General features: G+C 41.1%; 8 protein-coding genes across 11 annotated transcripts; 5 read left to right on the top strand and 3 right to left on the bottom strand.

Moving 5' to 3' along the window:
• Positions 1-1,111: 1,111 nt before the first annotated feature.
• On the top strand, positions 1,112-4,782 carry LOC109168919 (formin-like protein 6). Its single transcript, XM_019317778.1, has 4 exons — positions 1,112-2,841; positions 2,944-3,149; positions 3,223-3,464; positions 3,587-4,782. The coding sequence occupies exons 1-4, from the start codon at positions 1,409-1,411 to the stop codon at positions 4,373-4,375; spliced, it is 2,670 nt and encodes an 889-aa protein (XP_019173323.1). The 5' UTR covers positions 1,112-1,408; the 3' UTR covers positions 4,376-4,782.
• On the bottom strand, positions 4,684-6,966 carry LOC109168920 (BTB/POZ and TAZ domain-containing protein 4-like). 3 transcript variants are annotated; one of them, XM_019317781.1, is made up of 5 exons: positions 6,635-6,966; positions 6,131-6,371; positions 5,852-5,988; positions 5,450-5,756; positions 4,684-5,362 (listed from the first exon to the last, which is right to left on the bottom strand). In XM_019317781.1, exons 2-5 carry the CDS (start codon positions 6,338-6,340, stop codon positions 4,925-4,927), a joined length of 1,092 nt encoding a protein of 363 aa, XP_019173326.1. In that variant the 5' UTR covers positions 6,341-6,371; positions 6,635-6,966; the 3' UTR covers positions 4,684-4,924. The 3 variants fall into 3 exon arrangements, with proteins under 3 accessions (XP_019173326.1, XP_019173324.1, XP_019173325.1); XM_019317779.1 differs by having other exon boundaries at positions 6,131-6,355; XM_019317780.1 differs by lacking the exon at positions 6,635-6,966 and having other exon boundaries at positions 6,131-6,625.
• Positions 6,967-25,672: 18,706 nt separating this feature from the next.
• On the top strand, positions 25,673-27,709 carry LOC109168910 (cyclin-D5-1-like). Its single transcript, XM_019317766.1, has 5 exons — positions 25,673-26,125; positions 26,215-26,301; positions 26,419-26,710; positions 26,783-26,916; positions 26,996-27,709. The coding sequence occupies exons 1-5, from the start codon at positions 25,877-25,879 to the stop codon at positions 27,194-27,196; spliced, it is 963 nt and encodes a 320-aa protein (XP_019173311.1). The 5' UTR covers positions 25,673-25,876; the 3' UTR covers positions 27,197-27,709.
• A 2,528-nt stretch (positions 27,710-30,237) lies between these two features.
• LOC109168908 lies at positions 30,238-35,282 on the top strand. Its single transcript, XM_019317763.1, has 5 exons — positions 30,238-31,475; positions 32,228-32,692; positions 32,785-33,855; positions 33,999-35,046; positions 35,086-35,282. Exons 1-4 carry the CDS (start codon positions 30,384-30,386, stop codon positions 35,034-35,036), a joined length of 3,666 nt encoding a protein of 1,221 aa, XP_019173308.1. The 5' UTR covers positions 30,238-30,383; the 3' UTR covers positions 35,037-35,046; positions 35,086-35,282.
• On the bottom strand, positions 35,272-39,741 carry LOC109168909 (calcium-transporting ATPase 2, plasma membrane-type-like). 2 transcript variants are annotated; one of them, XM_019317765.1, is made up of 8 exons: positions 39,440-39,741; positions 38,959-39,013; positions 36,913-38,864; positions 36,674-36,832; positions 36,373-36,544; positions 35,993-36,291; positions 35,646-35,908; positions 35,275-35,611 (listed from the first exon to the last, which is right to left on the bottom strand). In XM_019317765.1, the coding sequence occupies exons 1-7, from the start codon at positions 39,614-39,616 to the stop codon at positions 35,669-35,671; spliced, it is 3,054 nt and encodes a 1,017-aa protein (XP_019173310.1). In that variant the 5' UTR covers positions 39,617-39,741; the 3' UTR covers positions 35,275-35,611; positions 35,646-35,668. The 2 variants fall into 2 exon arrangements, with proteins under 2 accessions (XP_019173309.1, XP_019173310.1); XM_019317764.1 differs by having other exon boundaries at positions 35,272-35,908.
• Positions 39,742-46,765: 7,024 nt separating this feature from the next.
• Positions 46,766-50,907, top strand: LOC109168900. The gene is made up of 11 exons (XM_019317754.1): positions 46,766-47,605; positions 47,686-47,892; positions 48,146-48,250; positions 48,374-48,490; positions 48,594-48,671; positions 48,779-48,928; positions 49,242-49,477; positions 49,556-49,736; positions 49,843-49,959; positions 50,337-50,474; positions 50,578-50,907. The coding sequence occupies exons 1-11, from the start codon at positions 46,766-46,768 to the stop codon at positions 50,905-50,907; spliced, it is 2,499 nt and encodes an 832-aa protein (XP_019173299.1).
• Positions 50,908-51,827: 920 nt separating this feature from the next.
• On the bottom strand, positions 51,828-61,284 carry LOC109168899 (protein FAR1-RELATED SEQUENCE 5-like). The gene is made up of 3 exons (XM_019317753.1): positions 61,083-61,284; positions 53,462-54,275; positions 51,828-53,241 (listed from the first exon to the last, which is right to left on the bottom strand). Exons 1-3 carry the CDS (start codon positions 61,282-61,284, stop codon positions 51,828-51,830), a joined length of 2,430 nt encoding a protein of 809 aa, XP_019173298.1.
• A 6,930-nt stretch (positions 61,285-68,214) lies between these two features.
• On the top strand, positions 68,215-69,198 carry LOC109168896. The gene has a single exon (XM_019317752.1). The coding sequence runs from the start codon at positions 68,215-68,217 to the stop codon at positions 69,196-69,198; it is 984 nt and encodes a 327-aa protein (XP_019173297.1).
• The last annotated feature ends 320 nt before the right edge of the window (positions 69,199-69,518 follow it).

The following is a 69,518-nucleotide window of genomic DNA, read 5'->3' as shown; positions in this document are numbered from 1 at the left end:
AGTATTAAGAAAAATTAGCAGAATTGATACTAGCTAAATAATTCCCTTATATAATTTCTCTAATATAATTTTTCTATTATATTTTAATTTTTTTTTAGTATTACCTATCACATTTTAATTAATTGATATAGTTTTCTAATATATCTTACCTAAAAGGCTTCCTCCCTTATTTATAATAGTGATCCATATGTTAATTTATTGATTATGGTAATCTATATAGGTAATTACTATATACTATTTACCATCTAAATAACATTTGGTAATTACCAATCGTATTTAACATTTAAATTTATTATGGTAATTAAACATAGATAATTCATTCTCATGATGATTATATATTTTACTTCCAATAATATCAATTACCCGTGCACTTGATTTGATTGCTTTTGAATAAAATCTTAAAAATTATGACAATTAAAGAAATAATACTTTCCCTAACATAATTTTTAAGTAATCAATTTCAACACTAACATACAAATCTTATAATTTCAAATAAATGTACATTATCAAATATTAGAATTGTTTATACTTTTATCATTAATGTTATTATTTAAATATATAATAAAAAAAAGTATTTGTGCATTGCACGGGTAATTTACTAGTTAAATAAACACTCAAAGAAAGTATATGGCTTGGTTCCAAGTATATCTAAAGCCAAAAGCTTTAGAGGTTTTATGAGTGTAATTACAAGTTATTCATTACACCCACTACACACTCAAATTTTGATTTTGTCTTTTAGCGCAATACTGTGTGACGAGGAAGGTAAATTTGCATCGGCTTGATATGGATATTTTCAAAGTGTGTAAGACCTAAATTTGATATAAGCGTTAGTTGGTAAGGAAGCAATACCCTGACTTAGGAACTAAGGTTTGTGTAACATTATTATTTGAAATTAAGTAACGTCTCTATTTTGTGATGATTGCCTTATCATATGTAGGTTTCGCTACTTAGAATTGTTTGTCTTTGATTCAATCTATAGGCCAAGTAATGTTTTTGTCCATTATATTTTGAAATCAACAAATCCCTTAAGCTCTAATCGAAAATATAAACAAATCTCGAATACATTTAATATATTTCTCAAAATACATATTACAAGAATCTATATTCACTATCGCAAAATTTTGTTGTCATATATAGCATCCTATCTGTTTCTGAAGCTAAAGATAGAATTAGCAAAAAAAAAAAAAAAGAATAAAAAGAAACGCAGAGCTTAAAATATGAAAAAGGAACTCAAGATAAAAAGAGAAAGTGCGGCTAACTGCTGACATCACCCACTCAAGAATCCAGATCTTGCAGCTCAAAGAAGCTTCTTTTTACAGTCTTCTCTCTCTCTCTACTTGCAGAGTTTTGTGGAACAAAACCCGGAGATGAATTGGGAGGAAGAAAACATCACCGGCAAAACAGCACAATGAGCGTTCATGGTTTCCGTCATTTGTTGATTCTGTCTTTTGTTGTCGCAGCAGCAACGTTTTTCACGCCGGGATACAGTACAGGGGCGGAGAATAGCAGAAGAATTCTGCATCAGCCGCTGTTTCCGGTGGGTTCAGAGCCGCCGGCGGGAACAGACTCGGCCCCTCCGCCACCGCCACCGCCGCCGCCGGCTGATCCTGTATTGCCTAGCCCCGAGCAGCCCTTCTTCCCGGAAGTTCCCGGCGGGCAGAGTCCAGATCAGAACCCACAGCCGCCGCCGCCGCCAGCTCAGCAGAATGAGTCGCCGGTGTCGAACCCAATCGCCTCGCAGCCGTCGCGGCCGGTCAAGAAAGTGGCAATTGCGTTATCGGTTGGGATTGTCACCTTGGGAATGTTATCCGCTCTGGGATTTTACCTCTACAAACACCGCGTGAAACGCCCCGACGAATCTCAAAAGCTCGTAGGCGACGGCGGCGGCGGCTCTCAGAGGATCAATGAGGAGTCGAGAATGCCGCCGTCAACTTTTCTGTACATTGGGACGGTGGAGCCGTCAACTCGGACGTCCGTTAGTGAGACCAACGAGGCAAACGGGTCGCCGTATCGGAAACTGAGCTCCGTGAAAAGATCCGATCGGTACCGGCCGAGTCCCGACCTTCAGCCGCTGCCGCCGCTGAGCAAGCCGCAGCCGCCTCCCGATATCACCTCTCCGCCGGCAATGTCATCGTCCGATGAAGAGAGCCGCGACACCGCATTTTACACGCCGCAAGGCTCCACCGTCAGCAACGATGACGGCTACTACACTCCCGTTTCGCGGCGGAGCCAGGCAAAAGCGGAGGCGCGTGCTAATAATTATTATAATAATAATAATTCTTCTACTCCTCATTCAAAGAGAACTTCTCCGAAATCACGCCTCTCTGCTTCTCCGTCGGATGTAAAGCCGGCGATTATACCGTCAATCAAACAATCTCCGGCGCCGTCGCAATATGATAGACCAACGATGCCTTACATTCCTAAAAGGGCAAAGTTCTCATCACCGCCTCCGCCGCCAGATATGGCGCGGCTTCAATTAATAAGCGGCCAAACCCAGCAACCATCAAAACTCCCAGTTCCTCCACCTCCGCCGCCACCACCACCACCGCCGCCGCCGTCGTCAGCACCGCGGAAATTAGCAATTTCCCAGAAAAACTCCTCGCCATTGGCTCCATCTGAACCGGCAAAGCAAGAATCTTTTCCCATCCCCAAAACACCGCAAGACAGTGCCAAGACAAGCCCTTCCGGCGAAACAGAACGAGGTCCCAGCACGCTGGAGAGGTGTGATTCCGACGACATCGACGGCTCAAAACCGAAGCTGAAAGCTCTGCACTGGGACAAAGTACGAGCAACATCCGATCGCGCCACCGTCTGGGACCAGCTCAAATCCAGCTCCTTCCAGTAAGTGAATTATTGCTCATCTTGCTTAGTTCTGGAAAATTGTTACTAAAATAATTAGTTATGTGTATATTTATATACTGGAACACTTGTTTCCCTCTCCAGATTGAACGAAGACATGATGGAATCGCTCTTCGGCTGTAATTCTGCAAATTCAGTCCCGAAAGAAACCATTAAGAAACCCAAATCCGTTGTCCCTCCGGCTGAGCAGGAAAACAGAGTTCTTGACCCAAAGAAATCCCAGAACATAGCAATCCTGTTGAGAGCACTGAATGTGACAAAGGAGGAGGTTTCTGAAGCACTTATAGATGGTAAATCCAGACTGATTTTCAAGATTCCCTAAGTTTCAGATCACCTCTAACAGTGTCTCCATTGGTGCCACAGGAAATCCAGAAGGATTGGGTTCTGAGCTTTTGGAGACTTTGGTGAGGATGGCTCCAACCAAGGAGGAGGAAATTAAACTAAGAGACTGCACAAGTGACACCTCAAAACTGGGATCTGCAGAACGGTTCCTCAAAACAGTTCTTGATGTTCCATTTGCATTCAAAAGAGTGGAAGCAATGTTGTACAGAGCAAATTTTGAATCAGAAGTGAACTATTTAAGGAAGTCCTTTCAAACTCTTGAGGTAATATTAGCTATTCAGTCTCCATTCTGTATTATTAATACTTTTAGTTGAGACGGAATACATGTTTCAATTGAATTGCTATGATTGAGTGTATTCACATTCTTTGATTTTGATTTCATCAGGAAGCAAGTGAAGAATTGAAGAACAGCAGGTTATTCCTGAAGCTCTTAGAAGCTGTGCTAAGAACAGGAAACCGCATGAACACGGGCACTAACCGTGGTGATGCCAGAGCCTTTAAGCTTGACACTCTTTTGAAACTGGTAGATATAAAAGGAACAGATGGGAAGACAACCTTGCTGCATTTTGTGGTCCAAGAGATAATCAGGTCGGAAGGGGTTGATTCGAATCCTGCACCCAACGAAAACCTCCCAAACATGAAGCCGAAAGAGGAAGATCTCAAGAGGCAAGAGCTGCAGGTTGTTGCAGGGCTGAGCCGGGAGCTTGGCAATGTCAAGAAAGCAGCAGGGATGGACTCAGACGTCCTGCATACCTACGTTTCCAAGCTCGAGACCGGGCTTGGGAAGGTTAGAATGGTGTTGGAGCTCGAGAAACCAGGTGTGTCGGGCAAGTTTTTCGAATCGATGAAGATGTTTCTGAAAGAGGCAGAAGATGAAATCATTAGGATCAAGGCAGAAGAGAGAAAGGCCTTGTCTGTGGTGAAGGAAGTGACCGAGTATTTCCATGGCGACGCTGCCAAAGAGGGAGCTCATCCCTTCAGAATCTTCATGATTGTAAGGGATTTCCTCTCAATCTTGGATAACGTCTGCAAAGACGTTGGGAAGATGCACGACAGAACAGTCGTTGGCTCTGCCAGATCCTTCAGAATACCAGCAAACGCCTCGCTCCCAGTCTTGAGCAGATATAATGTCAGACATAACAGAAGCTCAGATGATGATAGCATGTCACCATGATCCATTCCAATGAAAAAAACCACATTTTTTGTGCAATTTAATGATTCAAGAATGTGAAGAACATGCTTGAATCAACCGGCACTGGCCACACATGGAAAGGCTAGAGCCTAGAGACCAACCAGAACCAGCACAGGAAAACAAGAATAAAACGTCGTCACAGCAGTATCTGGAACTCAATGGGGGGCGACAAGATACAAAAGTTGAATATATACAAGTATAGCTATAGGTAAGAATGCTATTTATCAGCTGTATACATAGTAAGAGAAACATAAAACCTCAATCCTAGGCATCATCATAGTCCTGATTTGATAGGATTATTTATTGTTTTGTTCTTTCTTGTACCTTTATCAGTTGGCACCACAGCTAAAGATTTCACTTTTTGTAATTCTCTTACAGCTGTTTTACAAGATTTGGCTTTGACTCACCATTCTACTCTTTTAAGGATAGAAAGAAAACGGCATTCTCAACTTCTTTTTGTTCTACGCGATTTCGTGTAAAAAGAATGGTAATAATACATTAATACAGGAAGGAGTTTTTACAATGGAGGTTTCAAGTTGATTCCAATGAGAAAAATGGAGCTCCAGAAATGCTCTTGGAGCTTACAATCTTTCTCACTAGTATTCTCCATGTAATATCGTCTTTCTTGTCCTGTCTCCTCTTGAGCTGAAAATTCTTGCAGAGTGGAACTCTGCAACTGTCGGGATCAGCACAGAGCCGCGAATGCAGCTCAAAGATTTGCCACATTCTCTTGCAACGCAGGCACCCACCCGGGGCTCGTGTTTTGCAGCCAGCAAAATGACGAATGAGCTTCTCGAGTCCCTTGCAGGCTTCATAGCTGCAAGGCTCTTGATCCGCCTTCAAGGCCTTATCGTATGGACCAATGGTACGACACCCCTCTTTGCATATATGGACAAGAGCTTCCATGGCTTCATACAGATTCATGTAAGTTTTCCTCTCATCCATCTTTCTTAGCCTTTCCTTTTCCATCTGAAACCAGGGCAATCACACATCAGATAATGACAATAGACAACCTTAAATTAGAACATAAAAGCAGTTTACAGTTATAATACTTACAATGTCATCATATGTGAGAGACTCCAAAACCAGTTTCTCAAGAGCAGGATGGCTTTCCTTCATTGCTCTCCACCCTTCCGTTGCACAAACAGGCTTCAAGTTTTTCCTGATAAACCTATGGGTTATGAGGCTAAGCCGGGGGGCATCACACAGTAGAGCAATCTGGAAAATATCCATCGCGTTTTCGGTATTTATCAATCCATGCTCTATCACCCACTCACATTCTCTCTTGAGCTGAGGAACCATATAGGAATGTGACAGCACCAGCAGACTCAAAGCATGCTCCTTCATTTTCGATTCTACATAGCTACAATCGAATCACATTGCACAATCAATCAGCTTCTCAATCTTCTTCGCGATTACTTATCAGTGATGTAAATGGAACATACTAAGAATCATTACCATGATGAATACAAGTATCTGATGAAAACTCGAACAGCCTCAGCTGGAACACCCGGGATTAGTATTGCTAGTCGTCTGCTCCCACACCTCGTTGATTTGCTGCTTAACATCGCTTTGATCACTGGGGAAGCCACACCCTGATGGGAAAATTAACAAACAATGATGATCAACTATTCAACACCACTGTAATCATAGAAAATGCCAACTTTGAACATTAATTCTGTGTCATTAGTTGTTGCAGACAACCTTAAGTACAGGCTGCAAACTGTAGGAGCTTACCAGAATGCTAGAATGCGAATAGATGACGCAGCCATTGCTTGTGTTAATGGTTACATCAGCTCCATAAGCTTCATCGAAGAGGCGGTCAGCAGTGGAAAGGCAGCAGTCTTCCCTGATTGATGATCTGCTCGCCATTGAACGATTCGGGTGATAAGAAGGGGGCAGGGGAGGTGGAATAGGCAAACATTTATCAAGACTCATCTTCCTCATCTGCCACTTAGCTCTCTGCAGACATAAACAGCTGAGAGTCAATTCAAATTATCACTTGTTAAACCACATTATATTTCTGCAGAATGCCAAAATCCCAGAGAATTCTCCATTTTATACATCCCAGGAAATGGATTCATCCCAAAAGCACACAGATCAAGAAATGGTCCCCCATCATACAAATCAAGAAAGCATGGACCAGGCGTTGATCTGCTACCCCGTTACCATTTCTTAAAAAAGATCAAAACTTTAATGAAACCCATCTGAAACTCATGTTTGATAATCATGTGAGATTACCTTAATTAATTACTACTCCGTATTATTGTGTTGCAGACCAAAAACTGGGATGGAAACAAGTCCAGGTTCCTCCTCTATGATGTTCTGATCTCTTCTATTCAACAACCGACGCTATTCCTAGTTTCTATCCCAAAACAGTATTGTATATCCCACCCAAGAACACGACCAATCTTTAAAAGACGCCCAAATGCAACAGAACTTTTGAGGCTGTCTTGTCTGAGACTGAGAATTACTCCGTATACGCCGGCAGCCGCCGCAGAAAGCAAGAATGATTGGATTGAAAAGAAAATGAGAAAGAGGGAGATGAATGGTGGGGATATGAATGTATATATATATATACAGAAATCAGAAGGTTCGTGGAAATGGGTATTGTGCGTAGGTAAAATGGACGCAAAGTTGATGAGGATTGAAGATGACAAGGATCTGTGTCAGCTCCTATGCAATGACAACTTATCTTAAAAATACTAATTAAACACGTGAGGTTTAGTCCACATGTGCCTTTCTTAATTTTCGTCAATTCCCTAGAATTTTTGTCTTAGATTTTACGCGCTGTCTCCCGCGGTCGGTGCTGGCAAATTATGTTGTGGACCCGGATCCACATTGCAAGGTGGATTCAGGTCTAAAGCGGCGCTGTTTTGTTTCAAAACGATGCCATTTGAATTAAAAAAAAAAAAATTTGCTTCCTTCCTTGCTTTTAATTTCGCGTTTGTCTTCATAATTCGTTCTTCTATATTCACAATTTTAGAACTAAATATTCACAATTTTAGATCTCAATATACAAAATTACAGAACTCAATATTCACAATTTAAAATCTCAATATACAAAATTACAAAACTCAATAGTCACAATTTTTAAAATCTATATTCACAATTAAAAAACTCTATATTCACAATTACAAAACTCTATATTTAACAGTATAACACAATTTTTGAATCTATATTCACCATTTTTGAACTCTATATTCACAAAAAAAAAAAAAATCATTGATAAAACGGTGCCACTAACGGCACCATTATTCCAGACGCGCAAAGCTGCGTCGTTTTGGACCTGGGTGCACCTTGCAAGGTGGACCCGGTCCATGGCATAACAATTGATTGAGGCAAATTATTGTGCGGACCATGGTCCACACAATGCTATGTGGATCATAACAAAAAAGTATATTTTTAAAGTACATTATTTGTGTACTGAATTTACATTATACAAAATAATGTATTTTTAGTACTCAAATAATGTACTTTTCATGAATGATATGTACATTTTTAATATACTAAAAGTATATTATTTGTGTCCTGAATATACATTATTTGGTAGTATGATCCACGTAGCTATGTAGACCATGATCAACACAATAATGATTGAGCCATTGAACAATTTTAAAAAAATTATTTTTATTTATACAAAAAATTCACAATCACTATTTAAAAATGTGTTTTATGTAAAATTCATTTTGTATTTCTAATCGATAAAGAATTATAGTAAAATAAATCAACTTAAATTGTCAATAACTTACTTACTTAATTCGAGAAGTTGTCATTAAACTTGCTCTCAAGTCAATATGTCTACTATCGAGCCAACCATATTTGACCATTTTGTTAATTCAATATTCACAAATCTTATAAACTTATCTGAGTTATCTCTCTAGTCATCATGTATTGCATGCCATAACTGAAGGTGTAAATTTTATAACCAATGACATAAATTTGTGATTTTAAGTCAAATGTTATATATATACTAGTTTTTGTATACGCTTTGCGCGAATGAGATTGACAGAGTAATTGTGCTAGCACCTGACCCGGATCACCAATAGGCATCTAACCCGACACCGCGTGGAATTCCAACAGGCAGAACTCCAACGGGCAAAACACTAACGGGTGAAAACATTATGGCCATTCATTACATTGAAGGGAGAGAATTAAAGCCCCAGCGCCTCATTCATGACTCTTCATGTTATTGCCGTTAGCCTCAGCTCCCCAATTATGACTCTTCATGTTGTTACCGTTAGGACCTAGCATAAATAGAACTCCCCTCAGCTAGCAAGTAGGGGGCCATATTCTAATTCTTGTACAAAAACATTTAGCAATACAACTATTATTACTCATTTACACAAAATAATATTATCCAGTAACATATTTACCGTCATTGGTGCTTTCATTGAGAGCCTGAGTCCAACACTCAAGCAGGCGACGACACATACAACTCATTCCCTCTTTCAACAGCAAGCTTGAAAGAATGGTGTCCGGCAGCTCCCACAGTTCCCGCAACTTGAACAACGGCAACGCCTCAGGTGACCTCCGAGACCAACTCACCAACAATCGTGGAGCGGACCTTCGAGAACAACTCAATAATGGAGGAACAAACCAAGCCGTGAACTTCCAAGCGACCGCCGATGCCATTCGGCAAGCGGCGACGACACAAACTCATGCAACGGCGGGATTGCAAGGCCAAGTGCCCCCGCCGCGGCCCCAGGAAATAGAGGTAGAGTCCCCACGAAGGATAGAAGCCCAGCAACAACAGGACACAACCCGTGCGATGAGGGACGCATGACGTGATACCAGGATAGAGGGTCCAGAGGAGGGCACCGAAAGAAGTGGACCGGCCAGACGGCGACCAGGACCCTCCCAGTTTGCCCTTGAACGATTGGGACACAGGGCGCCTGTGCAGCAAAGATTGGGATCACGGGCCGAGGGGTCCTTTACCAGAGGCCCTCGCCGACACAAAAGCAGACCAGCACAGAAATCACTCACTGAGAAAATGTGCGAATCGGATGAGCCGGCCGAGCACCGGCACTTTGATGAGCCAGCCCCGCGTCGGCACTTGGATGAGTCAGCCGCGCGGCGGCGCTTTGATGAATCGGCCGCGCGCCGACACCTTGATGGGCGCTGGCCCCGCGTTACCAATCGGATGAGCAGGCCGAGCGCCGGCACTTTGATGAGCCAGCCTGCGTCGGCACTTGGATGAGCCGGCCGTGCGGCGGCGCTTTGATGAGCCGGCCACGCGCCGGCACTTTGATGAGCCGGCCCTACGCAGGCACTTGGATGAGTCGGCTGCGCGCCGACACTTTGATGCGCGCTAGCCCCGCGCTGCCAATTGGATGAGTCGGCTGCGCGCCGGCACTTTGATGATCCGACCCCGTGCCGGCACTTGGATGAGCCGGCCGTGCGCCGGCACTTTGATGCGCGCTGACACTTTGATGAGCCGGCCACGCCGACACTTAGATGAGCGGCACGTTGATGAGCCAGCTCCACGCTGACACTTGGATGAGCGGCACGTCGATGAGCCGGCTCCACGCCGACACTTGGATGAGCGGCACGTCAATGAGCCGGCTCCACGCCGACACTTGGATGAGCAGCGCGTCGATGAGCCGGCCCTACGCCGATACTTGGATGAGCGACACGTCAATGAGCCGGCTCCATGCCGACACATGGATGAGTCGGATCTGCGTCGTCGTTTTGATGAACCGGCCCCGCACCGGCACCTTGACGAGTCGGCCCTGGTCGAGAGGCTACAAAGAAGAATTGAAGAGTTTGCGAAGAAGGTGGAGGCACGGGAGCAATCGCCGGAACCCGAGGTACGGATGGCAACGCCATTTACCCCAAGTATAATGGATGTGCCTCTGCCGAGAGACTTTAGGATGCCCGCCATCAAAGCATACACGGGGACTACCGACCCACGTGTCCACATGACGAGATATAAGGCTGCTATGGTAATGATTGGGGCGGGGGATGCCGTCATGTGCCGAGCATTCTTGTCCACCTTAGATGGAGCGGCCCAAGACCGGTTCAACACCATCCTGGATGGGTCGATCCAAAATTTTGGAGAGCTATCGAAGAGCTTCCTAACATACTTCTCCAGCAGCATACAACGTAAGAAACCCTTCTCTCACCTCTGCGTAGTAAAGCAAGATAGAGGCGAGAGCCTCAAGGATTTCCTAAACAAATGGAAAAAAGAAGTCAATAATGTCTACGACTTTGACTCCAAGGCGGCGATCGCGGTATTTATCCATGCCCTAAGGTCAGGGTATTTTCACAAGCAGCTGAACGCTCATCAACCCCGCTCCTACGAAGATTTGATGAGGACAGCCAACCGTTATGCGGAAGCAGGGGACGTTGATAAGAAGAAGAGGGATGAAGAAGATGGTAGAAAAAGTGGGAAGCCTGGGAAAGCTAGTCCGCCCAGCCAGGCACCACGCGCAAACAGGGAAAGACCGAGACCACGAGCGACCTCACCTGGTCCCCCTACGTAATTTGACCCCGCTTACCCATCCTGTCAGTGTCATTCTAAAGCAAGCCGAGGAGGTGGGAATAGTAGAATTCCCGGAGTAGTGCATGAAGGTCTCCCCAAAGGCAGACCAAACAAAGTACTGCAGGTTTCATAGGCAAGCCGGCCACGGTGCGGATGAGTGTCACGTTTTGAGGAGACAGATAGAGGAGCTCATTCAAAGGGGATACTTCACTTAGTTTGTGAAGCATCCAGGGCAACAACAACAACACCGGCAACCCATGAACAAAAACATGTGGCGAAAGGGAAAGGGACTTGAGCCATCCTCCTCAAACACAAAGATGGGGTACGATCAGATCATGGAAAAAGGAGACAAAGAGCTAGAGGGGGAGCCTGTGCAGCGAAAAAAACATGTTATTCGCTAAAACACGACAAGATCAATAATATAATTATTGCTGTAACTCTTGTTCATGGTCTGCCCTAATCAATTGTGTTGAATAAGAAAAAAACAATTCTATGGAGCCCTTGTGTTAATAAAGTAGGAGGCATGTCCTCATCCACCATAACCGTGACAGGAAACAAATAAGGGAGGCCACGCGCCTCGTCCTCTACCATGGTCCTCGGTTATGGTAGTGGAGGCGGTGTATTAATTACCGGACTCTACTCCCTAAGGGCCGGCACTGGATCCGGTCCAGCTAGCTACCCGACGGAAGGGCGTTTCTTGGTCAAACTCAAAGTTTGGTTACGAAAACGCTGTATCTTAAGGGTCAGTACGAGATTTGACCTCGCCGACTACCCTACACGTACTCCATTCCCTAAGGGCCAGCACGGGATCCGATCTCGCTAGCTACCCGACGGAAGGGCGCTTTCTTGGCCAAGCTCATAGTTTGGTTATGAAAACGCTATTTCCTAAGGGTCAATACGAGGTCTGACCTCGCTGACTACCCTACATGTATTCCATTCCCTAAGGGCCAGCACGGGATCCGATTCCGCTAGCTACCCGACGAAAGGGCGATTTCTTGGCCAAACTCATAGTTTGGTTATGAAAACGCTATTTCCTAAGGATCAATACGAGGTCTGACCTCGCTGACTACCCTACACGTACTCCATTCCCTAAGGGCCAGCACGGGATCCGATCCCGCTAGCTACCCGACGGAAGGGCGCTTTCTTGACCAAGCTCATAGTTTGGTTATGAAAACGCTATTTCCTAAGGATCAGTACCTTGCTGACTACCGTACATGTACTCCGTTCCCTAAGGGCCAGCACGGGATCCGATCCCACTAGCTACCCGATGGAAGGGCGCTTTCTTGGCTAAGCTCATAGTTTGGTTACGAAAACGCTATTCCCTAAGGGTAGTACGAGGTATGACCTCGCTCACTACTCTACGGAAGAGCCGACCTTTGACTGAGCCTACGGCCTATCGAGGTAAGCTGCAAAAAAAAAAAAAAAAACAAAGAGGCCGAGGCACACGCCTCGGCCGACATCAGCTGAGGCACCCGCCTCGGCCATCATGGGTCGAGGCGCACGCCTCGGCCAACATCAGCCGAGGCCCCGCGCCTCGGCTAGCACCGGCCAGCATCGGCCGAGGCCCCGCGCCTCGGCTAACATCGACCATCATCGGTCGAGGCAGGCGCACGCCTCTGCCATCATCGGTCGAGGCGCATGCCTCGGCCATCATCGGCCGAGGCGCCCGCCTCTGCCATCATCAGCCGAGGCGCACGCCTCGGCCAGCATCGGTCGAGGCACCGCACCTCGGCTTACATCGGCCATCATCGGCCGAGGCGCCGCGCCTCGGCTAACATCAGCCATCATCGGCCGAGGCGCACGCCTCGGGCCACATCGACGAGGCGCACGTCTCTACTGTCATCGGCCGAAGCCCCACGCCTCGGCCCACATCGGCCGAAGCGCACGCCTCTGCCATCATCGGCCGAGGCGCATGCCTCGGCCAGCATCGGCCGAATCCCGCCTCGGCTGACCTCCGGGACTTTGGTTAAAAAACAAAAAAAAAATGATGAGGATCTTTGATTCAGTTTTACTCCCAAGCCAGCTCAAACACATCCGCAAACTCGGGAGTAGGGGGGCTGGTGACAGAATAATGGTGCTGGCACCCGACCTGGATCACCAATAGGCATCTAACCCGACACCGCGTGGAATTCCAACAGGCAGAACTCCAACGGGCAAAACACCAACGGGTGGAAACATTATGGCCATTCATTACATTGAAGGGAGAGAATTAAAGCCTCAGCGCCTCATTCATGACTCTTCATGTTATTGCCGTTAGCCTCAACTCCCCAATTATGACTCTCATGTTGTTACCGTTAGGACCTAGCATAAATAGAACTCCCCTCAGCTAGCAAGGGGGGGGGGGGCATATTCTAATTCTTGTACTAAAACATTTAGCAATACAACTATTATTACTCATTTACACAAAATAATATTATCCAGTAACATATTTACCGTCAGAGATAATGCCCAATTGTTATTTTTAAATAAGTATATCAAATTAAAGTATATCAATGCAATATTATATAGAAGATGTTCAAGCATAGGTAAATAAATGTTTAATTTGTTTATTTAAATCGGTAATTTAAAGTATATAAATGCAAGATAATATATGAGAGATTGATTATAATTGTCACAAAAAATAAATGTTTGCAACTTTGTAATAACGCTAGTCTAAATACTTAATCTAAAAGCGACAATCTAATTTATGAAATTATATCTTTTTTAAATTTTTTTATAATGAATAAATTTTTTAAATAAAATATTATAGACATCTAATTCTAAATTAATTAAATGCATATGTATTATTTTTGTTGTAGCTACTAATTTCTTTAATTTAATAAGAGTAATTAAATGCATATGGCGTACATTCTTTTCATCAACAATAATGAAATCATTGATCTTTTTTAATTTATATTCGTTGTTGAGACAAATTGTTTGGAGAGTTTGTCAATGACAATTGTTACAATTCTTGCCAATAGAGGATGATAATAAATAATTCAAAATATATAGTTACAATAGATATTGTTATAATGATATAGTAAAAATTAACTTACAAATTTCTTTAGAAGTTTTCATGCATTGATAAAATTGTGATCTGTAAACTTGTTCAATTGGAGCCCGTGGATGTCAACATTGTCAATTCTTTGAAAAATGGTCCTACCATTTTAGAGTCCAGGTGTAGTTGTATTTAGAGTTAATTCCAGCAATGGTCCTCCGACTATTGTGATTTTCCAAAATTGATCCTTGTCTTTTAATTTGGACGAAATAGATCCTTGACTATCAAATTTATTCCACCATTAGTCCTTCCGTTAACCATCAGTTAAATAGAGGTTAAGTAAAGGGGTACAAGCGTAATTTCCTTAGCTATGTCTCTTAAGTAAAGGGGCACAAGGGTAATTTCATATCCCCTATCTCTCTAGAAGTTGTTGCTGGAGTTATAGAGTAATATGTCTTCCGCAATAAGAAACCCTCCAAGTCCTCCGGCTGGATTGGCGGCATACGAACAGTTGGAGCGTGAGAAAGGTGCCAGAGGAATGGTTCGCGGATGAGGAAAAGGTCCGGAAAACGGCAGAGTTTTTGCCGGAGAGCCAAACTTCCACGATTCGATTCTCCGAGCGTGACAAAATTCGGTGCGAAATCTGCAACGACGAATATTCTGTCTCCGAAAGTACCACCATTTCTTGCTGTTGTGGCCACGCTTACTGCGTATCACTGTCCAATCCAAGTTTCTCTTTGAAGCAGTTGCCTATTGTTGTGTCAGCTCGTTCAATTTCCAATACAATGTTCAGTAGCTAATTAATTCGCGCATGGTAACCAAGAGGGGCATCGAGCCCAACCCCGAGAAAGTTCAGGCTATCATAGACATGCAGCCTCCCAGTACCGTTAAAGACTTGCAACGGCTGACCGGTCGACTGGCTGCCCTCAGTCGCTTCCTAAGTAAATGATGTTATCACATCTGTGCTTATTTTTATGGTTATTTTGAATCATCCCAGTAATTAAGCTCTTTAATTTTGCTTATTTAATACATGTTTTCCTTGCTATTATCATTTAATTATGTTTCGCACTTGTTTTGAATATTTTACGGTGTTTGTTAGTGTTTTTGAACCATTTTAGGTCAAAGATATGACCAAGGGGAGTTCAAGGATGAGTTTGGATCAATTTTGGATGAGTTCGGGGCACAGTGGACTCGACGCGTCGAGCCAAGGGCTCGACACGTCGAAATTTTCCAGTAGCTAATTAATTCGCGCACAGGAAGTCTCGACGCGTCGAGAAAATTCTCGACACGTCGAATATGCGTCTGTTTCTGGGATAAAAACAGACGCCTAAAGTGGCGCGGATAAAAAAACAGACGCTTAAAGTGGCGCAGCTGGGCAAAATTCAATACAAGCACGAGATCTCTTTTCCTAATATCAATTGCGCGGATTTCAAGGCTCATATCTCCATATTAAAAGTTAGCAATTCAAGGAATCTTCCAAATTCTAAATATCATTAAAGACGACAATTTCTTTATTTAAATATAGGAATTAGAATTTGAGTCCAATTTGGTACAAGATTCCTATTTCATCTCAACTTTGTACCCACTATAAAATCCCTCCTTCCTCAACCCTAAGAAGGACGGGGACCGAGAGAATTCAGAGATTCTTGGAGACAAGAATGAGAGAAATCAAGAGCCACAAGTTGTCTTGGAAAACAAGAAGAAGACTAGGGAGATTTGGGAAAATCGTCTGGTTAATTCTTGTACTCTTTTGATGATTTGTAATTCTTTATTTATATTTGCTATGTATAATTTAGTCATGCTTGGCTAAATTCTTTAGAGATTCTTGGGTAAAAGTGTTTATGAACCTATGTGTCTGAGCTCTCAGTTTCTTTAATATATTATTATTTGGGTTTAATACTTGTGTTGCAATCGTGATAATATTGTTTTATGCTTGTAATTAATGGCCATAGTTACTAGCTTCATAGCCATGTTTGTGTCACCAATGGGAGTTGGGGCATAAATTAGGGCACACACGATTGCACCTAATGGTTGGTCCTTGGGAAAGGGGAACTTATTAGGGGAAGTTTATTCTAGATTGTTGCCAATCGGGAGATGGTAGTAATTAGGAATAATTGAATGCTGATCTTTGATCTTATTGGGTGTTTAAGCCATGGGAGTGGAAATTCACTAGGAATAGAGATTACGGGAGTAATTCGATTCCACTTTGCATTCCCACACAAATCTTAATTCCAAACTAAATATTGCAAACGATAATTGGCACTAGGTGATTAAATACTTGAATCCCATGAATCTCAACTTCTCTCTAATTGTTTTCAAAATCCTGAACCTCTGTTTTATTTTATTTATTTTATGCCAATCAATCATCTAAGTAATTGTTAGGATTAGCTCTAATGAATAAGTTAGTAACTAGTGCTTGATACAACCACTTCCCTGTGGATCGATAACTCGTACTCCGAGAATTATTTGTTTGCAAATATACTACGCATCAAATTGGCGCCGTTGCCGGGGAGGTGGTGCTTCTAGTATTAACATTAGTGAAATCTTTATTCTAGGAGACTAGTCCATTTTTTTTTTTTTTTTTTTTTTAGTTTGCTAACCCATAACTGTGCGCAAATTGACACCTTATTTCCAAGCGCATACTGTTCGGGTCCTGACCGACCAACCTCTGGGGAGTGTATTGCGGAATCCCGCGTCGTCGGGTCGACTCGTAAAATGGGCCGTAGAATTGACCCAGTATGGGATCGAGTATCAACCACGCCCATCCATTAAGGGGCAGGCCTTAGCCGACTTCTTGGTCGAGTGCACTGCCGGGGAAGGCGATAAGGAGGTCACCATGGAGGATAATCCAGGCGAATGGTGGGAGATGCATGCGGACGGGGCAGCAAGCTGACAACACTGTGGCGGCGGAATCATGTTAATCACCCCGAAAGGATTCCGGCTATACTATGCTCTAAGCTACCTGTTTCCAACATCCAATAACGAAGCCGAGTATGAAGTTGTGCTAGGTGGTCTACGACTCGCCAAAACGCTGGGAGTGGGACGTCTGCGAATCAAAACCGACTCCCGGCTTATGTTCGGGTAAGTATTAGGCACCTGCGAAGCCAAGAACGCACGGATGGCCCAGTATAAAGAGAAGGCGATAGAGATGCTGAAAGAATTTGAAACATATGAAATAGAATACATTTCCCGGGCGGACAACACCGAAGCCGACATATTATCAAAGATCGCCCTGGAAGGGGTACCGAATCACCTCATCAGAATTTGTCAAAAGGAGGAGCTAAGTCGACCCAGCATAGAGGAAACGACGCTGGAAATCCAACAGGTAGCAGTCGAAAAATGGGATCGAGAGAAGAATCCCGAGATGTTCTGGATCGAGGACATCCGGCGGTACAAGGAAAATGGGGAATTACCGGAGGACCCAGGGGCCGCCGCAAGAGTCCGTCGTAAGGCCCCATCGTTCGAGGACATAGACGGGCAGATGTACAAGCGATCATTTGGAGGCGCCCTCCTGAAATGTTTACTTAGGCCCGAAGCGGAGAAGATAATGGACGAGGCCCATCGAGGAATCTGTGCCGCCCACCAAGGCGCCCACTCTCTCGCCCGAAAGTTAGTCGTCCAAGGGTACTACTGGCCGACCATGATGAGAGATTGCATTGAGTGGATAGCCAAGTGCGGAGTTTGCCAAGCATTCGCCCGAAAGGATACTAGGCCAGCCACCTTCTATACACCGGTTACCACGGCCATCCCGTTTGCCAAGTGGGGAATTGACTTGTTGGGTCCATTGCCCGTCGCCCCCGGAAGTTTGAAATTCTGCGTCGTGGCCATTGATTACTTCACCAAATGGGTCGAGGCCGAGCCGTTGGCCACCATCACCGAGTACCAATGTCGGCGCTTCCTGTGGAAGAAGGTGATTTGCCGCTTCGGTCTGCCTGAGCATATATTCAGCGACAACGGCCGGCAGTTCGACTGCCGACCCTTCACCGACTTCTGTCGACGACAGAGTATACGACACACCAAGGTATCCGTCGCATACCCTCAGGCCAATGGGCAAGTCGAAAATTCAAACCGAACTATAGTGGACGGAATCCGGAAGAAGTTAGAGGACATTGGAGGAAATTGGGCGGATGAGCTTGACCAGGTCCTATGGGCCTATCGAACTACACAAAGACGGGCGACTGGAGAAAGCCCGTTTTCCCTAGCGTACGGCTTCGAAGCCAAGGTTCCGATAGAAGTCGTCGAACCCACCCACCGAGTCCACGACTATTCCGACGAGGAAAACGAGGAGAGCCGTAGAATCGAAAAGAACTTCTTGGAGGAGAAAAGGGAGGCTGCGTACACCCGAATGGTGGAATATCAGCCAGCCGTGAAAAGATATCGCGATCGGAGGATCCGCCCACGAACCTTTCAGGTCGGTGATCTCGTGCTACGGGATCGACAGGCAAGCCAGCCTACGGAAGGGGGTAAATTCACGATCAAGTGGGAAGGACCTTACCGCATCGCAGCCGTAGTCCAAACTAGCACCTATAAGTTGGAGACCCTGGAGGGAAAGCCCGTCGACCGGATCTGGAATGTCATCCACTTAAAGAAGTTTTACCAATAAGGTCAGCTATGTATGGATATCTGAGTTTTCAATCTTGAATAAAAAGGCATCAATTACCGACCACAAACCGTTTCTAAGTAAAGAAAAAGCCAGAGGAGTCGCCTCGACTGAGGGACTCGGCGAGAAAAAGAGAAAGGAAACAAGAGCCAAGACCCTTAGTCATTTCCAAGGAAAATCCAGAGGAGTCGCCTCGACTGAGGGACTCGGCGAGAAAAAGAGAAAGGAAACAAGGGCCCAGACCCTTAGTCGTTTCCAAGGAAAAGCCAGAGGAGTCGCCTCGACTGAGGGACTCGGCGAGAAAAAGAGAAAGGAAACAAGGGCCCTGACCCTTAGTCGTTTCCAAGAAAAAGCCAGAGGAGTCGCCTCGACTGAGGGGCTCGGCGAGAAATTAAAGAAATGAGGCACTGACCCTAAACCGTTTCTAAGTAAAGAGAAAAACACTAAGGGGTCGCCTCGACTGAGGGACTCGGCGAGATAGAAGAGTCCAATGCCTTAATTATTTTTTGTGTTGAAGTTGGGAAGAAAGTGAGAAAAGTGAAAGCAGGACTTCATTAAATCAAAAGGCCTGAGAGGGAGGCCAACCCGTACAAAAGCAGGACTATCAAAAGGAAAAAGCCCTAGACTACTGGGGAGGGGGTGTCAACGTTGATCTCCTCCACTTGCTCTTCCGCCGATGGTCCAGCTGGAGGAACAGATGAAGGATCTTCTGCTGGAGGAGGCTGTTCCGTCGAGACCCCTGGAGCCGCCGGGTCAGCAGTCGCCACAGCTAGAGCTGTCGGGTCAGCAGTCGCCACAGCAGGATCCGCCGGGTCAACGGTCACCGCAGATGCCTCGGCAACCAGCAGAGGATCAAGCACCAGCTTGAGGCCCCAGCTCTCCGGGGTGAAGGATGGATCGCGGGCCAGGAGAAGGGCGTAAATTTCCATCTGAGCTTCACGATAACCTAGGCGGAAGTCGCGCTCGCCCAGATCCAGCAGATAGTCGTCCCCTTCTGGAGTCGCCAGCCACTCCTTCGCCAGTGCCTCTCGGCAACCTTCAACCGCCGCCTTCACATCCGCCTCGAAGATAGCTGAGTTCTTGTACTCAGCAACAGCGTTGGCAACCGAGGCAGCGGCAGCGATGGCCTTGTCTCGCTCCGTCTCCCATTGGCGAGTGACCCTCAGCAGTTCGGCAGCATGAACCTCCTTCGCCTTGGAATAGACCGCCTGCTCTTCCAGGCGAGCCTCCTCCGATTGGCATAGGCGAACTGCCATGGAGTGCATGGTGGCCTTGAGTGCCCGCATCCGCATCCTCAGCTCCAGCTGGAAAGTGAGGTTCTGCAAAGCAGTGGAAGAAGCAGCGTCAAAAGAAAAGCTGGAGAAGTAAAAGCAATAAAAGAAGTCGGCCAGAAAACTTACTCGGTAGGACTGGCGAAGGGAGGCCTCCAAGATGTACTCATCTTGCATCTTGTTTGCCGCCTCCAGGTCCTTGGGAAGGAGAACGTGTTCGGCCTAGTTCTGGACCGAGTAGTCGCCACCCCAAAAACCCTAAAACCAATATATATATATATATATTACTGCTGCGGCTGCGGCACAGTGTCGCGCCGCAGCAGTATATATGTTACATATATATTGCTGCGGCGCGGAAGGTTCTGCAGCCGCAGCAGTATTGTTTTATTTATTTTTCTTATATTTTTTTAATTTATTGTTTATTGTTTTTAATATATTTTTTATTTTTGCTGCAAAAGTGTTATTGTTTATTTTGTTATTTTGTCACAGTAATGTTATTGTTTTTTTTTTTTTTTTTTAACCGTAGTGTTATTGTAATGTGTATAAGTTATTGTAAGTTTTAAATTAAATTTGCAGTTATGGCTCGATTGCGTTTAATAACTCGTACTGAAAGAAGGAAAAGATGTGTAGCTGTGTTGCGTGTATGGTTGGATATGTGTGCTTCTGTGAGTTTATTATTTATAATGATGATGTCAACCTTGATAATTTTGTGTTCTAATAAAAAACGAGTGAGATCTTATATAATTAACATTTTAGGGTCTCAAGAATATATGTTACGAACTGTGTATTCGTGTGATGAAAAATGCATATCTCAACTTAGGATGAATCGACATGCTTTTGTGAAGTTGTGTGCAATGTTACAAACTATAGGAGGGTTAAGGCCAACAAGAAATATGTTTGTTGATGAGCAGGTAGCAATATTTTTACATATTATTGCTCATCATGTAAAAAATAAGATCATTCAAAATAATTTTCAAAGGTCGGGGGAAACTATTAGTCGATACTTTAATATAGTATTAAATGCTGTTTTGAAACTCCGAAATCATTTATTCAAAGATCCTGAACCAGTCCCAGCTACCTCTACAGATCATAGATGGAAATGGTTTAAGGTAGTTGAACATATCCCCTACACTTGAGTTATAAGTTTAATTACAATGTGAATATATATTTAATAATATTTGATATTGTTTCTAGAATTGTTTAGGCGCTTTAGATGAAACTTTCATTAGAATACAAGTGTCATAAGAAGATAAGCCTAGATATCGATCTCGCAAGGGTGAAATTGCAACAAATGTATTAGGTGTATGTACACCTAATATGCAATTTGTGTATGTTCTTCCGGAATGGAAGGATCTGTAGCTGACAGTAGAGTTCTTCGGGATGCATTATCTAGAAGGCATCCACTTAAGGTCCCTAATGGTAAGCATTATAATATTAAATTCCAAATATCATATAATATAATATGCATTCTTATTAAACTATAAACTTATGTTTCTAGGTTGTTACTACTTAGTTGTCGGAGGATATGCCAATAGTGAGGGATTTTTGGCACCATTTAGAGGTCAAATGTACCACTTAAATGAATGGCGGCAAGGTCTTCAACCGGCAACTCCTCAAGAGTTCTTTAATATGAAACATGCAGCTGCTCGCAATTTCATAGAACGTTGTTTGGGGTTATTGAAAATGAGATAGGCTATACTTAGAAGTCAATCATTTTATCCTGTTAGAATACATAATAGAATTATACTTGCATGTTGTTTGCTGCATAATTTTATTAGAAATGAGATGGTTGTTGATCCTATTGAAAATGAATTCGTACAAGGTAACAACATATATGAAGATGATGATGTTACACTAATAGAGCCTTCAGAAGTTTGGAATAATTGGAGGACAGAATTAGCAAATGACATGTTCAATGAATGGACAACATCTAGAAATTAAGGACATATTCATTGATGTTTGATTTTGTGATTTGGTGTTTTTTGTATTGTGGTTTATGAACAATGTGTTTGAGTTTGATTAATAATTTATTATTTCAATTTATTTGTAGTTAAGAATGGCTTCTCCCCCTACATCTGCAACCATCGGCTCTCAAAGTGTTAAGCAAACAAAAAGAAAGTGGACACCCGAAGAAGACATTATATTAGTGTCATGTTTGACCGAAATGCATAATGTAGGAAAATATAATTCCGATACAGGGTTTAAGACAGGTTATTTATTAGAACTTGAAAGAATGATTTTGACAAAATACCAAATTGTACCATAAAAGTTAAGCCACATATTGAGAGTAGAATTAAAACTTTGAAAAAAGAATGGGGCATTATTCATGATATGGTGCTAGGTAAGAACACTAGTGGGTTCGGTTGGAATGACCAAAAGCACATGGTGTATGCTGAAGATGCAATTTGGAAATCATACTTAATTGTAAGTATTTACCTTTGTTGTACTTTCATTTATTTTTATTAATGTATACATACAACTAATTTATTTATGTTTATTATAGAGTCACAAAGAAGCTGCACCTTTTAGAACAAGAAACTTTAGGTTTTATAATGAGTTATCTACAATATATTCTAAAGATCGTGCAACTGGAAAAGATGCACAGACAGCAGATGATGTAGTTGAAGAAATACAAGCTGAAGAACAAAATGATATAAGAGCTGACACGGAAGATAGTGCATTTGTTGGTTTGGATGATATTGATTTAACGAGTACACAACATGAGCCACAAAATGATGGTAGAAAAAGAAGCAATTCAAGTAAGAGAAAGAGAAGTCATGATGAAGCTATTGAGATATGTGCTGAGAAAATGCTTAATGCTGCGAAGCTAATAAGCAATACAATGTCAGAGGTTGGTAAGAATTTGTTCGATGGTCTTCAATATGATCGTGATATGGATATGTTTCAGAAGCTTGAACGTGCATTAAAAGAAGTTGATGGTTTGGCAAATGATTAAATGGACCTTGTTTCGTTTAAGCTCACTGATCATCCTAATAAAGTAGCTTTTTTTCTCAGTCTTGATCCTGATCGAAGACTACCGTGGATTCCTTGCTATCAATTAGTCATTCTTCTTCATAGTTATATTTTATGAACATTGTAACTTTCATTGGATTGTTTTGAGTATTTTGTTAAAAATAACATATGTTATGCTTCTTCTGAATATTGTTAAATGTTCTTTAAAAAATTTTGTTATTTATATGACTATTTTGTTTCGTAATTTACATATCATTGCTTTTTCTGAATATTATTGATGCCTAATAATAATAATAATAATAATAATAATAATAATAATAATAATAATATTTTTTGTACAAGGGCATTTATGTTTTTTAAACATATATTTTATTCTTATTCCTTAACCAACCAAACATTGGAATACAGTTCTCAATGTCTATTCCTTCAGCGAACCAAACAACAGAATACAATTTCTATTATATTCCTTACATATTTCATTCCTTATGTAATAACATTTATATTCCCTCCAAATTGATTCCGTGAACCAAACGGACCATTAGTGGTACTGAGATATTATACTATCATACAGATATTAAAAATAATAATTATTAAAAAAATAAAAATAAAAAAGCTCCTTCCCAAGGCATTTTAAAGGAACTATTGCCTTAAATATTCAACTAACCATGTTATATTAGCATCTTGTGTCCTCGATCTGCATATACTTTTAATAAACAAGTTTAATATTGTGGTAATGAGATGAAGATGTAAGGTCTGGAACTTAGATCTGGTGATCATAGTTTATTTAAACGAAACCATCTTAATTAGTATAAAGACAGTGTTAGATATACATAAGTTGAGATAATTATATATACGAGATTTTTTTTCTTTTAAGGAAGATCTTTAGTATACAAAACTTCATATAATCTTTATGTTAATCAGTATTCGATGGTGTGTACGGGATAAATATTATACCATATATGTACAATGGACTGAGTTCAATCGAGAGATGTTGTATAGAATTGAACTCGTAATCTTATAATACTACTGTAAAAGAATTATATTTCACTCACTCAACCACCATTTTCGAAGTTTATTTTTGAACGGTAAGATTGGATCAAGCAGAAATTAATGTGAATATTTGGTGAAAATTATTTACTCTTTTAATTTAAAGTACATATAGTTTCAAATATAACTGCCAGACTAGCTAGTCTATCACTCTTTAGTAGCTGAAAATTTGTATCAATTATTTAGGAAACATATTATTGATAACAACTTTAAAAGAGCAGATGTCATTATTCTCGAATTTTGATTATCACTCTCAAGTTGCGTTGATCTGCATGTGCAACGTTAATAAACATTAATATATATCTAGAAAACTAGAGGGCAACCCATCTAAATTGAGCTGGTATGATAGACGGTTTTAAGAGCTATCACACTAGTCAGATTCTTGGTCTTATGTGTGCTTTTTTATACCTGCTTTCCGAAATTCGAATCCTCGTATTGTCACCTCCAGTCATAACCTTTAAATCAAACGACGAATTAATTACGCCAAGTTCCGAGAGCATGAACAACCTAAGTTGATTTAAGGGAAAATGACACTTTTCCCCTGAGTTATATGCTTATAGCACTTTTTCTTTCTCAATTATTCATGTACCTACATTTGCCCCCTTAGTTATATTAAAACTGACAGTTTTCTCCCTTTTATTGTTAGATGTACATTTTTACCTCAAAACTAAAAATTTCATTTTTTTTCTTCTCTAACAAATTATTACTTATATGTACGGATGACCACGGTTCGGTTTGAACAATTTTTTTTATTTTATTACCAGTTCAAAATTTATTTATTTATTTATTTCGTAAATTCTATTTCTTATTTTTTTAAATAATCTAAATTCAACAATTATTTTATTTTATATTATTTTTTCGGTTCTGAATCGTAACCAAAACCGTCCCTACTATTTTGATTTGGTTGCTATAGTGTCCAATTAGGTTTGAACCGAATCTTGGTCATCTATACATATAAACAATAATTTGTTGAAAAAGAAAAATAAATAAAATATTTAGTTTAAAGGGTAAAAATGTCCATCTAACATAAAAGGGAAAAAATCTGTCACTTTTAATATACCTGAAGGGGCAAATATTAATACATAAACAACTAAGGAGGAAAAAGTTGATACATAAACAACTAAGGAGGAAAAAGTGCTATAAGCATATAACTCTGAGGAAAGGAAAAAATGTCATTTTCCCTACATCCTAAGTTAATACATAAACAACCAAGACTATGTGGTCTAATGGTATCCGGGCTGGACTTCCATTTGGAAAGTTACGAGTTCGAGCCTCAGTGGGGGTGTTATTGGTTTTTTGTGTTTCAGTAGGTTGAGAAAGTATATGAACAGATACTACAACTAAGGAATTTTCCCTACATCCTAGTAACGATAAACCACAGAGGCTCAGAGGCACTTTGAGAGGTTGCTCCCACACTGCCGCTAGATTATTCTTCCTCCCCTCACTTTGAGAGGTTGCTCCCACACTGCCGCTAGATTATTCTTCCAAAGTTTCACCTCTATGACCAGTTGAACTGCCCATACATGTAAAAATGTCATTTTTCCTTTATTTTTCCTTGACTTCACTATTTGTGGTTACTTATCAATTATGAAGTTTTGCTCCCTCAACCACTATATCATTGAAGATAAATAGTTCCACGTTTCCAAAAAGATGATAATACAATATATTATAATTTATCGGTTAAACTATTATGTTTTTTAACGTAACAATAATTGTAACTTACAATTTTTTACCCAAAGAAGAGTAAATGACATGAAAATTTTAGCAGTGAGAATCCTACAAGGCATGGAGTTGATGGCAAGGTGGGAATCGTATCGTATCCGATCTTGTATGCCATGTCGTAAAATACGGCGTTACATATACATACACTGTATAACCGCTAAAAGAACGCGCGCACGCCCGCCCATATTCTCTCATCCGCTAAAATTGGCGGCACAAAAGTAGCAACTCACCAATCTAATCTCCTCTTCTTCCCTCTCTAGAGGAAGATTTGATCACCATTGTTGTCTTAGATTCAGCGCTCCAAAAAGCAAAGCAGCAATCTTTTTCTTCTGGGGAATGCTGTGGGCGGTGTAAAATTTCAGAATTTATACTCTTCTACCGATATATCCTTCTCTGGGTACCCAAAAAGATGCAAGATTCCGCCTCTGCGTTTTCTCCCTCTAGCCTTCTCTGCGACGAAGACGATTCTCGCTTGAGAGACGGCGTTGACAGAGGTTTGGACTTTGACCCTTGTCCCCCCTCCTCGGAATCCGATAATGAGTACGTAGAAACGTTGATTGAAAGAGACGCCAGTTCTCAATCGAATAACTACGGAGTTTCCTGCGATGATGCTTGGCTGAAATGTGCTCGATTGGAAGCCGTCAATTGGATTCTCAATGTTTGTGTTTTTCCCCCCTTTGATTTTTCTCTGTTCTATTTTCTCCCATGGCCATGGGGGGATTAATTTAATAATGCTTTTTGGCACAGAATCGAGCTGTTTTTGGATTTCAGCTCCGTACAGCTTATCTATCAATGATGTATTTCGATCAGTTCATTGCTAGGACATCCATTGCTGTGAGCATCTTTTTCTGTTTTTGCTCTTTGTAATTAAAGTTTTAATCTTTTTTGCTCATTTGTTAGATTCTTTCTTAATTGGAATAATGATTTGTTTTTGTGCTTAATTATATATAGACTGGGAAGATTTGGGCTATTCGATTGCTATCAATTGCGTGTTTATCTTTGGCTGCCAAGGTGGAGGAGTGTAAAGTACCAGCATTGTCTCAGTATCATGTAGATGACTACTATTTTGCTGGCAACATTATTCAAAAAATGGAATTATTGGTCTTGAATACATTGGAGTGGAAGATGAATTTGATTACCCCTTTTGCTTTTGTCCACTATTTTGTCACCAAGTTTTGCGGGGAACCTAGATCCAAAGAGCTAGTTCCCAAAGCCATTGAGCTCATTGTAGATGTAATGAAAGGTATATATACAGATTGACAGTGCCCTTTGAATCTGGCAGATATGGTTCTTAGATTTGAATGGTCTTTTGCAGAGATTAGTTTGGTGGAACACCAGCCATCGTTTATTGCTGCAGCATCTGTTTTAGCAGTTTATGATTGCAATCTGACGAGAAAAACAGTGGAGATTAAGACTAGTGTAATCCCGTCTTGGGGGTTTCTAGAAAAGGTCTGTTTCCTTATTTGCCATAATCATATAATGTCCTTTTTCTGCTGATTATCTCACAAATGCAATGTCACTTCTTCAGGAACATGTGTTTTCCTGTTATAGTCTGCTTCAGGTAATGGACACGGTTAAGTCCAAGACCCCCAAGTCTTCAGTTTTACCCAATTCATTGTTACCTTGTCCATGTTCAATTGTTCACGACAAATCGCCCACTTCCATGGCCGTTGGCTCTAAGAGAAGGCTTACATACAGTGACAATGATCAACTGGATTCATCAAGGTAGTAGTGGAGTTTGATTTTTTAAAGGAAAGTTTTGGTTTGGTGGTGTTGCCTACAATTCAATAAAGGGCATCATACCTGTGGCTGATTGGGCTTTCAGGAAAGAGTCTGGTGTGACAACCATGCAAGTGGTGAAAAGAGATATTTTTAAGGAAAAAAAAAGGATTTCTTTATGCAACAGCGAGAACTTAGAACCTAACCAAAGTTCAAAAGAAGAAGTTTTTTTGAGGAGAAAGTAAGATTGAAATATATATATTTATATGAACCAGTTGAATACTGTGCTGAGAGTAGCTTTTGGTTGCTTTTCCTTTTGCTAAGGCTGCTAGTGCATACTTTTCATTTGCTAGTTCTTTACTGTATGTTATGTTCTTTGATTTGTTTCTCTGTTTTGTTTTCCTGGGGAATGCTTAATAACTGCATTTGCCTGCTGTATCCTACACAAATTCCATGAGAATCCTGGGATACACACATGTGTTCATTGAAATCTCTGAATATCATGAGTACATGGAAAGAAGAAGGATTAAGAGTTGTCTTTTTGCCATATGATATATTCAAATCTGTCTTGCATTTGGTCCATCCCCCAAAAGCATGTAATGTTGTTGGATGCTACTTTATGTGCTTGAATGTTGGTGGCTTTCTATATAATGGCTGTCATTTTTGTGATATTCTTGGGTTCATGGTGCCCCCCACCATCCTCATTCACTACTTGTATGGTTAAAGATGTGTTTTGGGTAGCTCAACTAAGCACAAAGGTGAAATTTGTTACAAGAGATCAAATATTGAGTCCACCAGCAGCAGTGTGGGAGTAGCCTCTCAAAGTGAGGGAGCTCCTTCCTTGTGTGGCAATGAATAAAAGTGTAGCCTCTGTTGGTCAGTTGAGTCACATGATTTACTCCTCCACAAACTGTCGAGCCGGGGCAGGGTGTGGGCGCTTGGGATGTGCGTTGTCACAAAGATGTGTTTTTTACCCCTCGAAAGAGCCTGTTGAACAATGTCAAGTATTCCTAGTGCGGTTACCTCTCTTGTGTGTATGGAAAATGACATTTTTAGGCAAAATCTTAACCAACCTAGCATTATCATCCTAATTGTTACAGGGCTAAATTCCAGTTTGAAATTTTCAACCATGTACAGCCAGCCTTAGCCCAAGGCAGTTGGCCAACACAAACCAAGTAACTGTTTGGTTTGCACCTTCACACCCAATGGGCAGAATTTAGGGAAATGTTGTGGTACTTTAGGAAAATACGTGAGTGACAGTTTTCAACCTGAAGACCACATATATTAATTCAAACTCGAACCAATATACAAGACTCACTCATCATCCAACTCTAGGCTGATCCTCTCAAGCTCTCGCCTCACTTGTACAACAAAATGGTTACAACTTGGGCTATTCATAGCCCCACGGGCAGTTACAGATCAACTGCCTAGTCAATTTAACTAGAGTAAAGCTAACCACGGTAAAAACTAAGTCAGCTTCCCAAAATCGACAGTAACTACTCGGTCATATCTAGCAAATCCCACCAATAAGTTGAAATTGCCCCAAAATCTGCAAAAATCGCCCAATCGCCGAGTAACCGCACCATGGTCCAGCCAAACACACACTATTTTGGGCCTTTGGTCCACCACTTGGTCTCGGGCCTTTGGTCCACAATTCTTGCACTTGGTCCATGGCTTTGCACCATATATCACACAAGTTCGCGCCAAGACTGCCTGCCTTGAGTATCGCCCATGCTGCTACGCATGCGTTGGCGCCCAATCACTTACCGTGCCTCGCATTTCTTGTAACGATACGCTTGAGTCCACACTGCATCGAGGCTTTTCCGCACCCATGCGCCCAAGTCCTGACCGCATTGAGCCAACCAGCAAACCAACACATGTGATCTACACCAATTCGCACCAACTCACCTTTAGAGTCAATAATTGCCAAGACCAATGCCCAAGTCTCGAACCAACTTGAACCAATCTTTGGACCTCGATATGCCAAATCCTGCTACAATGTACCTTGTTGCACCCACAATGCACCAACCGAGCTACAACTCGACCGAATACCACGTAAGCCACTCATGGCTTGACCTCAGACTTAGAATATGTTACCGTTCAAGCCCGTCCGCATTTCACCATGCGCACATAAAGCACGTTGGTGTTTCCCACCAAGCCAACTTTCCAACAACTTAGTCATTGACTAACCAAGCTGACACTTGCCCAAAAGCCATGTCCTCTTCATGACTTAGGACCCAACACGCCATCTTTGTGCTACGAACCATGCAACTTTGACCAAACCAAGCCAAATTCGTGCCTTTGGATTTTCCAAGACTAACACTTATCTACTACTTTGAAAAGTTTAAGGAACGCCTTCAAAATATACGATTTTGACCATTTAATTGTTAGCTTTCAGTAGTTTTAGTCTTTGACTATTATGTGTGAGTTTTTCCACTGTCAAATTGTTGAGCATCATATTACAATTTCAAGTGTTATTTTAACAAATGGCAAACATATTTTCTCAATCCTAACGAAATTTCTTTAAATCGTTAGAATAGACGAAATCATTATATTTGGGCCAAATTGATGGGTTGATATTGGTCCAATTTGTAATAAAGCAATCGTTATATCGTGCACAAGGGCGCACAATGCATTGTGCATCCTGCCAAAAACGACGTCGTTTTTATAAATTGTGTGGGGAGTTGAACCACGACATACATTTTTTTTAACACTTGTGTTTATATGTATTATGTTAAGAATTTATGTATATTATGTATTATATTAGGTTATATGTATTATTTTAGGAGTTTATGTGTATTCTACTATACAATTTTATACATTCGAAACAAGGTTCGCGTCTGACAGGCCAATATAATTTGGTGCACGACATAACAGAAACGAAAAACCGAATTTCTCTAAAAAAAAACAAAAAACAGATATAAAACGACATCGTTTTGAATCAGGAAACATAATCTTGTGCACGCTCTAATTTGCCGTACTAACTAATAAAGTGGACACATAAAGCATAGCCCAACTTCAAAAACAAAAGCGCCAATCTTTAGAATTCAAAATCCGTAAGCTTACAGTCGGTCATGGTTCGCGTCTGACAGGCCAATAGGAGTCAAGGATTCGTCGTCACCGGCAGACTTCCCTCGCTTTCAGATTTAAGATACCATGGAGAACTGAAGCGCAGAGAATTTCATGCCTTCGCTTCAATGGAGAAGAGACTACGCTCGATGCTCCATAGCTCAGCAGAAGGGTTTCTCTCTTCAGCTACAAAATCAGGGTTCAAAAAAGTCTCGAAACCCTCTCTCAGAACTCTAATTCACGGCCTCAAACCTTCTTCCGATGTCGCTGGCTCCCTCCCTCTTGCCCTCTGCCACTCCATTTCTCAGGCAATCGAGAAATTCAAAAGCTTCACTGACCCAGCTTCCGACGGCACCGCCTCCGCTGGCGGAGAATCGTCCCCCCAAACACCTCCTACCAAGCGGCTTCGCAGATCTGGTCGGAACCGGAAGAATGACGATGAGGATTCAAGCAAGGACAGAAGTGAAGATGCGAAGCATTCTGTCGTGGAAAGTTTGCAGCTATATGCTTACATTTTGTTTCAGTGCATTTCACATCCCAAAGATATATTCGTGGCGTCTGATTTGTTGCCGGCTGCTCGCGAATTGCACGATAACTTGGTGTTTTTTGAGTCGGATTCCGGCTTGTTATCTGAAATTGCTAGTGTGTGCGAAGAGTGGTGGAAGAGAGATTTGCCGGGCAGAGAATCCCTAATTACTCAGTCACTGCCGTTTCTGTTGTCGAGGGCGTTGACATTCAAGAAGAAAGTTGATGTGCATAGAGTGTACGCTCTGCGCGAAGCCTTCACGCTGTTTGATTTCGATGATGAGAGCATTGCGGATTTGAAGCATTTGATGATGCGGTGTGTGATTTCGCCTCTGTTCTTAAAGACGGAGGACGGGAGGAAGTTTATAGCGTTTATGTTTGGGTTGAGCGGGCAGCTCGCGAAGGAGGCATTGGCAATGATTAAGTCACAGGTTCCTTTTGGACGTAAATCGACATTGGAGGCCTTTGGGGAAATTGTTTTCAGGGCATGGAAGGCTGCGGAAGGGGAATCCAGGAGTGATATTGAGGACGGGTTCTTGCAAGTGCTGATTGATAGTGCTATTCATGCAAGCTCAGCAACATTTTCTGCATCAATTAGGAGGATTTTGGGAGGTTTCATTGTTCAGAGAACGATAGCTGGGGTTGAAAAAGTCCTTTTTCGTCTTGCTGAGCCAGTCATTTTTCGATCACTGCAGGTAGTGTTCTGGTTCAATTCTGTTGCTTTTTTGAGTGATGAGGGACACCCGCTGCCACTACCTGAGGGTATGCACTGCTTAAATCTCGCCTTGTGCCCTTAGGCGGTAAACAACATAGCGTAGGTTGTCGATAGCTGACCGGCACCAACCAAGATTAGGTTGTTCATGCTGGAGTCTAATTTGTAACCTTGTGGTTACCAAGTCAACAACGACCAACTGGGGTTGCCCCACTTTGTTTGTTCCTAATCTTTACTGTGGTGTTCCTATTATGTTTCATCCTTGCTACTTATTTGTACCATACTAGATATTCCGAATGGATTCAGTTATTTGGCCTAGTATATCTAAAAAGGAAAAGATATAGGCCAGCTTATTTCCCAAAGATTGAGCCTTAATGGACAGATAGAATTTAGGTAGTAGTTTCAGGTCATGTACTCATATCGTGTTGAAGTACCATTTTGGCATTGGATTTAACTGAGAGCGCCTGAGTACTCCATAAGAGTTTCATTTGGCAAACAAGGTTCAATAATCTGGTTGTCTAGTTTCTCTTAAAAGTTACTGTAATAGTGTAACATTACCAAGCTTGCATATTTAGCGTCTTTAATTGGATGTAAGTGTTAATATTAAGCAGAATTCGGTAATGAAGTGTCTGAACCTCTCATATTGTGCATCAGACTTTTCATATTTCCTTGCTATGCTGCATAGATACTGAAATGGAAGTTAACTTTTAAAATTATTTGCAAACTTGGTTGCAGGTTGCAAACTCAAATGTTCGTCAAAATGCATTGCACTTACTTCTGGATTTATTTCCTCTTGAAGATCCTGATGCTACAAAGGAGGCAAAAGACACACTCGTTGAGAAACAGTTCTTTTTGTTGGATAAATTAGTGATGGATGAATGTCCAGATGTGCGAGTTGTAGCTGTTGAAGGGTGTTGTCGGATTCTTCGTATGTTCTGGGAAGTTATTCCTTCGCTCACAATCACCAAAACAATTACTAAAATATTTGACCATATGGTGCATGATGCATGCACTGAAGTCAGGCTTTCTGCAGTGAATGGTATCATATATTTGCTGGGAAATCCTCATTCTCATGAGGTCCTTAAAGTGCTTTTACCAAGAATGGGTCATTTGATTTCGGATAGTACACTTTCCGTTCGTTCTGCCACTGTAGATCTCCTTCTCAGTTTGAGAGATATAAGAAACTTCTTCTTTCACAAGGTAGGGACTGCTTGATGACTGAAAGTCTGTGCAGCTATAGGCTAATTCAATTTTCTATTGCTACCTCAACTTACATTTTTCCCCTTTTGCAGGTGGTTAGTATAGATGCATTATGTTCTGCATTGGCAAGTGATCAACTGCTTGTTGCTCAGAAAATCACTAAACTTCTTCTTCCTTCGTATTTCCCCTCGAAGGTAAAACTGGAAGAAGCATGTAATCGTTGTGTTACACTTGTAAAGAGGTCTCCTGCTGCTGGAGCAAGGTTCTGTGAATTTGCTGTGTCAGCGGGAGCCTCTCTCCAGTCTTTGATGGAACTGTTAAAAGTTTTTATACGTTTGATTCTTTCGCCTGGAAAGCTGGAAGAAGATCAAATTAATGGTATGATTATTGGTACCTCACACCTTTATAACCATCTTGTAAAAGAAGCATCTTTCCAGGCTACTCTTAAGGAAGAGTTATCAGGTAAAGTACTGGAAATCCTGTTTGCTGCAGCAACTACAAACCATGCTAAGTCATCTATATGCAACATTGTTACAACAATTTCTCCAGAAGCTGTTGTTGATGGTCTTTTTGAAGAATGCTTGGCCTTGATCACAAATTGCAGTGGATTATCTGGTAATGTAGAGAGGCAAGCTGAGGTGAGGTCTGCACACAGGATGATGCTGTCTTGTGGTTGGTTTGATGATATGTTTGAATCTCTAGCAACAATTCTGCAAGAAATTGCCTCCAAATACCATTCTAGGAACAAGTCAGCAAAACCTGAGGTTTCCTCGGCAAAACAGAGGAAAACTAAATCCTCCACCAGAATTTCCTCAAAATGCAAGCTTTCCAACTCAAAGAAGGCAACAAATAAGTCAAAAGTTAGCTCTGCTGAGGATTATGAGATTGCTGAGGGAATAGCCTGGCAAGTAAATGATCTGTTATTATCTGAAAGTACAAGAAAGGCTGTGTTAGGATCTGGAACTTTGGAAACCACATTTCTTGCTCTGAAGGATATCTCAGAATTTAGCATTCTGCAGCCTGTGCAGTGTGATTATATCAGTGTATCTCCACTTCTAGCTTACACAGCTCTTAGTTTGCATATGTCTGCTCAAAATATCAGCATCATTGAAAAACATTCAGTAAAGAAAAGGAATTGCCTTGAACCAACCTCATCTGCAGAGGTAGATATGAGTCTTAATTGTGTTTTTGCATCTACCATTCTACGTGGCTATTTTCTTTCTTTTCTGCTAATTTTGTTTATATTCTATCTGAAAGCATTTTTTTATAGCTTACATGCTTCTATCTTCGTCATTTTGCATCACAGAGAACTACATTGGACCTGACAATGGATCATCTTCTAGACTGCACAAACAAATTCTTCAGAGCAAGAGGTCACGACAAGTTCTTTTCAGGTAGAGTGAGGATGCTAACTGCAGTACTGAAGTTCATTGTTGATGCTACTGCAATGAATCTTTACCATGATCTAGAAGCCTGCCTGAAGTTCACTATGGAATACATACATTTTATCATCTCCTGTTTAAGAAAGTATTCCATTAACCAGCTGCAATTAACAGACGAGGGCACGAAAGACACATTTCTATGTTTGAAAAGTTCCTTCACATATGGAGCCAAGTTACTCAATCTGGTGCTCAAGAATTCCTTTGATGCTTCAACACCACAACCGGGAGCTTACCATCTTGCCAATGAACTGCTTAGCCTTACAGTTTCTATTGAGGAACATTTGGGCTATGGCCATGCGTCTCGTCTATTCTCTGCTGCTAACCCTTGGGTACCTGAGTTAATTCTGGCATTAGGATCTTTGCTCATAATGAATCAGATTGCAGAAGATAGTGCGGTTCTTACACACGAACATGATATCACAAATCTTCCCTCCTGGCTTTCCATTTTAGCTAGGATTGAACTCTTTGAACTACAAGGAGATGGTTCTGATGAGGAAACTGATGGAGCTTCTAAAGAATTCGGCTTCTTAGCATTCAAGAAACTAGTGGGTATGATAGTTAAGATGCTAAGAGGCAACCGTAACGTATTGGATGCATTTGGAGCAACCATCATGAACATTTTGCTAGCTAGGTTGCAAAGGAAGAGGGACTTTGATGTCATGCTGGGGCTGTTGCACTTTGTCTGTGTGAAGTTGGTAAAAAATGAAGGGCAAAAATGGAAAGAACTTAAACTCATGCTGTCATACATCCAGCAGCTCTACCATCAACTAGATTTGCAGGCTGAAGATCCTAACAATGGTGAGGACGACTTGCAGAAGTTGCAGAGTGCAAAGGCATTGCTTCAGCCTGCTTTGCTGTACTGTTCATCTGATACTGGAAGGAATTCATTTGAAGAAGAATGATGAAACATTCGTAAGAAGAAGAATGATGAAACATTCGTAATGTTATTACTGTGTGATTTTGATAAACTGTAGCCAAACCTGGGCAATATAGGCACAAACCTTAACACTGTTATGTTTAGATTCTTCTAACAAGGATCAGTAGCACCAAATTCTGTTCAGACAATAAATACTCTGATATCATTGTATAAAATGTTTCCAGACAGTATAAAAATTCCATAATTGAAGAAAATAGAAGTTCTGTGCTGATCAGCTTTTGCATTAATAAGATAAGTGGATGATGATTACAGGCTAAATCAACTAATAAAAGTATCAGATTGCAGCAGTTTTTGCAGAACTGCTTAATTAAATTCAAGCCAATCAAACAACTAATAAGTGGGAAGCCTTTTGATTGTGACATACACAACTAAAGGTGGTCAGTGGCGCCAAAAAAACCAAGCAATTCGGGGGAGCTGGAGCGGGAATAACAGTACTCTAGCTCTTTTCTCAAGCCGGAATATGAAAACTAGATTAAAAAGGGGAAAAGGAAGGAAGGCGGGATTTTACAATTGTGCCAAATCCATCCCTCACAGGATTAGATATCACAGTTCTTCTGCACCCGATCCAGATTGGCATCTGTAAGTCTGGATGGGCTTTCATACGGGGATCTTCTTCAGGTACACAGCAATTGGCATGCTTAAGAAACCAAAGAATACACTGAGGAACCACTGGCAGAGGCTGAGGGGGGTCGTGTTTGCGAATGTCCCCAGATATTCGATGATTATAATCTGGAAGAAAACTGTGACACTGATCACTGTCACGAACACATAGTTGTTCAGTATGCCTTCAAGCACGTCTATTTTCTCCATCTCTCGAGAGTTCACCTCATTGAAAAGCTGCAAATGGAGTATAATGTGAAAATGCTGCGACCAAAAATAAAGATTATGCTAAGAAGCAAAGCAGTTGGAAATGGAACGCACCTGACAGAAGACAAATGAGTTGAAAATAAGCGTGTTGAGGGTGAGGTCAGCATCAGGGCCATCGAGACGAAACACGAATTTTCCACATGCCTGAAGGAACCAGATGACGATAAACTGATATAGAGATTGTCCCAAGATATTCCTCCACATTACATTCGTGATAAAACTTCCAGTCCTTCCTACTGGCGCTCTCTTCATTAGATCATCAGTAGGGGGTTCAGTTGCCAGAGCAAGCGCTCCCAATGTATCCATGATCATATTCACCCACAAAAGTTGAACAGCAGTAAGGGGGGCCTTACCTGTATCATAATACAAATTCTCGCATCAAAAATCATGTGTGGCTATAGGAAACCGAAAATTGAGTAGTAAATGCTCCTTACCAGTTAAACAAGCGGACGAGAAGTTGACAATCAAAGCAACCACATTAACAGTCAACTGGAACTGAACGAATTTCTGAATGTTTATGTAAACCGAACGTCCCCATTTAGCTACAGTCACAATCGTGGAGAAATTGTCATCTAGAATAATAACATCAGCGCTCTCTTTCGCTACCTGAGATCACAAGTTAAAGACAGTAAGAGATTAGCCATTCAAACCAACCACGATTTAAACATAATCGTAGAGTCCATTTTTATCAACCAACACTCGGTGCACACAATAAAAATCATATCAATTTTCCACCTCGGTTCCAGCAATGCCCATTGCAAGTCCAATATCCGCTTCGTGAAGTGCAGGAGCATCATTGGTTCCATCACCCGTCACTGCCACAACTTCATTAAACGTTGTTCGCAATTGCTTTACCAATGTGTGTTTGTCTAGCGGTGAAGATCTAGCCATCACCTGAAAGAAACGCACAATTATTAATTAGAAAAAAAAATAAAAAAAATAAGAGAATAGAAAATAAAAATAAATAAAAGAACCTGAATTTTAGGAATTATTTTTTGCATTTCCTCAGGACTTTTCTCCCTAAAAACTGGACCTTCTATGGCAATACCATCATCAGTTAATATTCCACACTCCCGAGCTATAGCTTTTGCAGTATTGATGTTATCCCCAGTAACCATCCGAACAGTTACGCCAGCTGAACGACAAAGAGCAACAGATTCCCTTACGCCAGGCCGAACAGGATCCTTAATTCCTACAATTCCTACACAAGTATACCCCGAGAGTGGAATTTCCTCGTTAGGGGAGAATCCATTTTCCAGTTCCATATAGGCAAGGCATAAGGTTCGAAGGGCTTCATTAGCAAACTGTTCTATTGTGGAATTCATGCGATTAGTCAATGCTTCATCCAGGGGAACAATTACACCGTCCGAATTTATCACCTTGTCACAGGCAGCCAAGACGATCTCCGAAGCACCTTTAGTATGAGCACGTAAACCTCCCTCGGGGAGTTCTAATACTACGCCCATTCTTTTCTTAGTAGAGTTAAACGGCTCGACTTTTATAAGCTTGCAAGCCTGTCTTTCCGCCTGGAAATCTCCACCTAGAGCTAAACCAAACTCCAGTATAGCAGTCTCGGTTGGGGTCCCCAACATTTCACGTTTCCCGGTTTTCGAAGCCACAACTTCGCCCCCGGTGTTGTTGAAGATGGACTGCAACACCTTTTTCAGAACCGCATCGGGGAGCTCGGAGCACAACGCAGCTGCATCGCTCGGCTTGTTTATATCCTTGATGTTCATAGCGATGCACGTTTTGACGACCGTCATGCGGTTGGTTGTTAGCGTGCCAGTTTTGTCACTACAGATGGTCGTAGCCGATCCCATTGTTTCACAAGCGGCCAAATGGCGTACGAGCGCTTTATCGTTCATCATCTTTTTCATGGCGAAAGCGAGGCTTAGTGTCACGGCTAGAGGGAGTCCCTCGGGAACTGCGACCACCACGATAGTAACCGCGATAGCAAAGTATTCGAGGAGTTCAAGTGCATCTTCTCCGTTCAAAACCCAATGGGTTCCCTCTCGAAGTTTCCGGACATACATTTTCTGCATCAACACCGCAAACGTGACCACAGAGAAAAAGAGGCCTATTTTACCAATGATCGTTGCCACTCCATTCAATTTAACCTGTAATGGAGTTTCATCGTCTCCCCCTTCACTAAGAGTTGCCATAAGTTTCCCCCACTGTGTCCTCATCCCAACCGTCGCGACCAACATCTTGCACGATCCATCTTGGACCTTCGTTCCAGACAGAAGAAAAGGATTTTCAGTACTGACCATCACTGGCTCGCTTTCTCCAGTCAAACTCGACTCATCGATTGAAACAGAAAACCCCGAGAGAAAAAGCCCATCGGCAGGCACTTGATCTCCAATTGAAAGATGAACAATATCGCCAGGAACTAGCTCATATATCGACATCTTTTGCCTATACCCATCTCTCGTAACCTGAATGGCTATTTTCTTCTTCTCTTTGTCCAAATCCCTGAACTGCAAAGACTGACGATAATCACTCGTTGCTGTTACAACCACAACCAACAAGATACTGGCAACAATCCCGAGCCCATCATGAGCCCCCTTCGGCCATCCCTCCATTACCAGGCCAACGATTAGCGAAACAAACGCACACATGCCAAGGATCATCAGAGTCATGTCGTGAAGGGCCTCCCACACGAACACCCAAAAGCTCTTGGGTGCGGTCTCTTTGAACTTGTTGATCCCAAAAAGCTCCTGTCTGCGATGAAGGGCATCAGCATCAGAAGTGAGCCCATTGGTCGAAGAGGTGCGCAACTTGCTGGCAATACTTTCCACCCCACCATGAAACTTCAGTTTCTTCAGATCATGCCCTTCAACTAGTGCTCCCAACTCATCTGGGCAAATTTCATACCCCGCTTCTTCAACCTCCTTAGGTAGAGTGTAATCACTCGGTGGTTTCACCCCTGCAATCAATTTTTAGAAACAATGTCAAAAATCTTGAATACATCATGGGAATTACCAAAATAAAAAAAAAAAAACAGTAAAAAATGCACTCACCCTGTATGAACTGAAAGGCAGCCTTGGAAACAAGAACAGCAATCCGCAATTTCTCCTATAACACAAAGTAGACTCACATTTCAGTAACAATACCTTCACCATTAGCTTGAAGAGTGGAAAAATAAAATCACCATTTTATTTGTCACTCAAAAACGAAAGGAAAGAAATTTATTTGCAGTAAATTTATATTTGATTTCCAGCTAAAAAACGAGGCGGCAGCTTTGGGGAAAACAAGATCAAAACAGAAGGCCATATTTAAGGAATAAGAAATACAACTTCGATTAACTCTCAGAGAATACGAAATTTGCAGGCTAAAAAAAGCATTTAAAAAAAACAGAAATTGGTGTTTCCTTACGGTCAACTACGGAGCTGCAAACGCAAATTTTGAATTTTTTTTTCAAGAGAAAAATGCAGTCAAAGCAAAACACTTTTCGATTGTTCTCAATTCTGGGAAAACTGGGAAATGAAGGAAAAAGGGTACCTGATTTGTACGGCGCATGGCAGCAGCCTCATAGCGCTTGGAAAGGTTGGCAGTGAAGCGGAAGCGACGCTTAGGGTTCTTAACGACGCCGCAAAGGCTCCGCCATCGCTGCAGCGCCTCATCCGACGAGTTCTTGGGCTTCACTCCCCCAAAGTTCTCATTCAAATAGCTCTCCATTTTCGTTTCCTCCTTCTAACTTTTCAACCTTGACTTCTCTAGCTTCGACACCCAAAATATATAAACACACAAAAGCAAGCTGAGAAACAAACATGAAATTTGGTAGCAAATGTTCCTCCAATACGAGGAAGAAAAGAGCTTTAAAAGACTCGTCAGAAGCCACAGCCCAAAGGAAGTTTCCCAGTGATTCCCTCCTTGACAGCAACAAGCGAAAAGAATAGCGCGTCGAACAAAAGAAATCAGTGTCGAGGAAATGTCCGGGAGTGGTGGATTATCAGTTTCGGAAGAATTGATGATCCTGCTTTCTTGGTCCAATGGTTTGAACGAAATAGTCGGGTCAAATCCCAGGATTGTATATTGTTATGTTATTTGTGAATAGTATTGTATATTGTTGTAAAGTTTTTATTTTTTGGGCAGTTCCAATCAAATTTATTTCACCCTTGATTTGGTAACTCGAAAGTTACAAATTTGATATTTAATGAGAACTGTTTGTCCGCCTATTTATCTTATTATTTAGTTTGAATTGATTAATTATGAACAATCGATACTAATTTATTTTGTTGTATAATTTTTTGTAAATTATAATTACAAGACAGAGTTTACTTAGTGTACACTCTCAAGTAGTGTTTATGCATTTCTCTTATCACTTAAAAATAATAATTTACTCACTATATAATTGTGTATACTAAATAAATTCTTGTTATGATGAAAAAATGTAATAATTATTTAATTAGTATAATTTTTTATCACGTATAATGACTACTCATAATTTTTTTTAAGTGATAATAAAAATTTATACTCCATAATTAATATTTAAAAATGTCTACTGAATAAATTTTGTATTATAGTGTAATATGAGGTAAACAACAACATGCATTTAAAAGAAAAAAAACATCAAAATGCAATTTTAAAGTATAATGTGACATTGTGATGAATCTTCTTTCTCAGCTTTTGGTCGTTGACGCGTCGCGGACGCCAAACGCGGACTTGTAGTCTCCTGTACCGCGTGTACAATAATTGCAGAGGAAATGTATAACACTATGCTATCCCTATAAGCTAATTTAGTCTTTGTTTGGAAAGATTCTTTTAACTAATTTTTTTTTAGTCACGAAAAAAAAAATTGTCACTATTTGAAGGTGTGCATATAATAAACATGTCTTGAACCAATATATATGGCGTGGTGGTTTAGCATCTCATTCCTTAAGCATGAGATTGGGGATTTAATCCCACCTATGTGAATGGAGCAAATTATTTGGCAAATCCCCTACCATTAGCCTAGATTATTTTATTGACTACAATTGACCGACTCAAACTAACAAGGCCAATAAAACATTCCACTAAGACTCGAACTTGAAACTTTATACTTACAAAGTCAATAGCCCAACCACCCAATTTTTTTTTGAAGGATGACCACCCAATTTTATTACTCCCTTTGTCCCATTTTGCTTGTGCTATTTACTATTCGTTGGTCAAATCAATTCTTTCTTCATTATTTATTTTATTTAGTAATTTCAAATATTTTTAAATTTGATTTTCGTGTTTAATAGTATTTTTAATGTAGTTTCTAAATATCCTACCAGGTAATTCAAGTGGCAAATGAGCTTTCTTTGTGGAGGAGAATTCCAGGATAACCTAGGTTTGAGAACCATTAAACCCACATAGAAAGACCCGGACCACAAAATAACTTCAACCAAAGGTCGTTAACCGAACCAAACAAACAAAATGAGACTGGGTGAGTATATAAAAAAAAAAAAAAAAAAAAAAAACAATTATAACTCATTACTTAATATACCCAAGAAAAAAAAAAAAAAAAAAACTCAAAGCTTATCAGTTGAGAAGTCGTGATCGGCATCTTATTTTATGGCTTGGAAATTCCTTGTTTTATTAGAGATGGTGGTTCCGTTATGGAATTTCATGTGATTTAGTAATAAAAAATTTGGAGGTGACGACATGAAAGTGGTCCGTACTTACGAAATGCTTTCCAGGGATTGAAGCAAATTAAATCATATTCTTCCATGTGATGAGCACAATCATTATTAGCGTTCCCCCAAGTGGGCCGGGAGTCAATGATTTGATTAGATTTCGTTTTGCATCTCAATTGGCTGATGTTTGTTGGACTACTCTCTGTTCAAGACTTTATGTAACTTGTATGTATACACATGTTATTTGATTGCAATTCCAGATTATTGCATCAAATCAATTTCATCCAACTAAAAACACAAATCACCCCTGTTTGGATTTATTAATGACCATAAACCATGTTCTCTCTCTCTTTGAACAACAAGCTAGCTAAGCAGAAATAATGCTAAAGAGCTGATGCAATTATTTTCATTAAAAAGAGAATCAGCACATGACCTACAAGTTGAACCTAGATAACTCTATGTCAGCCATTGGCTTCTTGGGTATAAATAATTGTTATGGCTACTGTAATCTCAAGACGATTCACACCACTACATACTAAAATATATTATCCTTACGTACGGCTTAGCAATCTTCAATTCCCCGTTGATCTATCTTTTTAATCTTCACAATTCCGATTAGCTAGGACTTGGAAGCCAAAAATGCACATAAGCCGTATGCAACCATAGCAGGCACATCGTCACCCCGCGCCAAGCTTCACGTGGCGGCCGCCCCTGGAGGCCGGAGAAGGTGATGGCCGTGGAGTTTATGTCGCGGGTGAGGCTGAGGTGATTCATCCCCGACAGCGACGCCGAGGTGCTGAGGTAGAGTTGGACAGCGTTGTACAGCTCGTTGGTGTTCACGCGGTCAATCTCAGTACGATGAGAAACAGTTGCAGAGGCGATGGAGCAATTTGACGGAGGCGCATCGGATCTCCGAGAGAAGCAAACCGGAACAGTTACTAGGCGTTGGCGGGAATGTTGATTAATAAAGCTTACATGCATGACACTCCATCTCATATGTTTTATTTTTAATAAAGCTTACATGGACTCTAAATCACCAGGAAATCAGCGCCATGTCATTAGTAAATTGAGAAATTTATAAAAAATTATAGGTAAAAAAATAATGATTTATGAATCGAAATATACATTTTAAAAGGTCAAGTGCGGCATGAATAATCAGTTCATGGTGCGGGATGAGACTTTAATTTAAAAAATTCATTCATAGTATGGCAAGGTGCCTGGGATTGAAGCAGAGTTCTTTACTTTGTTCATGCAAGTCATTTATTGATTTCAATTAATATATTATTATCTCATGTCTCAATTCCTTGATTCCTCCCCCCCTCCTCCCCACCAAAATCAAAGAAAATACATATTACAGCATTGCAATTTAATAGCATGAAATAATCCACTTCTATTAAGCATTTAGTCAGTTCATTGTGCTTTGGCAGATGAATCTCTTTTCTTCTATAAAAGTTTTCAAATGTTAAGCTTCATTTACTGCCTTCAAAATATTTAATTCAAGTTATAACAAGAGAGAACCTCGAAGCAGGGAATACGTCATGCCCCTTCGTAGGGGCCTAAGGCCCGATCTATTTAAGGTTTACATAGGTCTGACTTGTTTAATAAAAAGGTTAGATTTGGGTCCATTTTGAAGCCTATTAAAATAAACAGGCCAGACCTATTTATACCAAGTTTGGCCTTCAGGCCTACAGGCCTAGCCTATTTACACACATATTTATTTGTAAGAACAAATTGCACTTTTGGTCCTGTGACTATTAGGGCACTGATAATTTGAGTACGTGACTTTCAAAACTCTCAATTTAAACCTTTAACTATGTAATTATTAGCAGATTTGGTCCTGTCGGCCAAATTGCCGGCCAATTTTTACCGAAAAAATTAAAACTATTTTTAATTATTTAATTATGAGGGCAAATTGATCATTTTAGAGAGTCTTCTTCTTCAATTGCTTCAGTTCCCGCTCCTCTCGTTGCGACTCCATCGCCATCGCCTTCCTCCGCCGCAGAAGCTGAGTCGAGGAACTGGCCGGATTCGGAGCCGCAGTCCACACGTGCTCCCGGAATCAGACGGAGCAGAGGCGGGGATGAGAGTTTAATATGTGATGGTGTTTTGTACTTCTTGATCTACTCTACTGGAGGTGGCCCTCCATACAATCGTCATGGCTTAGTGACTTATAATCTCATGAGCAGATCAACCCATGGTTTACTAATGCGGAGTTTCATTCCAGTGCCATGTTCCCTTACTTGTGGTCGCTTGATGAACCTCAAGGAGAGGTTAATAATGGTGGGAGGGATTGGGAAACCAGACCGACCTGATATTATAAAAGGGATTGGGATATAGGGTCTGAATGGGAAGGAGTGGCAAGAGATTGCATGTATGCCACACAAGTACTTCCAAGGCTTTGGTGAGTTTGATGATGTTTTTGCTAGCAGTGGCAGTGATGACCTGGTATATATCCAGAGTTACGGAGCCCAGCTCTTCTTGTTTTCGATGTGAACCAGAAACAATGGAGGTGGTCAGTGAAATGCCCCTCATTTATATATTTTTATCCAAGGAGTTTTGGAAAGGTTTACATATGTGGTCTGTACCGGGGGATGACTGTCTATTTATGAAAATGGGAAACAGATTATTATTATTATTGATTATTGATTATTGATGTGATATGGATTACGGTAGTATGTTAATAAGTTAGCATAGGAGGTTTGAATGTGACGCTTCTGGAAAAGGCTTCAAAGTCACCGGGAATGGCAGGCAAAAGGCTTCAAAGTCACCGGCTCCGTTTGCGACCTGTCGTCCAGGGAACAGAGGTTACTCGATCAAAACAAAGCAACTAACACGATAATGTCGACCGTTATAGACCATACGAAGTTAAGGATAGCAGTGGCGGTAGTGGACGACGGAGACGGCGGAGGCATGGCGATTGAAGGCGAGGGAGCGGCGGTGGCGGCGACACTGGACACCGGAGAAGCGGCGGAAACAGGGGACGACTCAGCTTCTGCGGTGGAGGAAGGCGATGGCGATAGAGTCGCAACGAGAGGAGCGAGAAGGAAGTGAAGAAGAAGACTCTAAAATGACCAATTTGCCTTCATAATTAAATAATTAAAAATAGTTTTAATTTTTCCGGCCAAAATTGGCCGGCAGGACCAAATCTGCTAATAATTACATAGTTAAAGGTTTAAATTGAGAGTTTTGAAAGTCACGTACTCAAATTATCAGTACCCTAATAGTCACAGGACCAAAAGTGCAATTTGTTCTTATTTGTAATATTAAGTTAGTATATAATTATATATTCCCTTTTATACCTAATGTATTTTTATATTTACAATATAATTTCAAGTATATATATATATATATATATATATATATATATATATATATATATATATATATATAATTATCAAACCTTAACCCGCCACGGGCAAATTATTGTATGGACCATAGTCCACACAATGTTATGTGGACCATAATAAAATGTACATTTTTAATATACTAAATGTATATTATTTTTGTATTGAATGTACATTATACAATATAATGTACACTCAGAACAAAAATAATGTACATTCCCTGAATATAATGTATATTATTTTTGTACTGAATGTACATTATTTTTGTACTAAATGTACATTATTTTACAGTAGACAAAATATGGTCCACACAACTTGTGTGGACCATGGTCCATACAATAATGATTGCCCTCCACACATTCAGGTAAAAACAAGGTTTAAAATACAAACTTGTGGACAATATTGAACCATTGGATGGTGAGATTTAATGGTCCAGATTCGTTGAAGATTTTCCGCGTCTGAATAGTGTTTTTACGTTAAGGGTGGGGTTTTTTTTTTTTCTTGTGGGGTATTTATGGTATTTTGTATTAATTTGAGTCCTAGTCAGAATTGTCCATATTTCATTCATCCACGCGCAAGACTTCTCTGTTTCGCCATTCATCTCGCTGCTAAGCTGTGCGTGCCTCACGTTTGCGGTCTTCGCGTCTCGTTTCCTCTCGCGTTTTTCACTTCCACGGAGCAATGGTAGAACGTGGGGACCTCAGGGCGTCGAAGAGGCGGGGACCACCGGTCCGAGGTGTCGGCCGAGGTACGACGTCTATTTTTTTCTTTTTTTTTTTAAATTTTTTTGGGGATTTTTTGTGTTTCTTGCGGTTTTGTTTTCTGTTGTTCGTTGTTTTCTCCTTTCTACGCATCGATTGTATAACAGGGGTGGAAGGGGTGATTTTTCCCTGGTTTATTCATTAATTTGGAGCTAGGGTTCATATTTTGGGGGTTCTCTTGCATGTGTTTGCCCAGTTAATTCCTTGGGGTTTTTTATTAGTATGCATTAAGTAGGAATGGGAATTGTTGCTGGGTTGTTTTATTTTTAGCATTTCTGCCATTTTTTTTTTCCGGTGGTTCTGTCGTGTTCGGGATTTGGGTGGGGGTGTGTGTGGGTTGTTTGGGGTTTGGAATTTGATTGTTTTGGCTTGTCTATTATTGGTTTGTTGGTATGGAAATTGTGGCTTTGGGTTTTTGTTCCTTGCATTTCGTTAGTTCTTGTTTTTTTTTTTTTTTTCCAGAATTCTGCCGCCATTAGGGGGGTATTTGTATGCTTGCATTGTTGTGTTTACTTTCACCTCTGTTTTGCATTTGTTGTTTGATATTAGGACTTAATTTTATAACCCTGTCGTGATGCATATTGTACATGAGATACTTCTATTCTTTTTTTTTTTCTACTTTCTGCTGCCAGTAGGGGGTTGGGGGGGGGGTGGGTATTTGTATGTTGTGTTTAGTTTCACCTCTGTTTTGCATTTGTTGTTTGATGTTAGGTCTTATTTTCAGAACCCTCTTGTGATGGATATTTTACTGCTTCTATACAGACATATCTTCTTGTACATGGAGATAAAATAATTGTATATGTTTGATGTTTTAGTTTTTTTTTTTTATTTCATATATACACATTTTATTTCCAGTTTATTTTTCTGGAAAACTCCTTGTATGTAAACAAATCAGCAACAAGTGTTGAGTTGTGCACACGTATGTCTGCCTGTGTGCACGGAGTAGTGGTACATTCCTTGTTGGTGTTTAGATTACTGTGGTGTGGGTTTTTTAATTTGGTGTATTACTTCTGTAAATGTTGGCTGTGTAATTGCAATTTATTTGGATGCAATAATTACTTTTGTTGCGTGTATTGTTATTTCATGTTTGTGTGTCTTCGTGGTAGTTGGTTGCGTATGTCGATGCGTTTTTTTTTTCTAGCTAAGAAGGTTAAGGTGGCGCAGTGTGCTCCTGGTGGCCCTTTAAGTTGTTTGAGTGATGATGATTTTGTTTCACCGCCTTTGGCTTTTTTGGCGAGATTGCAACAAGATCCATTGTGGAATGGTGCTGATGCTGTTCCCGATGATGATGCATTGTCTGAGCAGTCTGTTGGTGGGGATGTTTCTGAAGAGGGATCTGATTTTCCTACTATTAAGTTTCGGGCACAGGCTACGGCGCTTGTGGATTCGCTTGTAGATTTGTCAACGCAGCAAAAGGATGATATTAGGAGCTTGGGGTTTGGGTCATTGTTGGATTTCAAGGTGGCTGAGTGTCCTCCCCGTCTTTTGCATTGGCTTTTAAGTCAATTTAATGGCCAGACGAGGACATTTGACCTTGGTGGTGGTAGATCTTTGTCTGTCAGTGAACACGATGTTGAGTTAGTGTTGGGGTTTCCACGGGGTCATATTGAGATGGCAAAACGTGATAAGCATCATATTAGTAATTTGTTGAAACACTGGAGGGGTTTGTTTGAGAAGGTGAGCCATAGGGTGACTGCGTCTCTTATTGCAGAGAAGGTTATGGGCGAGGTGAATGGTGGGGTGTGGTTCAAGAGGCATTTCTGTATGTTGGTGGTTTCCACGTTGGTGTCTTCTATGAGCAACGGCTATGCTAATCAGATGTACTTCCAGTGTTTTGATGACGTTGGACGCATTCGCGATTTGAATTGGTGCAAGCTTCTTTTGGATTCGTTGGTTGAGACGCAGGATGCTTGGAAATCTGGTCGGCATAAGTGCTTTGTTGGGCCTGCTGAGTTTGTTGCGGTATGAGTTTATTTTTTATTTTGTGAGGGATTTATTTTTTTTGTTGCATGTTGCCGTAATTTGGTGTGTTTATTTTTCAGTTGTTTTATGTGGACCGGGTCTTGCCTTTTGAGCGTTCTGTACCCCGTTTGTTGCCCTCATTTCGGGGGTGGACGTCTGAGTTGTTAGCTTCCCGGGAGGGTGCGGAGATAAGCCGTGGTGGATTTGGGGTTGGTGTCATTGAGCCCCCTATGGTTGTATTTGAATCGCATGCTGGGGATGTGCATCATCCTGATTTTGGCCCCAAGGTAAACCTTTTTTTTCAGTTTCTTATTTTTGTTCTGTGTTCTGTGGTGTATTTGTTTTCGTTACATTGTGGTTCGAGTTACCAGTGCACAGACATTTGGGTTATTGTGCACGTGAGTACGTTTAGTTGCAAGGTTGTTCGTTTCATTTGTTTACGTAGTGCCGTCATGTGGTTTACTGTTGTGCACATTAGTTTAATCTTGTGTGCGTATTTGTTTCATGCTGATATATGCGCTTCTGTTTGTGTTCCCCTAGACTTTTGAATGCGTGGTTGGTGAGGTTGGTGCTATGTTAGAGAGTTCCATTTGTGGGTTGGCCGATTTCTTCGCGATGGCTCGTGGTACAGTTATGGAGGCTGAGGTTTGTCGGCAGGTGTACGGTCCTATTTAGCCCCGTTTGCGTGAGTTGGATGCTGAATTTCGGGCCATTGTTGGGTCTGTGAGCTTGAGTGATGTTCCGTCTTTTAGCCTTGGTTTGACCCAGGATTTTGGGTTCGGGGGTGTTTATGTTAGTGGTCCGGATGCAGTTACTGAAGTGGTTAACAATATTGCTGCGGAGTGTGTCGCTGTTGAGCGTGACGGGGGTAATGTTATGGATGAGGTAAATGCATTTTGTTCCCGGTATTATACGTTGGTTGTTTGATGTTGTTTAGTGGCTACTTTTGTGCTGTTAGTTGTAATGTATTGGGTGTGTTCCTTTGTAGGGCGTGGGGGATGTGTGTGCTGAACAAGCTGCTGTTGGGGTGCTGGGTGATGAGGCTGTTTTGGCTGAGGGGGGCGATGTAAATATTTTGTGTTCCCCTTACTAACTATACGTTGGATGTTTGAAGCTGTTTAGTGGCTACTTTTGTGGTGTTTGTTGTAATGTATTGGGTGTGTTCCTTTGTAGGGCGATGGGGATGTGTGTGCCGAACAAGCTGATGTTAGGGTGTCAGATGAAGATGTGGTTTTGCCAGAGGGGGGCGATGTTGGCATTGGTGGTGTTGGTTCAGGTTTGGGTGTTTCCCCTATGTCGGACTGTGCACCATTCAGTACCCCAGTGAGGTTCGTTGTTTTTGTTTGTGTTCGCAAACATATTCTGTTCATAGGCCTCAGGTTCTGTGCATACTGGTTATTATAGATGTGCGTAGCAGATGTTTGTTTTGGTGATTTCTTTTTTTAAGGTGTGTTCTGATAGCTGATGTAGACAGCTGTGGGATTTGTGGGTTATTTTAATTTTTTTGGGGTTGCTGTGTGCTAGTTTATATTTGTAATTGTGCACGGACGTTTTGGATTTGTAGTGGTTCCTTTAAATGTTTATGGGGTTGTGTTTGGTGTCATTTGTTGTTGTTTGTTTCTTTGTTTCATGCCAGGAATGTTTAAAAATTAATGTGGTTTCTGAGCCCACGTTGTCTGATGGCCCGGTGTGTGCGGCTCCGGTGAAAGCGGTGCGTCCCGTTATGCCTCTTGGATCCGTCCCCCACGTTGTTGCCGCTCCTATTCAGTATGAGTCAACAGGCCCAAGTGAAGCTGTTGCGTTTCCCATGCCTGACCTTCTGGAGGATGCGTTAATAGTGAATTGGTTATTGGGGGGGTCGCCTGCTGACATGTTAGTTTACCGGTTTTGTTTCTTATGTTGGTTTGCATATTCGTTTTATTCTTTGCACTTACTATTTGGTTATATTAGGGTTGAGACTATATTCTGTGTTGGTGAACGGACTTTGTCGTGGGAGAGTTTGCTGTCGCTGACACCGGGTTCTGAGGTTGATGTTGGTGTTATAGATGCTTGGTCAGCTGTGTTGAATCGTCGGGAGGCTACTAAGGGCCGTGCGTCACCCTCACGGCTTTTTGCTTCGACGTTCACGACGGTTAGTATCAATTCCATCACTTCCATTTCATTTTACTGTTGGTTGCTTTGTTTGGGGTTTTTGGTATCCGGTTTTTTATTTGTTTTTTTTTTTCTGTATTCTTTAGTTGTCTACAGTGGTTGATACTTCCCATCCCCCGGAGAAGAGGTTAGCTTGGTTCTCTGAGCGGTTGAGGATGGACTTGAAGTTGTCACCGTATGAAGATATTTGTGAAGTTGACATGGTATGCTTGATGAAGTTTTGTTTTTTCCATCTTAGGTTTGTGTGTTTCTGTATGCTCGCACGTCCAGTCTCAGGTGTGCGCACTGCACAATTCTTATGTGCATACTATTATAACATGTCCTCACCATATGCAGCCACCAAGTCTATTAGTATTTCAAGTTTTCATACATGCATTGTGTGGATACTGTAATGCCATATGTATATTTTTTAATTATTATTTTAGTATTTTTCTAAATAGCATTTAGTATCTTGGTGTATATCAGGTGTGCACATTGCACACTTTTTATGTGCGTACAGGTTGAGTTCATGTGTTCGGTCTGATATTTTGGTGTACCACTGGATCACACCCGAATGCTTTTTTTTTTTTGTCGTGTGCAGCTGTTTTTCCCAATTCTACGGCGTGGTCACTACTTCTTGTTGTGCCTTGATTTCCCCCGGTTTCGTTATGAGATTATTGACAATGATTCTAATCCTAAAGCAAAGGCGTTGAAATATGGCGATTGTATTGAGGATTTGGTTAGTATTGCTCTCTGTGTGCCCCTACTCCGCTTTTGTTCTGTTTGTGTTATTTATTTATCCAGTTTTCTATAGTATGAGCGTTGAGTATTTTGGATTTCAGCTAGGGATGCTATCTAAATTCTTTGAAGTTATTTCTCCTCCGCGATCTACTGCGTGTGTTTGTGTGGAGTCAAAACGGTTGCAAATGCCTTGGCGGGATTCAAAGAATAAGGTTGATTGTGGTGTTTTTCTCATGCGGCATATGGAATCGTATGTTGGCCAACGTGTTCGTGATTGGGAGTGTGGTCTATTGAAGGGGGACACCCGTTCGTTGCACAAGCTTAGGCTGCGTTACATGTCAGAGATTGTGATTTCAGTTCATAATGTGCACAGGCAGATCAATCTTTCTCGGGCGTACCAGTCCATATCTGCTCCTCTTCCACCTGTGTAGACTTGTGACCTATTTAGTTAGGCATTTTTGGCTTTTTTGGGGTTGTGTGCACCCAGACGTTGTAGTTGTTTTTAGAGTTTGTTTTTGGTTCTGTACGCTGTTCTCTCCCGCTGTGGTGCGCACTGTGATGTGCTATTTCGTGGTTGTGCTTTTTACTCAATATTTGCTTATATCCAATGCTTATTAGTTTATCTTTTTGCATGGTATCCTAATTACTGCTCCCTTTAATGTTTGTGCAAATAAGTGGGTGCCTGTGTGCACTGCAGTGTAGCTTGTGTGCGCTGAGTGTGCGGTATATATACTTTGGTATGGGATCACGTTCGACCATGTGTGCACCGCTGTGGCGTGTTTCTGTGCGCGGGGATTATTTTCGATCATTTGTGCGCGGCTTTGTGGTGTATGTGTGCGGGGGTTTGTCTGTGAACTTGGTGTGTAGACTAATAGTTGTGTGCTTGGACTTATTTCCCCGGGTGCGTAGGGTGGTTGCTGTGTTTTTTTTTTTTTTTTTTTTTTTTTTTTTTTTTTTGGTTTAAAACAGAATGCTACGGATTAATGAGTCCATGTACTCAATGGGTGTTCATATTATCCAATTAATGAGTTTTGTGGTTGTGTGCACCGCTATGATGTGTTTCTGTGCGCGGGGTGAGTTTTTGGTCACGAGTGGGCGGATGTGTGTTGTAGGTGTGCACGAGTGGTTGTCAACTTGGCGTGTAGACAATTAGTTGTGTGCTCGTACGTATTGCCCTGTGTGCTAACTTACGCTTCATAAAATCGAATTAATAGCAATATTGTGCAGTTTATAAATTAATGGCAGTGCGCACATCGTATGTATAACAAGGGTGCTTCATATAAATAATGGTGTACGGTTCGTAATCGTAAACTAAATTGCATTGTTCACTGTTTATAAAATAAATAGTATTCTAAACTTCGTGTGATGCAAGTTTATCTGGACAGGTGCGACTGTTGTGGCCTGGCAAGTCGCATATATTGCATGTTCGTCCTTTTTTCTGTTGTTTATTTGTGATGGCTTTCTCTTTGTTGCTTTTGAGTCTCTTCCCACTTCCTTTGTTCTTTGCCACTTGTGGTGGTTTTATTTGTATGTCTCCTGGTCTGCGTGATCCTATTAGTCTTTCGAACACAGATTCGTTGTTGCCACTCTGTTGTGTTTGTTGCGTCTCTCTTTCTAGATCTTTTTTCAGTTGTTGTAATGTTGCCAACATTTTGTCCATTTTGTCTGGCCAACCATTCGCTAATCCAATGCAGTTGTAGAATTCGTTCCATAGCTGATTTGCAACTTTTGTTGTTTCATTCGCCTTGATAATATTTGTTCTTCTTGCCCATGGTACATCGTGTAATGGCTGTGCACGTGCGTCTCGTGTCCATCGTGGAACAATATACTTTTGTGGGATTGATTCGTACCCTCTTGTCTTCATCACCAACAGTGCATGCCTGCACAGTATACCGACACGGTTGAAGTGCTTGCATGCACACTCTATTTGCTCCTTGCTTGGGTTTTCTGTTACTTCAAACATTTTTCCACGTTCCTCAACTTTGTAAGTCCATATATCACCTACGGAGTTTTTGTCGGTGATGTGGCACGTGAAACTGGCATCCCATACCTCTTGTTGAAATTCATAGAATATGTTTATTGTGTACACTCTCGCAGCGTGCTTCTCAATACTCAAAGGGGTTTTAGTTTCAGGGTATGAACCTTCATTTTCTGCAATGAGTTTTAACTGTCTATGTCTCTGTTCTCCAATTGCACTGTTGTATTGTGCCATGAATTCTACCAAGCTACAGTGGTGGTTTGTAAATTTTCCAAAGTAGCTGTTTTCTGATTCTGACCGTGATGTCGTCCTTAGCAGTCCTCCCATTAGTATGTCGTTGAAGTATGCTGGTATCCACGAGGCACGCGCCTCGTACAGTTGTGCAAACCACCTATGTTCTTCAAGACTGTAGTCCTTCATCAGTGTTGTCCATTTTCTCTCAAATTCATCTACGGTCAATGTGTCATCCCATACGGTATTATTCAGTTCCTTTTTGAAGTCTGCATTATGCCACAGTGCAACCCCTACCTTTTCTCCAACTTTTGACATGATGTGCCACATACAGAATCTGTGCCTGGTTGTTGGCATAGTTTGTGGTACTACTATCTTTAGTGCTGGATCTTGGTCGGTTGTAGTACATCTTGGTGTGTATTCCATGGCTGCCTTGAACTTCATGACTAGCCACTCATATGACTCTACATCCTCTTTCGCAATCAAGCCAGCCCCAAATGTAATGCTTCTTTTGTGGTTATCCACCCCAGTGAAAGGGACGAACACTAACTTGTACCTGCAATGTAAGCACGGTTGCAATTAGTAGTTCGCAAACTTGTTGTGGTTGTAGTACCAGTGTCCTGCACGCTACTGCGCACACAAATCTGGTACATCAAGCACACGAGTATATATATTATATATATATTTTTTATTAACATAAGCAGTGTATGCGCACATCTTTTTTAGCATGCATGCACAGTCAGTAGGTATCATATGTAATGAAGTGCGATATTTACCTGTTTGTGCTGTATGTAGCATCAAATGACATGACGTCTCCAAAGCATGCATAATTCCTCCGACATTCTGCGTCTGCCCAGAATAACCTAGTTAATTGTGCTTCTTCGTCTATGTCAAAATCGAAATAAAAGTCCGGGTTGTCCTCTTTTCTTTTGAACATGTCTTCTATCAGCATTTGGGCGTCCGCCTCAGCTATGTAGGCCAATAGGTCCCGTCTAAAATTGCAGAAGTCAATGCATGTTGCTCCTATATCTGTGAAACTGCCCACCATCTCTTTGAACAGTCTGAATGCTTTTGTGGGTCCTATGTTTGCCTTTGCACAGTGAGCCAAGAAGGTTTTGTGGCCGATGTCAAGTTGTCTATTTATCTTTAAAAAAGGTTTGCCATTGTCCGAGCACAGACAATGTGTATGTCGTAGTTCCATTGCATGGACTATATACCCACCAGTTTTGCACTTTGTCATTACCATACGTGTCTTACAGCCTATCCTGTTGGACACTCTCCTTCGTTTCTTTTTTTCTTTTGAGCTATTTGTTGACTCCTTCCGTTTGGCCTTGTAACCCTCTCGTGAGCATAGCATATATTTAATTGACACTTCCCCGAATCGATTTCTACGCTTTGTGCCATGCCTAACATCAAATCCTGCTTCCTTAGCGTATGCTTCGTAGAAATCAATCCCGATGTCTACTGTTTCGAATTGCTGTCCTTCGTATGGTGTCATCTCTTTTTCTGTTGCCGGTGTGTAGTATTTTGCACCATCATCACGGATTTCCATTGCGCACTGTGTTTCATAGTGGCTACATTGGCCTTGACCTGTTCAACACATGAAATACACATTAGTTTTGTAGTCCGATAATTTTCGCAATATGTGCATGTTTGGCTTTCTCTGTGTCCAAGGTTCTACTAGGATGGTTCGCTTTGTGCATTTTTCTTCCAGGGTTTTTAAATGGTTTCTGTTGTGTGCACACGTCCCCCCCCCCGTTTGTGTGCACCTCACCCTAAACACATGCAATCCTTTCTCCTAATTATCCAATGGCTGTATAACTTTTCCTGGGTGTTTACTACTGCCGTATGGTGTCTTCTAGGTGTCCCATTGATGTTTCTACATCTGTGCACGGGTGGATTGTTTTATTTTCACTGTAGCATTGGGAACTTTCGTCACTGTACGTAAAGTTTGTAGTATCCTATGTGTGCGTGTGACTATCTGGTTATGTGCACGGGTCAGTAATCTTGTTTCCCTATCACCACATTACAGTAATCATGTCGTGTTCATGATTAGGGTTTCCCATTACTCACGGTTTGTCCATGTTTTCCCCAATACATAAATATATACTGCACACAATAATTGATTATGAATAGTAACTGTATTTATGCGCATACTTTTCAATAATAATTCGCTTTCTATTCTACATCTATCATAATCAAGTTGTGATGTTTACCTGGTACTGATGGTGGCGTCCCTTCCATGTTCGCCTCCTTGGTTGTCGTACGTGGCGTCACCGGTCCTCCTTGTGTTGTCGTGCGTGGGGTCGCCGGTTTCTTTCTATACACGGTGTTTTCCGTTGGAGTCGTGGATCGCGGTGGTCTGGGAGTGCCGTGTGTATTGCCTAATAACTAATCATACTAGAATTAATATTCTTTATTTTAGGTTGCATATCAGAATCGTAGGTTTGCCTTAATTAGGATTCAGATTGTTTGTCTAATTTGCCCTTTTCATATGTAATTGTCATCGTGGCAGTGGTTTCTCATCTTGCATCTAGTCCATTCATCTACTCTAATCTAATGGCCAATATTTGTCCTCAGGTTTGTATTTTAAGGGTGTTTGCATGTGAATGGCTCCATATATATATATATATATATATATATATATATATATATATATATATATATATATATATATATAATTATCAAACCTTAACCCGCCACAGGCAAATTATTGTATGGACCATAGTCCACACAATGTTATGTGGACCATAATAAAATGTACATTTTTAATATACTAAATGTATATTATTTTTGTATTGAATGTACATTATACAATATAATGTACACTCAGAACAAAAATAATGTACATTCTTTGAATATAATGTATATTATTTTTGTACTGAATGTACATTATTTTTGTACTAAATGTACATTATTTTACAGTAGACAAAATATGTTCCACACAACTTGTGTGGACCATGGTCCATACAATAATGATTGCCCTCCACCTACAAAATCGCATTCTAAATTCAGATTCAACTATAAACATTGTTGTTAATCCTATTATAAGTGTTCTTATTGTTTAATTATTCTTACTATTAAATATTTAATGAAATGTCACGACTTAATTATGTGAGTTGATTGTTAACTATTTATGAGATTATATAGGATGACAATCAATAATACAATTGAATTCATTCCTAAACAAGTTAACAAGCATGTTGAAGTTGTGACTTGTTTTATTTTATTTCATATATGTTTTAATACTATTATGTTTGCTTTTTGGTGATATACTTATTAGTTATATGTTAATTTTGTATTAGCTAGGTATATTTCTTAAATTATTTAAAAATACTTATTAAAGTTTTTTAAAAGACTTAATATATAGGTTTTAAATTTGCTCAAAACAAAACTTACTTTGAAGCTTTTTTGGCAAATTAGCCGGAGTACGCGCGTTGCGCGTTGTGGAATGATTATAATTGATGCACAATGGTGGTACAATTTAATTGTTTTGGATTACAAAGACATATAAGATTTGGTGTTTGTTTTTGGTGTGTGTTTTGCTTTGATTTGCAATGCGTAATACAAATTTATACGGAGTATATTTAACTATAATTTAATGCGAAATAGGTTTGGTTTGTATTTGTACACGTTGAACAGTTGTTTATCGTTGTAACATCCCCGAATTTCAACAACTTTTAAAACTTAATTTAAAGGGATTATCAGTCTAAACATCAACATAAGAAAAGTGAAAGCTAACTACACAAATCCGGGAGATGTTATGCCACACCTACACAACATTAGGTGCACAGGGAAACGATAATTACTAAGCAGTCTAACCGTTCAACTACTTAGGCTCACTTGCCTCAACAACTAACTAAAACAAGCCACAAGGAGCTACACTAACTAACGATCTGCTAGCGCGCTCTCCAAGATGCTACTCAAAACCTGTAAAGCAACATAAAGATAGGGGATGCCACCCAATCAGCGAATATTGCTGGTAACCCATCAACACGCATTAAGTAGCATATATAGATAAGTATAAGTCAAAACCATTTTCGAAATGGAATACAGTATATATCATTTCAAAAGCCATAGAGAGAAGTCAACTTCAAAGACTCATTCACACTCTCAAGGAAAAAGGAAATCAACATCCTTACGACAACAACAAGACAAGCATACCAACTGTAACCAATACAACTCAAGATGTATTCTACTGATCACAAAGTAGAATACATCAAGACATGCTCATTAGCAAAGAAGGTCAGATTCACACCATAACGGGTTCCAAGTCCACATAGGACACTATTACACCAAGTCATATACCATGGAGTCAGCACCATGGCCCGATTCATAGTGGATCAGTGTGGATGGCTCCAAATCATCAACAAACATGTATCACGTAGTCATCGCAATGACCCGGATCACATGCATAATGTCATCGCAATGACAAGGACCGCAACCCAGTGGAAACAGAGCTAGCAACTTTAAGTGTATACACCCCCTATTGAGATTCCAAGCTCAACGGGTTAGTTACCATCTCTGGCCGTGGATCACTCAAACACATCAAGAATATCACATAGAAGCCAACAATCATTATTATCAAGTGAAAATAGGTTTTGTGTAGCATGGGTTATCTCTTGTAGACCAAGAACACCTTCTTTAACCTCAAATCAAGACCAAAGCTCCTCTGGATCAACCTAGCACTTCACCCACCACTAGATCTTCTACAAACTTCCAAAACCCACAAGGTAGAAGAAAGATTTAGAGAAAAGATGGAGGAATCTTGTGGAAAAGGTAGGGAAGGATAGATATTACCATTCCTAGCCTTGTAGTGTTGGAAAGTTGGAATCTTGGTGGAAGACTATGCAAAGCTTGGAAGTTCCCTTTTTGACTTGGAGAGCAAGCTAGGATTCTTTTAGAGAGAGGTTGGAGAGTTTTTAGAACTTTAGCTAGCATGGAATGAAGACAAGAGGTCTTGCTAGGGCAACATGAGCACCTCTCACTAGTGAAAAGACCAAGTTACCCTTACTAAGGTTTGGATGAATAAGGGATTGAGGTACAACACACAAGGCACAAGGTACACCAAGAAGACTAGTCAATTTCTAGTCCTTCGACTATGAAATTTCAGGATTTTAAGAAGAAGTTACCAAGGAAGGCTAGGATTAACTCCTTAATTAATCCCAATTAGTATTTAAATTTACGGGGTGTCACAATCGTAGGGAGGTCTATGTTGTCCATTCAGCTTTTGTAAAGGGTAAAAAGGTCATTTAATATGTGACTTACTCAACACTGAGTATATATTTGGGTTGACATAGCAATTTTGAAAGGTAATAAATACAGAGTATATATTTGGGTTGGCATAGCAATTCTGAAAGGTTTTTTTTTTTTTCTTTCTTTGTAATAGAGTCTGTAATGGAGCAATTCCCACCCGACGATGTATGGAATTGGAGCAGCAGAGCACCGACTATTTGCACGAAATTTGTACACATTAGAGAGTGTCAGCAATGCGGCAATCAAATGTGTATGAAGACGTCGTGGACCGATCAAAATCTGGGCAGACGATTCTGAAAATGTGTGGATGTGTCAGTAAGTAATATAACATATTTAAATCCATGTGTTTGACAGTAGCTAAGAATTTCGCTTTCTATGTCTGTTGTTTATTTTAGGCCAGGAATAGTTGTGGGTATTTTGAATGGGCAGATCCTCCAATGTGTGCAAGAGCAAAGGCGATCATACCAGGACTATTGAAGAGGATAAATCAAAATGAAGAACAAATTGAAAGGCTTAATTTTATGTTAAAGAAAAAGGGCGGTTCGGTCGTTCGGATGTTGTGGTTGTAGATCGTTTTTAAGTTGTGCATTTGTATTTGTACTTAGTATATTGTTAAGTTATTATTTTTCATAGTAATTCTGTGATGGACTGATGTAGAAGCTTGTAGTGATTCGAAACGGAATGAATATATTGAAGGCCGGTTTATGTTGAATGTAATCGAACGGTGAAGAATTGTAAAGGTACAAGGATGGTTAATAGTTTTAGTGGTTAACAAATTACTTATTTGAAATTATTAGTCATTTGGTATTTTCTTTATGTGGACATGAATTCTAAAATTTGGTCGGGGTGAGTAAAAATAAATAAATAAATAAGTAACCCTCAATTATCTAAATTTATGAAATAAACAGAGGAAAAAAAAAAGGGAAAATAAACGACGTCGTTTGGATTATTAGTCTGCGAAGTGTTGACCGGCGCGGATAATGGAAAAAAATGTGTCGACGGTATGGGGTAACAGTCCTATATATAAGGTTTATATTAAGGTTTGTGAACGGGTGACGTTCTTAAAACGGTCGAACACAAACTTACGCTTGGTTTTGTTATGGTGACAGTGATAAGTACATAATTGTTCATATTTATACCCCATGTCTTTCGCATATTTAGCCTTGTTTTGCTTATGAAGTGTCACTATGTTGTTCAAAATGATCTTTATTTTGCTCATTTGATCCATTATGCACAATTCATTATCTTTGAGTAGAAATGAAGGATTTTAGATCATGGTGGATGCATTTGGAGTCAAGGGGAGTCAATGTGAAGCTAAGAAGATGGATGCAACACTTCCAAAGGAGCCAAAGAGTGATGCTTTCAATGGTGTTGATCATATGGACAAATTAAACCAAGGCAAAAGTGGAACAAGTGTCAACAAGCTGAAATTCTCGCATGGATTGGCCACTGTTCTGTTTTCGAGCCATATCTCGGTCTAGAAGTATCCAAATTAAGTGATTCTTATTCCATTGGAAAGAAACCTCAAAGGGCTACAACTCCTATTCAAACATAAAAGCCTAAAAAGGAATCCACAATGGTCAAAATCATCCTTGAAGTTGAAGTTCCGAACTTACAGATTTCGTCTAAAATTGATCACTGTTCGGTAATTTGATCGTATCTCGACCTAGGAATGTCTAAATGAAGTGATTCTTGCACCATTGGAAATAAGACTCAAAGAACTACAACTTTCATGAAGACATCAAAGCCTAATTCTGAGCATAAAGTGGTCGAAATTAGCCTACAAGTCGGAGTTGCGTTGCAGAGAAGAACTCGACGCGTCGAATCTTGGCAGTAAGGTCGCGATTTGCATTGTGTAAATGCTCGACGCGTCGAGCTCCCCGCCTCTGCTCCTTTTTAGCTGAGTTTTCACTCATTTCTACTCGGTTTTGAACCCCATTCGAACCCTAACTATTTTCTACTCTTTCCTTTCATATTTTAGTGTTAGATTAGGTGTAGATTTAGGTTCTTTATCATATTTCAAGCTTGTATTCAATGATTCAACACTTGGATTTCAAAATTTACCATCCATTTCTTAGTGAAGTTTTCTTCTCCCTTTTATCTCTTTATCTTGCACTGTTTATGCTTTACATTTGTGTTTTTGTGTTCTTTATGCTATTTAATCATGAGTAGTTAGTTTATGGGCTTGAGTTAGGGTTGTATTATATATCTTGATGCTTGATTTGTGATTATTGCATAAAGGGGATTTTTGCCTACCTAGGGTTCTTGAGTTTATGAAGGATTTGTATTTGTATATTGTTAATGCTTGGTGTACAACATTCATTGGCATGTTTTGGAGGATTATTGGCCTCAATGAGAGTTGGGTCAAGATTCCAAGCCACTCCTTGCATAAACCCGATTTTTCCTATGAAAATGGGGGAAATTGGGGGGTTTTAGATGCTTTGTGTTCTTGAAGAACTTGGAGTTGATTCATCACGAGAGTGGGACAATTCCTTGTTCTAATCCTTGTTAATTTGCTCACGTGAGTGGCTTATAGACTAGGATTCCTACTTGCATCCCCTCTATTCCTTGGTTGTGTGATTTTCCCCAATCCTTAGGTTGTGCTATGAATCTAGAAGATAATGTTCCCTAGCTTGAGTCCTATTTCTTTATTTTGTGTTTATCTTTGTGTATATGTGTTAGTCTTATCATTTCCTTAAACTTGAAGTTTGCTTAGCTTCTTGTTGGTTTCCTTATGCTAGTGTCTAGTTTATTGTGATTGCATATTGCATGCCATATCCCCCAATCCCCTGAGGACGATATTTCACACCCGAGCTCACATCTTATTTTTGCTACACATCAAAAATTGGCGCCGTTGCCGGGGATTGGCAATTTGGTAGTTCTATGTGATTGCTTGTGTTACTAGCATTAGAGTTTAGGGAATCTTAGGAGACTAAGTTTTGTTTTTAATTATTTGCTTATTCTTCCTGTCAAGTTTACTTCATTTGGTTTGATTGAAAGAGATTTTGCAAGATGGACCAAGGAGGATATTATAACTCTCAATCTTATGGGGGTTATGGAGACTACATGCCTCAACAAGGATACTACAATGCCCCATCCAATAGTCCTTGTACAACTCAAACCCCCCCTCCAAATAGCTACCATGATGCTCAATTTCAAGATCCTTACCCACCACAATCCTACCAAGACTTACCTTGTCATTCCCAACCTCCATACCATATTCCATATCCTCAACAATACCAAGATCCCCAATATGCTTTTTATGATCAATACCCTCAATGTTCACAAGACTACAATCCACCTCAACATCATTTCCCACCACAAGATTACTCTCCAAATCCATATCCATCACACATTCATTACACACCACACCCCCAAGACATTCAACCTCCATATGATCATCACACTCATTCACCAAGTGTTGGGAGGTATGTAGTAGATGAGGAGACCTTGGCATTGGCTAGGCGTTGGGGAGTCACTATTGTACCCGATGATGACATTGAGGATAAGGGCTATCCAATGCGACCAAGTGATGATGAATATGCCAATAATCAATGGGAACCTCAAGAACCACTCTATCAAGAACCTCAACAAGAATTCAAACCATTTGATCATGATCCGGAGATGAAGTTTATGATGGCCAACATGCTTAAGCAAATGAATGAGCAACAAGTTCTACTAGACAACATGATGGCTAAAATACAAGGTTTGACAACTCAAGAACCCGTTCAAGAATTGTCTTCCAATGTAGTTGTTCTACAAGAGTTGCTCTTGCCAAATGAAGGTCATGTGGTTGAAGAAAATAAAAAGCGAGGTGAGGACATTCATGGTGAAGATGAAGATGATGAGGTCTATGATGAATGCATTGAGATGGACACGCCAAGTTGGGGAAAAAGTGTAGAATTGCAAGAGAATGGTGATAAGGAGCAACTTGAGAATGATTCAAGGGAAGAAGTGATAAAGAATGATGAATTCGATGGAATGTGTGACAAAAACAAGGAATGCCCTTCGTTGGATGACACTCCCTTGGAAGAGGATGACACAAGTAAAGATTTTCGTTTGCGAAATGTCTCTGAAAAACTGGGAAAACTTGATCGTCCTTAGGTTTGTACATGTATACGGTTGTGGAGATTCACCGCCGGTAAACAAAAAGGATTCTTTTAACGGTATCTTTCACGATGAGGAGGTTTGTTATGCATAGATTTGAATTGATGTTATTTTAATCTGTATCGAATCTTGTTTGTATTGACAGTAATTAATGTGCAAAACAAAAATAGGGTGCTTTCGTGCACGTACGCATTCCTACTTTGCATGTCAGCAAGTATGCAATGAAATTCAAATTAGGGCAATTCTACCGCATTTTCAACTTCTCGGTTAAGCCGAACATGTTTAAGCACAAGTCGACGAATAAGAACTTTATGTTGGAGATCGGCGCCGGGACAATTGTCAGGCCTTTAAAAAGCGAAAGTTTACTGAATTTTACATATCCACTAAACGGTCAATTTTCCTTGATCTTCAACTGTAATATTGAAAATAATGTTTTTGGTGATAAATTGTTGCTATGTTTTTCTTCCATAACTTGGTTCTGAAGCATTTGGTAATCTTTATATTGCTGTATAATAATGGTTAAACAACAGGTGAAGCAGCAACTGTCAGTTCGACTGGGAATAGTGCATTGCAAGATTTAAGGAATGTTCCGATGCGGATAGTTGAACTTGAAGATACTTATCGAGAAAGGAAATTAAGTGTACTTTATTGACATATAAAGTTAGGTTGTTTATTCCTAATGTTATATTTGCCGCATAATTGTAATTATTTTGTTTTGTTAATTTTTGTGTGAAATATGAAATTATGAAGACTATTGATTTGATTTCTTAGTGTAATGCTGGACGGTGGGCGGTTGGGATATTTCAGGGGTGGACTGCTGGTTTGAGACGTGAGAGGTTAACGGTTGGTTTGAGACATGGGAGGTTGACGGCTGGTTTGAGACGGTGAGCGGCTGGGATATTTCGAGAGTGGGCTGCTGGTTTGAGATGGTGGGTGACTGGGGAATATCCGAGACGGTCGGCTGGGAAATTTTGAAGGGATGCACTTGATTCGACACAGTAGGCAGCTGAGAAATTTCGGAGGTGACCGGCTGGGGAAGTTGAGTGGTTGGCAATGATGCTGGTGCATTGCAATAATTTGCCGTTAGTGCATCAATCGTTATACTGTAGACCAAGGTCCTCAGTATTAGAATGAGGAGAATGTAAATTGATTCACTGGAAAAGCACAATACAATACAAGGTTTATATAAGGAGATCCTAACAGTTCTGGACTAAAACTACAAGAGAGAAATTATAACAGACTAGATTAAATCAAATAGACTAGACTAAATCAAATAGAATAAATATAATACAATACATATAACTGTTATGCCTTAGTACTCAGTGCACTGTGGACCCTGATCCTATACGACGTCGTTTCGAACTTTAATTTTAACGGAGACCGTTTGTTTTTCTACACTTTAAGCGTAAAGATTATGTACCTAAAATTGATTAGTAGTTGTATAACACAAAACATATTGTGTGTTTTATTTACGAATTTATGTGTTGTATTATGAAATTATGTGCCTGTAGAACATAAATTATTTACATAAATCGGATATGAGAATAAATAAAATAGAAAACATGTGTATGCATCTCGTAGTAAAATAGAAAGCATGTGTATGTATATCGTGTTATGCGTTTCTGTACATCGTGTTATGCAATTCTGTACATTAAGCGTAAGGATTCTGTACATGAAATTGATTAGTAGTTGTATAACACAAAACATATTGCGTGTCTTATTTTACGAATTTATGTCTTGTATTATGCAATTATGTGCCTATATGACATAAATTATTTACACAAATCAAATATGAGAATAAGTAAAATAGAAAACATGTGTATGTATCTCATAGTAAAATAGATAACATGTGTATGTATATCGTGTTATTTGTTTCTGTACATCATGTTATGCAATTCGATCTGTACATTAAGCGTAAGGATTCTGTACATGAAATTGATTAGTAGTTGTATAACACAAACATATTGTGTGTCTTATTTTATGAATTAATGTCTTTTATTATGTAATTATGTGCTTATAGGACATAAATTATTTACATAAATAAGATATGAGAATAAGAAAAATAGAAAACATGTGTATGTATATCGTGTTATGTATTTCTGTACATCATGTTATGCAATTTTGTACATTAAATGTAAGAGTTCTGTACATAGAATAAATTAAAATTTTGTGTTGAAACATTAAAAATGAAAAATTACGAAATCTGTTAAAACTTAAATATCAAATGACGTCGTTTATAACCAGCAGATCTGTTTTCAACTTTCCGAAAACTATAGGGTTTCTCTCTCTACCTAGGGTTTCTCTAGGTCTTCCGGTCGATCTTTCGACGTTTTCTTCGGTAGAATTCCGACGCAGCGAACAACCGCGACTCGTCCCCTGCATGCATGATGGCGTCTTTGCCGGCGGAACCAGACGTGGCAGGTTTGACGGCCAGGTGGGCCGATATTGTGCTCGAAGAAGAAGCAACGGCTTTCATGCAGGTTGAGGAGGCTGCTGCCGAGGAGGGGGGCGGCGAGGTGGAGGAAAGTTGGGGGGTGGTGGGAAGGTTCTTGACACGGAAGCTAGTCAGGTTGGAGTTTATGAGTCAGGTCTTGGCATCGGTATGACAACCGGTGAGCGGGGTCAATGCAACGGAGGTGGAGCCTGGCCGATTTTTGTTTGTTTTTCATCATGTAACGGACATGGAACGAGTCCTGAATGAGGGTCCCTGGTCTTTTGATAATGGCACGCTGGTGTGTAAACAGGTCCCTGACGGAGTCATGCCGGTTGATGTAGTGCTGGATACGGTGGATCTATGGGTCCAATTGCATGGTTTGCCGAATGGATACTCGTCTAGTCGGATTTTGGAACAGATTGGAAATTTCTTGGGTACGTTTCTGAAGAGTGATGATCGTTTCGATAATGCCCCGTGGAAGATGTTTCACCGTATTAGGGTTTCGTTGCCTGTTGATAAGCCCTTGAAAAGACGGATGAATTTTATAAAACGGGACAAAACAAGTTGTTGGGTCATGTTCAAGTATGAACGCCTTCATACTTATTGCTATTTCTGCGGGATGCTAGGGCACTCGTATCAGTTTTGTCGCGGGGCAAGGGACTCGAAAATGCCGGTGGAGGAGTATTTGTATGGCCCGGAGTTACGGGCAGGAGGGAGCCGTGGCCCTAGGCCGGTGGACGGTAGCTGGCTTTTGTCGTCGGGGCGGCATGCCGTGGGGCGGAAGCCGCAACCTGATCGGGTGGCTGTGGGACGGTCTCCGGGTGGTGTGAACCGGACCGAGGAGATGGTTGAGGCGGAAGTGGTGGCGGTTGCCAAGCGGCGCCGGGGGGAGGTGGATGGTGAGGGACGAACGAACGAAGGAGGGGATATTGTTATGGCCGAGATTTCAAAAAACTTGCAGCTGGCGGGTTCTGGTTCCCAGACCCGCCAGGATCAATGAGTACCCTAAGTTGGAACTGTCGTGGCTTGGGTAATCCACGGACAGTTCGGGAGATTGTGGACATGGTGTCCCGAAAGCAACCCGACTTTGTATTTCTGATGGAGACTAAAGTGGCACGTGATCATGCAGAGCGATTACGTGTTAAGATCGGTTACGAAGGACTTTTCTATGTTGATAGTGATGGGTTAAGTGGTGGTATAGCGTTACTGTGGAAGAAGAATAGTACGGCTCGGCTAATCAGTTACTCAACGAATTATGTGGATGTTGAGGTAACTATCACTGGATATCCAGAATGGCGAATGACGGGGTATTATGGTTTTTCAGAACGAACAAGACGTGCTGAGTCATGGGATCTCTTGAGAACTTTATCAGCTAGATCTAACCTCCCGTGGGTGGTTATTGGAGATCTTAATGATTTGTTATATTAACATGAGAAGAGAGGGGGGAATCCACATCCGAATAGCCTCCTACGCGGTTTTGGGGAAGCTCTTGACGACTGTGGGCTCGCCCAGATGCTTATGCATAGATATCCGTATACATGGGAAAAGGGGAAGGGGACGGAGAATTGGATGGAGGAGAGGCTTGATAAAGTCCTGGTAAAGTATGAGTGGCGTAGCATGGTAACTGGGGCCAGGGTGATGAATTTAAGGACTCGAAAATCAGATCATTCGGCCCTCTTTCTGGGAATTCATGAGTCCTTAGGGAGGAGTGGACCTAGTAGGAGGGGTTTCCGGTTTGAGATGGCATGGTTGCATGATGAGGGGTGTAGGAATGTGGTGGAGCAGTCCTGGCAGGAGGGAAGGGGGCAGGGCCTGCAGAGCTGTATTCAGTATTGTGGGGACCAGTTAACACGATGGGGTGGAGACCGGTATCACAAGTACGGGAAACGAATTAAAGAGCTGACAAGAGAGCAATAGCGACTAAGGGGGCGCACTGACCCGGCCTCGCTAGCTGAGTTCCAACGCCTAGAACAGCAGCTGAGTTGCACTGAAGCCCAGGAGGATGCCTACTGGAGGCAGAGAGCCAAGCAACACTGGCTCAAGGAAGCGGATGCTAATACGAAGTTTTTTCACAGGTATGCCTCTCACCGAAAAAAGAAGAATACTATTTCTAGATTAATGAATGATGATGGGGAGTGGGTGGAGGGGGAGCCTATGAAAAATGTTATTTTGCAATATTATAACCATATTTTCTCCTCTGGAGCACCGGGAACTGGGGAGGATTTCTTTGAGGGGGTAAATCCGTGTGTCACTCAGGCACAGAACGAGTCGTTGTTACGACCCTTTGAGTTGGAGGAGGTTAAGGATGCACTATTTACAATGTTCCCAGATAAGGCACCAGGCCCGGATGGAATGAATCCAGGGTTTTATCAGCAATTTTGGGATGTGGTTGGGGGGGATGTGACGAGTTTTATTGTGAATTGTGTTGAATCATGTGATTTCCCACCTAGATTGACCGATACTGATATTGTTTTGATCCCTAAGAAAAACACCCCTGAATTAGTGACTGGCCTGCGCCCTATAGCTCTCAGTAATGTGATTTACAGAATCTTGGAAAAAATGTTATCTAACAGAATGAAACCATTGATGGAGGAAATAATCTCTGAGTCACAAAGTGCCTTCATCCCAGATAGATTGATAACGGATAATATCCTATTGGCTGCGGAGGTAGGACACTTTTTGAATAGGAAGCAGTGTGGAGTGGGGGGATGGAGTGCTCTTAAGCTGGATATGGCAAAGGCATATGATCGTGTGGAATGGTCTTTCCTTAGAAAGATGATGCTGGCTTTGGGGTTTCATGGTGGTTGGGTGGAATTAATTATGAAGTGTGTAACCTCAGTTTCTTACAATATTCTGGTGAATGGCTCAAGATGTGATCCTATTGTGCCAACACGTGGTTTGAGGCAAGGGGATCCTTTGTCCCCATATCTATTCATTATTTGCGCAGAAGGTCTATCCCTATTATTACAGCAGGCACATACTGTGGGGTCACTACATGGATGCAGGGTAGCCAGAGGTGCTCCCCCAATTTCACACTTATTCTTTGCAAATGACAGCCTCTTATTCTTTAAAGCTAATGTGGAGGAAGCAAGTGGAATCAAAAGATGCATATCTGTGTACGAGGATCTGTCAGGGCAGGCAGTAAACTATCATAAGTCAAGTATATGTTATAGTAGGAACACAAGTATGACTGATAGGGAAAATGTGGCTCAGATTCTGGGAGTGACGCAGGCCCCGAATTTTGGTAAATATTTGGGACTCCCCTCTTTTGTTGGAAGGCACAAGAAAGCAGTTTTTGCATATATTGAGGACAAAATCCGCCAAAGGATTGGATCATGGAATAAGAAGCTGCTGACTCAGGCAGGTAAGGAAATTCTGTTGAAAACAGTAGCACAATCTATGCCTACGTTTTCGATGAGTGTTTTTTTGCTGCCTATATCTGTGTGTACGGCAATAGAGAGAACTATGAATCGATATTGGTGGGATTCTGGAACTGACAGATGAATACATTGGAAGGCTTGGGATAAGTTGTGTATCCCGAAAAAGTATGGAGGATTGGGTTTTAAAGACTTACGTGCGTTTAATCTAGCAATGCTGGGGAAACAGGCATGGCGGATGTTGACTAAACCAGAATCTTTAGTGGCTCGTGTGTATAAAGCCCGATATTTTTCTAAGGGATCTTTTTTTGATGCATAGATAGGAAATAACCCCAGTTTCTGCTGGCGAAGTATTATGGCAGCAAAAAGTATAGTTTGCAGTGGGGTAAGGCGCAGAATTGGTAACGGGGAGTCTACATTCATATGGGCTCACCCCTGGTTACAAGATGATCATGACCCTATGATACAAACAGAAATGCCAGCACAGCTGCAGGAAGCCAGAGTGGCTGGTTTGATTGATCAACAAACGGGCACATGGGATTCCTCAATTTTAACAGATTTATTCCAACCCAATGATGTGGAGAATATTATGAAAATACCTGTATCCCCGGATTATGATGACACTTGGTACTGGCATGGAGACCCGAGGGGAATATACTCTGTTAAGAATGGATACAGGCGAATTGTTGGAAATTATCAAAATAGTAATGGGACATTTGCAGAATGGTTGAACCTTTGGAAGCTCAAAATCCCCCCAAAATGGAAAATGTTTCTCTGGAGAGCCATTAGTGATATTTTGCCAACCACAACCAACTTACTTATAAAGAGAGTGGATGTGGATCCACATTGTGCCATGTGTGGAATATCTCAAGAACACACAATGCATGCCCTAGTGTTGTGTGATTTTGCAAAGAACACTTGGGAACAATCCAACCTTACGATCCCCAACATTGACACAAATATTTTTCATGTTTGGTTTGGTGAGCTTTTAAATATTCTAGACTCTGATGGGATATTATATGCAGCAGCAATTCTTTACAATATATGGAGAGCAAGGAATATGGCGGTTTGGGAAGCAAAGTTACCACGACCGATCACCATACTCAAGATAGCCGCTGCAGCCAAGGAGTCGTGGACCCGGGCGCATCCACCACCCGTAGCCCGTGCTGCCCCACTGCCGACCGAGCCGCCTTTGGCGCAGGAGAATGCCGAACTGAGCCATGCCGAGCCGCACGCTGCCGAGCCGCAGTATGGGTCGCCCAAGAGAATTTGTTATGTCGATGCGGGATTCTTGCCAGAGAGGCAGAGACAGGCCAAGCTGCGGGGGGAGCTGTTCTAGTAGATACGGATGGAGCTTATGTTTCGGCTCACGCCGGACCACTCCGGAATTGTGCCTCACCGCTTATGGCCGAGGAATTAGCATGTAAGGAGGCATTATCATGGTTGAAGGATCGGGGAGAACAAATTGTCGAGATATACACGGATTGTCGAATGCTACATCGCTATCTTACCACACCAACCGTTGCGTTGCGTACATACCTAGGCTATCCCATTGACAGCTGCAGGCTGACTGCATCTTTATTTCAGTCTTGTTCGTTTCATTTAATTCCTAGATTAGATAATTATTTAGCTCATGCTTTAGCTACTACGGCTTATCAG

The sequence above is a fragment of the Ipomoea nil genome, unplaced genomic scaffold (genome assembly GCF_001879475.1).
Source record: "Ipomoea nil cultivar Tokyo-kokei standard unplaced genomic scaffold, Asagao_1.1 scaffold3231, whole genome shotgun sequence".
Lineage (NCBI taxonomy): Eukaryota > Viridiplantae > Streptophyta > Magnoliopsida > Solanales > Convolvulaceae > Ipomoea > Ipomoea nil.
This window is presented reverse-complemented; position numbering and strand designations above follow the sequence as displayed.

Coding starts and splice junctions, on each gene's coding strand:
- LOC109168920 (XM_019317781.1), bottom strand. CDS start 6,340: ATGAGGAAGATGAGTCTTGATAAATGTTTGCCTATTCCACCTCCCCTG. Junction 5,757..5,851: donor AGATACTTGTATTCATCATG/GTAATGATTCTT, acceptor ATTCGATTGTAG/CTATGTAGAATCGAAAATGA. Junction 5,363..5,449: donor CTCTCACATATGATGACATT/GTAAGTATTATA, acceptor CCCTGGTTTCAG/ATGGAAAAGGAAAGGCTAAG.
- LOC109168908 (XM_019317763.1), top strand. CDS start 30,384: ATGGAGAAGAGACTACGCTCGATGCTCCATAGCTCAGCAGAAGGGTTT. Junction 31,476..32,227: donor TCATTTTTCGATCACTGCAG/GTAGTGTTCTGG, acceptor ACTTGGTTGCAG/GTTGCAAACTCAAATGTTCG. Junction 33,856..33,998: donor AACCAACCTCATCTGCAGAG/GTAGATATGAGT, acceptor TTTGCATCACAG/AGAACTACATTGGACCTGAC.
- LOC109168900 (XM_019317754.1), top strand. CDS start 46,766: ATGCGTTTTTTTTTTCTAGCTAAGAAGGTTAAGGTGGCGCAGTGTGCT. Junction 47,606..47,685: donor GGCCTGCTGAGTTTGTTGCG/GTATGAGTTTAT, acceptor TTTATTTTTCAG/TTGTTTTATGTGGACCGGGT. Junction 49,478..49,555: donor GGGGGGTCGCCTGCTGACAT/GTTAGTTTACCG, acceptor TGGTTATATTAG/GGTTGAGACTATATTCTGTG.
- LOC109168896 (XM_019317752.1), top strand. CDS start 68,215: ATGGCAGCAAAAAGTATAGTTTGCAGTGGGGTAAGGCGCAGAATTGGT.
- LOC109168909 (XM_019317764.1), bottom strand. CDS start 39,616: ATGGAGAGCTATTTGAATGAGAACTTTGGGGGAGTGAAGCCCAAGAAC. Junction 36,833..36,912: donor AAATAATTCCTAAAATTCAG/GTTCTTTTATTT, acceptor CGTTTCTTTCAG/GTGATGGCTAGATCTTCACC. Junction 35,909..35,992: donor ACTCATTTGTCTTCTGTCAG/GTGCGTTCCATT, acceptor CTCCATTTGCAG/CTTTTCAATGAGGTGAACTC.
- LOC109168910 (XM_019317766.1), top strand. CDS start 25,877: ATGCAAGATTCCGCCTCTGCGTTTTCTCCCTCTAGCCTTCTCTGCGAC. Junction 26,126..26,214: donor CCGTCAATTGGATTCTCAAT/GTTTGTGTTTTT, acceptor TTTTTGGCACAG/AATCGAGCTGTTTTTGGATT. Junction 26,302..26,418: donor TTGCTAGGACATCCATTGCT/GTGAGCATCTTT, acceptor AATTATATATAG/ACTGGGAAGATTTGGGCTAT.
- LOC109168899 (XM_019317753.1), bottom strand. CDS start 61,284: ATGGATTTGGAGAGTAATCTTGTGGTGGGAAATGATGTTGAGGTGGAT. Junction 54,276..61,082: donor TCTTGAAATTGAGCATCATG/GTAGCTATTTGG, acceptor TGTGTTGAACAG/GTCAAGGCCAATGTAGCCAC. Junction 53,242..53,461: donor GCTACATACAGCACAAACAG/GTAAATATCGCA, acceptor CTTACATTGCAG/GTACAAGTTAGTGTTCGTCC.
- LOC109168919 (XM_019317778.1), top strand. CDS start 1,409: ATGAGCGTTCATGGTTTCCGTCATTTGTTGATTCTGTCTTTTGTTGTC. Junction 3,150..3,222: donor TTCTGAAGCACTTATAGATG/GTAAATCCAGAC, acceptor TTGGTGCCACAG/GAAATCCAGAAGGATTGGGT. Junction 3,465..3,586: donor AGTCCTTTCAAACTCTTGAG/GTAATATTAGCT, acceptor TGATTTCATCAG/GAAGCAAGTGAAGAATTGAA.